The sequence below is a fragment of the Macaca nemestrina genome, unplaced genomic scaffold, assembly GCF_043159975.1.
Source record: "Macaca nemestrina isolate mMacNem1 unplaced genomic scaffold, mMacNem.hap1 Scaffold_51, whole genome shotgun sequence".
In the NCBI taxonomy this organism is placed as follows: Eukaryota; Metazoa; Chordata; class Mammalia; order Primates; family Cercopithecidae; genus Macaca; species Macaca nemestrina.
In genome coordinates this window covers 236,810-308,898 of record NW_027257691.1, presented here as the reverse complement: position 1 = coordinate 308,898, position 72,089 = coordinate 236,810, and the positions used below count along the sequence as shown (strand labels likewise).

Here is a 72,089-nt window from a genome sequence, read left to right as displayed (position 1 = left end):
TCCTTTTAGTTTTAGTTATTATAATTCATAGCTGGTAGTAGCTTACTGTGAGATTTTCATTTGTTTGTTTGTTTGTTTTTGAGATGGAGTCTCGCTCTGTCACCAGGCTGGAGTGCAGCAGCATGATCTTGGCTCACTGCAACCTCCGCCTCTTGGGTTCAAGCAATTCTCATGCCTCGGCCTCCCAAATAGCTGGGATTATAGGCACGGGCCACCACACCCAGCTGATTTTTGTATTTTTAGTAGAGATGGGGTTTCACCATGTTGGCCAGGATGGTCTTGATATCCTGACATTGTGATCTGCCCATCTCAGGATCCCAAAGTGCTGGGATTGCAGGTGTGAGCCACTGCACCTGGCTGCTTATTGTGGTTTTAACTTTCCTTTCCATAGTGACTAATGATCCCAAGCACTCACTGCAGTTACATGCACTTCCTGGGCATCTGCATGTTTTGGAGTATTTGTTAAAATCACATTAATATCTTATATTTGAAATGTAAAAGTTCATTATTTTGGACACAAGTTCTTTTTTTTTTTGGAGACAGAGTCTCACTCTGTCACCCAGGCTAGAGTACAGTGGAGGGATCTAAGCTCATTGCAACCTCCACCTCTGGGGTTCAAGAAATTTTCATGCCTCAGCCTCCCAAGCAGCTGGGACTACAGAGTCCCAGAGTGTAGCTTATTTATTCACTTGACTAACAATGTTTCACAAGGAGCAAACATTTTTAACTTGATACATGCCAGTTTATAAATTCCATTTTATGATTTGTAGGTTTTGTGTAAATTATAAGAAATCTGCCTATCCCAAAGTGGCAAAGATTTTTGCCTATGTTATCATGACATTGTGTAATTTTTGTTTTTCTGTTTAGTTCTATGTCCATTTTGAGTTAATTTTTAAGATGTGGGGTGAGTAGGTGTCAGGACTCATTTCTTCCTCTGTGGATATCCAGTTATTCTAGTACCATTTAAAACAGGTTTTTGGCCAGCACAGGGACTCCCGTCTGTAATCCTAGTAGAGTTTGTGACCATCCTGGGTGACATAGTGAGACCCTGTCTCTACATAAAACAAACAAACAAACCTCAAAATAAAACCAACTTCTTTTCCCTACTGGATTTGTTCAGCACATTTATCAAAAGCCATATTGATGTGTAAACTTGTGTCTGTTTCTCGTCTCTGTTCTGGTTCAATGATCTAGTTATCTAACCTCATATCATCACCTGGAATCTTTTAGAAAAACAGATTCTCTGCCTCCTCTTCAGACTTACTAATTGAGAGACTCTAGGGGCAGGGTGCAGCAGTTTGTGTTTGACAAGAACTCTAGGTGATTCTTATGGCACGTTAAAGCTCATCAGTGACTGCCTGTGCCAATACCACATTATCTAGCTAACGGCTAACTCCTAGGTTCTAAACCCAAGTTATGTATGTCCTCTACAACTCTGTTCTTTTTATGTTTTGAGAGAGGGTCTCACTGTGTTTCATAGGCTGGAGTACAGTGGCATGATCACATCTCACTGCAGCCTTGACCTGCTAAGCTTAAGTGATCCTTCCACCTCACCCATCTGAGTAGCTGGGACTACCGGCATGTACCACCCTGCCCTACTAGTTTTAAAATTTTTTTTGTAGAGGTGGGGGGTCTCATTATTTTATTCAGGCTGGTCTTGAACTGCTGAGCTCAGGTGATCCTCCTGCCTTGGCCTCCCAATTAGACTCTTCTTGTCTAGAAGGCTTTGGATATTCTTAAGTTTATGTTTCAAAGCCTGCTCTGACTATGCTTGGACAAATTTGGGAATAATTGAAATATAACAATGTTCAATCTTCAGATTCATAAATACGTTTTATCTTTTTTTTTTTTCCTTTTGAGACAGGGTCTGGTTCTATCACCCAGGCTGGAGTACAGCAGTGAGAGCTTTTCTCACTGCAGCTTCTGCCTCCCAGGCTCAAACCATCCTCCCACTTCAGCCTCCTGAATAGCTGGGAGTACAGGCGCTTGCCAGTACACCTGGCTAATTTTTTGTATCTTTAGTAGATAGGGGGTTTGGCCATGTTGCCCAGGCTAGTCTTGAACTCCTGGGTTCAACCCTCCATGCTCAGTCTTCCAGAGTGTTTGGATTATGGGTGTGAAACACTGTGCCCTGACTGTTTTATCTGTCTTCATATTTATGTAGGTCTTCTTTCAGTTATGTGCCTCAGTTGGCCATATACTGGTCTTGCACATCTGTTGTAAGATTTATTCCTAAATATTTTATGTTTTGAGGCTATTATCTATGGAATTGCTTTTGTTTAAACTGTATTTTAAAATGTTTGTTGCTGATATAGGAAAATAGAATTTGTGTGTGTGTGTGTGTGTGTGTGTGTGTGTGTGTGTGTGTGTGTGTGTGTGTGTTTTGAGACAGAGTGTTACTCTTGTTGCCCAAGCTGGAGTGCAATGGCTTGATCTCGGCTCACCGCAACCTCCGCCTCCCAAGTTCAAGCGATTCTTTTGCCTCAGCCTCCCGAGTAGCTGGAAATACAGGCATACACACCACCAAGCCCAGCTAATGTTATATTTTTAGTAGAGATGGAGTTTCTCCATGTTGGTAAGGCTGGTCTCAGACTCCCGACCTCAGGTGATCTGCCCATGTTGGCCTCCCAAAGTGCTGGGATTACAGGCATGAGCCACCGTGCCTGACCAATTGTTCCTTATGTCTTAGCCTTCATCTTGTGACCTTGGTGGATTCACTCATTAGTTCTTGTGGCTGTATTGTATATGGCTTAGAATTACTGTGTAAAGAAGCCAGCCATGGTGGCTCACTCCTATAATCCCAGCACTTTCAGAGGCTGAGAAGGGAGAATCACTTGAGACCAGGAGTTCAAAACAAGCCCAGGCAACATAGTGAGACCCTTTCTCTACAAAAATAAAATTAGCCAGGCATGGTGGCACACACCTATAGTCGCAGCTACTTGGGAGGCTGAGGTGGGAGGGTTGCTTGAGCCCAGGAGTTTGAGGCTATCTTTTTAAAAGCAAGAACCTGTCTGTAAAAAAAAAAAAAAACACTTTGTAAAAAACAAGTAGAACCTTAGAAACTTTGCAAATAGAGATACTCTCAATGCTTCTTTTCTAATCTTTTTGTCAGTAGAACATTGAATAGACATAGGAAAAGCTAGTTTATTCCTGATTAATAATTCAATATAATACTTGAGGTTTTTAAAAAAATCTTATTTTTATTCCTCCACAAATGACTTTCCCTTCTCTTCCCTTCTTTACAAAGATTTGTAATTTCTTTTTTTTTTTGAAACTGAGTCTTGCTCTTGTCACCCACACTGGAGTGCAATGGCGCTATCTCAGCTCACTGCAAACACCGCCTCCTGGGTTCAAGAAATTCTCCTGCCTCAGCCTCCCGAGTAGCTAGGATTACAAGTGTGTGCCACCACTCCTGGCTAATTTTTTATTTTTAGTAGAGATAGCGTTTCACTATGTTGGCCAGGCTAATCACAAACTCCTGACCTCAGCCTCCCAAAGTGCTGGGATTACAGGCGTGAGCCATCATACCCGGCCATGATTTGGTATTTCTGACTTATGTCATTTTCCTTCCCTCTGAAGACCTTCTTTTAACATTTCTTGAAATGTAGGTCTATTGGTGGTAAATTCAGTAAGTTTTTGTCTCTGAAAGTCTTTGTTTTTCCCTTCCTTTTGAAGGATAATTTCGCTGGATACAAAATTCTAGCTGTGTGGGGTTTTTGTTTTGTTTTTTGCTTTAACAATTTAAACATTTTACTCTTTGTTTGCATGATTGCTGAAGAGAAATATTGTACATTGTCATTATTCTCCTTGTTCCTTTTTAGGTGAGGTGGTTTCCTGCTCTGGCTTCTTTCAAGAATCTCTCTTTGTCTTTTGTTTTCTGCAGTTTGAATATAATATGCCTAGGGGTAGGTTTTTTTCATACTTATCTTCATTAGTGTTCTCTGAGCTTCTGGGACTTGTGGTTTGGGTCTGCCATTTATTTAGAAAATTTTTAAGTGATTAATTTTCAAATAGTTCTGTTGGTCATTTCTGTCTTCCTCTTCTGGTATTCTCTTTACATACATATTACACCTTGTAATAGTCTCAGAGTTCTTGGATATTTGGTTTCACTTTTTTCCCCTCTCTTTTCATTTCAAGTTGTGAAGTTTCTGTTGACTCAGCTTCAGGGTTACCGAGTCTTTCCTTGATTTTCCTAGTCTACCAGTGAGACCACTAAAGGCATTCTTTATGTCTAATACAGCATCTTTGATTTCTAGCATTTCTTTTTGATTCTTTCTTAGAATTTCCATATCTATGCTCATATCACCCATCTGGTGTTGCCAATTTTGTGGCAAGTTGTCCACTTTTTACATTAAACCCTTAGCACAGTCATCACAGTTATTTTAAATTCACAGCTTGATAATTCCAAAACCTCTGCCTTATCTGGGTCTGGTTTCAATGCTTGCTTTGTTTTTTTGGAAGATGTTTTGTTTTATTTTCAGTATGCCTTGTAATTTTTGTTAGAAAAAGCTGGACATGATGTATCCCATAATAGGAACTGAGGTGAATACACCTTCAGTGTAAAGTTTGAGGTTCGTCTGCCTAGGAGTTAGGTTGTGTTCATTGTGTGCTGTCGGTGTTGCAGCTTCAATTCTTCTAGACTTTATTCATGTCTTCTCTTTTGTGTTGGGGTTTCCTTAACAGTTCTTTCTTAAATGGAGACTATCTTTCAGCTCTGTCAGTGGGAATCCAATTTTTATACTGTAGCTCTGTTGAGATAGAGGTAAAGTATTGCAGAGGGGAAGTTCTCTGTAATCTTATGATTAACACCCTTCCCCTGACCCTACCATGCACCAGAGGGCTTAGGTTGTGACCTTCACAGGAATTTCCTAATTTCTTGACCTTTTTTTTTTCTCTCCTATACTCTTTTTTTTTTTTTTTCTGAGACGGAATCTCACTCTGTTGCCCAGACTGGAGTGCAGTGGCATGATCTCGACTTACTGCAATCTCCTTCTCCCAGGTTCAAGCGATTCTCCTGCCTCAGCCTCCCAAGTAGCTGGGACTACAGGTGTGTGCCACCACGCCTGGCTAATTTTTGTATTTTTAGTAGAGATGGGGATTCACCATCTTGGCCAGGCTGGCCATGATGCTCAGCTAATTTTTGTATTTTCAGTAGACACGGAATTTCACTATGTTGGCCAGGCTGATCTCAAACTCCAGGCCTCAAGTGACTGCCTGCCTTGACTTCCCAAAGTGTTGGGTACAGGCATGAGCCATGGCACCCAGCCAGTTTTATGCATTTTTAATGAAACAACTCCCCCAATTCAATTAAGATACCAATTGTATTTGTATCCTACCCTACTAGTCACTCAAGTGAATATCATCATCCAATAATGAAATACCTGTAAAACAACCAAAAGCTGGAGGGCGGGGGGTTAAAGGGAGGAGATACATGATTTTTACTATTTGCTTTTTTTTTTTTTTTTTTTTTGAGATGGTCACGCTCTGTCACCCAGGCTGCAGTGCAATGGTGCATTCATGACACTGCAGCTTTGACCTCCCTGGGCTCAGATGATCCTCCCTCCCCAGATTCCAAAGTGGATGGGATTACACACGCACATCACCATGCCTGGCTAATTTTTGTATTTCTTTGTAGAGACCGGGCTCTGCCATGTTGCCCAGGCTAGTTTCAAACTCCTGGGCTGAAGCGATCCACCCGTCCCAGGCTTGCGAGGCACTGGGGTTACAGGTGTGAGCCACCAGGCCTGGCCTGTTTTATTGTTTAGTACTTGAACATTCAAGGCTTTCAGTTGACAGCAGCAGTCCCAGCCTCTGCATAATTAAGCCAAAAAGGTAGGTAGCTCACAGAATGATTGGGAGGGATAGAAATCCAGGCTCACAGTTAGGCTTCTAGGAACTATGCCCAAAATTATGCCATGGGACAGGTATAGTGAGTAAGTCACCTTCCTGTCCTGCTGGCACAAGAACTATGAGAATTGCCACTGTTGACACACGCATGTGCTATCTGCACCTGATATATGTACATGAGCAACTACTCTTGCCTGTGAAAGCTGGAACCTCCATCTCCACCCTTGCTCACAAAACGAATTCCATTTGAAACCTTAAGGTGATCAATTTTGAAGTATCTTGATATGAGTTTCATTGGTGAAACTTAGACACAAGACTTAGTCACATGCCCTACTTCAAAAGAGCCCAAGGAACTGAAGAAATTTCCTAGATCTGGCAAAAGTGTTCAAAATGGACAGGGAGTATGGCTCATGCCTGTGATGCCAACATTTTGAGAGGATGAGGTGGGAGGATCGCTTGAGCCCAGGAGTCTGAGGCTGCAGTGAGCTGTGACAACACCACTGCACTCAAGCCTGGACAACAGAGTGAGCCCCTGTCTCAAAAAAATTTTGAAAATCTTCAAAAGGTACTGAGTGGCCAGAAAAATGAACAAATGCCTCCTATCTTCTGTCTTTTGACATCTCATCCATAACATACACCTTTCTTCCACAATCAAATTTAACATCTTTGCCTACAACAAAATGTTGCTGCCCCATATACTGCCACTAACAGAAATACAGAGATCATCCAACTGTTATAACTTTCTGTCACCGTTTTCTTTTCTTTTTTTCTGTTTTTTTTTTTTTTTTTTTTTTTGAGATGGAGTCTTACTGTGTCATTCAGGCTGGAGTGCAGTGGCATGATCAGACTCATTGCAACCTCCGCCTCCCGGGTTCAGGCAATTCTCCTGCCTCAGCCTCCTGAGTAGCTGGGATTACAGGTGCATGCCACCACTCCTGGCTAATTATTTGTATTTTTAGTAGAGATGGGGTTTCACCGTGTTGAACAGGATGGCCTTGATCTCCTGACTTCGTGATCCGCCCACCTCAGCCTCCCAAAGTGCTGGGATTACAGGCATGAGCAAGCACACCCAGGGAACTGTGGCCATTTTCAAAGCCATGATTTATGGGAATAGCAGTTCTTTCTCTTTGTGTAAGTAAACAGAGGCCACCAAAATAAGAAGAAAGAGAGGCTTATGCATACAGAACCTGCTACATAGTAAGGGTTCTGTTTAAGCTCCATTTGTTTAAGTTGTCTATAGATTCTGGATATTAGGCCTTTGTTGGATACATCGTTTGTATCTTCTCCCATTCTATAGGTTGTCTGTTTGCTCTGTTGATAGTTTGTCTTGTTGTGTTTTAGCTTTTATTTTACTATTTATTTATTTATTTAGAGATGGAGTCTCGCTCTGTCACCCAGACTGGAGTGCAGTGGTGTGATCTGGGCTCACTGCAACCTCTGCCTCTTGGGTTCAAGCGATTCTCCTGCCTCAGCCTACTGAGTAGCTGGGATTACAGGTGTGAGCCACCACGCCCAGCTAAGTTTTGTATTTTTATTAGAGATGGAGTTTCACCATGTTGGTCAGGCCAGTCTTGAATTCCTGACCTTGTGATCCGCCCGCCTCAGCCACCCAGCTTTTAGTTTAATTAGGTACCACTTGTCTATTTTTGTTATTGCTGCAATTGGTTTTTTGGAAACTTAGCCAAAAATTCCTTGCCAAGGCTTATGTTGAGAAGAGTATTTCCTAGGTTGTCTTCCAGGATTTTTATAGTTTGAGGTCTTATATTTAAATCTTTAATCCATGTTGAGTTAATTTTTGTATATGGTGAAAGACTCAATCTTCTGCATATGGCTAGCCAGTTATCCCGGAATCATTTATTGAATAGGGAGTCCTTTCCCCATTGCTAATTTTTGTTGGCTTTGTTGATGACCAGGTGGTTGTAGGTGTGTGACTTTATTTCTGTGTTCTCTAACCTGTTCCATTAGTCTGTGTGTCTGTTTTTGTAACACTACTATGCTATTTTGGTTACTGTAGCCTAGTAGTATAGTTTGAAGTTGCATATATGATGCCCATCAGCAGTGGACTGGATAAAGAAAATGTGGTACATATATACCATGGAATATTACATAGCCGTAGAAAAAAAACCATGTCCTTTCCAGCACCGTAGATGCAGCTGGAGGCCATTATCCTAAACGAATTAATGCAGCATCAGGAAACCAAATACCCCAGGTTCTCACTTATAAGTGGGAGCTAAACATTGAGTACACACGGACACCGAGATGGGAACAGTAGACACTGGGGCCTGCTTGAGTGGGGAGGGTGGCATGAGGCTATGGGTCAGAAAACTATTGGGTACTGCGGTCACCACCTGGGTGATGATCTCATTTGTACACCAAACCCCAGTGACATGCAATTTACCCATGTAACAATCCTGCAGATATATCCCTTAAACCTAAAAATAGAAAAATAAATAAATAAATAAATAAATAAATAAATAAATAAATGAGGTATATGTCTAATTGTTGAACATTTTGAAAGGTAACCAAAAGAGACATTGAAAATAGAGTGGCCGGGTGTAGTGACTCACTGCTGTAATCCCAGCACTTTGGGAGGCTGAGGCGGGTGAATCATGAAATCAGGAGTTTGAGACCAGCCTGGCCAAGATGGCGAAATCCTGTTTCTACAAAAAATTAACAAAAATTAGCTGGGCGTGGTGGCACACATCTGTAATCTCAGCTACTTATGAGGCTGAGGCAGGAGAATCACTTGAACCTGGGAGGCGGAGGTTGTAGTGAATTGAGATGGCACCACTGCACTCTAGCCTGGGTGACAGAGCAATACTCTGTCTCAAACAAAAGAAAAAAAGAAAATAGCGAGAGCACCATGTAAGGAAATTGGTCCAGGCACTGGGGTAAGGGGTGAGTGTCAGCCAAGTCATCAGCTATCGGAACAGGAAGCCATCTTCTGTTCTACAAGAAGAGCATGAATCAATTGACCTAAAGAAATGGCCAATCAGACTGATAGAAGCTAGCTCGGATGCTTTTTAATTCACATGACTTCAGTAATCTTTGGTAAGATTAACCTGGTAAATTTAATCTTAAAATTCTCTTCAATAGTTTAAAATCTTCAAGCCAATGTGAAAGAAAAATTGCAGTTTTTTACACTGGGAATTCCTAAGAAATAGTCATATTTGGTGGGGAAATATCCCAGACATCATAAAGGCCAGTCCCTCAGGGCTTGCATGTGAAGCATATTAACTGTTTCATCTGGGGTGCTCCATTTGATATTTTGTAGGGAGAGTTGGGTAGTCCCCTTCTCAGAGTGAATAGACCTTACAGTGGTATTTATCCGGTCCACTAGATTGGTTGCAGGCATAACCTCCTGTGCACTTGGATCACATGTACTCATCAGTGATTGTTTAATAGTGACCTGCGGGTCCTGCATCAACCCAAACAAGTGCTTTTATTCTGCAGCATTTACAATTAAGGATTTTGTTCTTAAAGTAGTTATGTTTACAGTTCATTATAGTAAAGCTCAAGAATCTGATACTAACCTACAATATGGAACAATTTCTTTACATTATACCCTATGGTTTAATAGTTACTTGGTTTTGTCTTTACCCCACATTGAGGATCTTCTTGGTCACCACAGGTCTCAGGTGTACCCTGGTGTTTAATTTTTTTTCTTTTATCCATTTAGTTTTATATGTGTATATACATGTATCTATATTACATATAAATAATATATATTATTTTAAAGTGACTTTTAGTTTTCTAACTAGGAAAAAGTGACATTTTCTTTAGCAGAATCCACATTTGTGTTTTATAAGCTTCACCAAAAACACATTTTACACTCCTGCTGTTTTAACTTTCAATAACCGAAATTCCCAGGGTAAAAAACTGAGATTTTCATTTAACATTAGCTTTAAGATTTTAAACCATTGAAGAAAATTTTAAGATTAAATTTGCCAGATTAATCTTACCAAAGGTTACTGAAGTCATGTGAATTAAAAAGCATCTGAGCTAGCTTCTATCAGTCTGATTGGCCCTTTCTTTAGGTTGATGGATTCATGCTCTTTCATGCAGTTTAATAGTGAAATATCACTTCGCAGTGACACATATAAACAAGTACATAAGACCCAAAAGATATTTCATTTTCCTGTTTTCAAAAATTATCTCATTTATTTTAGACTATTAATTAAAAAGCTACAGCAAATGCTAAAGAGGAGAGTTACCATCCAAGGCCTTCTTAAAAGAGAGAAGATGAAGCAGCTGGGTACAGCTTCTGAGATAACAATTTGAATAATTTCAAAAAGAAATAGATTATAGAATTTAAAAATTAAAAACTACTTGTATTGAGTAACAATATTTTTAAAGAAATTATGTTTTATCCAATTATTTAGTTTTGTATGAGTGTATTTTTATATCAATGTTCAATTTCTAGAAGAACTTTACTATATTTTATTTATTTATTTATTTATTTATTTATTTATTTATTTATTTTTATTTTTGAGATGGAGTCTCGCTCTATCACCCAGGCTGGAGTGCAGTGGCACCATCTCCACTCACTGCAAGCTCCACCTCCTGGGTTCACACCATTCTTCTGCCTCAGGCTCCCAATTAGCTGGGACTACAGGTGCCCGCCACCACGCCCAGCTAATTTTTTTGTATTTTTAGTAGAGACGGGGTTTCACTGTGTTAGCTAGGATGGTCTCAATCTTCTGACCTCATGATCTGCCCACATCGGCCTCCCAAAGTGCTGGGATTACAGGCATGAGCCATGCACCTGGCCTATTTTTTCTTAATTATAGTCAATTAATCACATATTTTAAAAAATTCTTTTTTTTTTTCTGTTTTTTACTAACCTTGATATGATTTAAGCCATTCAGAAAATGCTAGGATTTTCTGGCTTCAAAAAGAAATATTTATCTTTCTTGAACAACCCAGTTATTTTATTTTAGGAAAAAAATTTATCATACAAGACTCTCATATAAATTTACCTTTGTTTAAGCTTTCTTACAAAAAAAATCCTTATTTTTTTAACTTTTTTTTTTAACATTGCTCTCATTTCCTGGTTCCTTTTTAACCTTGATTTATACAAAACATTTAAAGAAGTTTTGAATTAGACCAAAATTTGTTACTAAGAACACATTAGTAACAAGAATGTTACTTTACATTAGTAAAACAAGAATGATTTACTAATACATGTACATTTAAATTAGAAAATACCTAGAAATTTCAGACATTTAATAAAATATTTAACATAAGCTTAGATCCTAAATTATGACAAATTTGTTTCTAAATATTTATTCCATTTCATTTACCTAGTGTATTAGTGCATTTTCACACTGCTGATAAAGACATACCCGAGACTGGGCAATTTACAAAAGAAAGAGGGTTATTAAACTTACAGTTCCACATGGCTTGGGAGGCTTCACAATCATGATAGAAGGCAAGAGCAGCAAGTCACGTGTTACATTGATGGCAACAGGCAAAAAGGGCTTGTGTAGGAAAATTGCCCCTTATAATAATCATCAGATCTCATGAGACTTACTCTCACGAGAACAGCAGGGGAAAGCCTTGCCTACATGATTCAGTTACATCCCAATTGTTCCCTCCCACAACACATGGAGATTCAAGATGAGATTTGGGTGGGGACACAACCAAACCATATCACATTGTTATTTTGATAGTTTACCTAGATTATTCATAAAAACTGTGGTAGTCACCATTTAAAGTTATTTTTCTCTCAACCATTTTTATAGCCTGTGAATTTCAGGTAATTACTTAAGTAAGAACCTTAAGATTAAATATAGGCCAGTTGTGGTGGCTCAATCCTGTAATCCCAGCACTTTGGGAGGCTGAGGCAGGTCAGTCACTTGAGGCCTGAAGTTTGAGACCAGCCTGGCCAACATGGTGAAACCCTGTCTCTACTAAACATACAAAAATTAGCCAGCTGTGGTGGCACACACCTGTAATCTCAGCTACTTGGGAGGCTGAAGAATGAGAATCACTTGAACCTGGGAGGCGGGGGTTGCAGTTAGTTGAGTTCATGCCACTGCACTCCAGCCTGGGCAACAGAGTGAGACTTGGTCTCAAAACAAACAAAAAAAAAAAAAAGGAAAAAAGAAAAAGATTAAATATATGTTTACAAAATATTCAAGATTTGACTGTTTTCAGCAATAATGATATTAATGTCTTATGTATTTTAAAATTACACAAGCAAAGATCATTCTGATTTTGGCTAGGTTTACAGTTTTATAAGCCTTATGCCAAATTTTGACATCTTATATAGTATTTCACAGGGATAAATATGAAATGGCTTAATCAATAAATACAAACAAAAATGTATGCTGCCAATTCTTGACATTTCTAATATTGATTTACCGATAATTTTAAAGCTAGTTTATTTATTAAAGGTTTTGCTTAAGTCTTGTGAACTTGAAAAGCATTTGGGCTTCTTATTACACTTATGAGTACTCTTTAAGTTCAAGCCAAGTTTGGTACTTTGTGGCCAGAAATACAAAAAAAAAGTGCACATACACATAAACACACACATACACACTCATATAAAGATTAGTAGCCTATAGTTTTTACTTCAGAACTCTAGCAATGAGATGTTAATACAAACTCACTGGTTAGCAAAAGCAATAACAGAAAAAGTTGGATGAAAACAGTAGATTTTTATCTCAGTAGTTTCCTTTGATAGTAAACTCTAGTTTACTTTAGGTTATTAGTATTCTAAAGTAAAGTCTTAAAGCAGACTATTAATAGCCTAAAAGCAGATGTAAAGCAGGCAGAAAAAAAGCAGAGGAGTAGAGAACTTAATAGTTGCAGGTTGACCTTTGAGCTCTGAATTGTCCTTGATGTAGTTTGCTTGTCAGTTTAAAACATGCATAAGATCACACCTGATGTGTAACAATCTGGAGTTTTAGAAAACCTGATGTGCCCTTCCATTTACACAACCACTTGTAAGTAGAGGCCCCATAAATCCTAACAGGGTGCCTAAGAGAGGTTGTTCTCCTTGTCTTTCTTTATTCTTAGATAATTTGTAGTCCACATTTTTTCTTAAAAGGAGGAACTGGGCTGTGGCCTAGGATTTAGTAGAGTGGATCAAAATGTACTGATTGTGGATGGGACTCCACAGTGTGTCACCACTGAGTGATTTCTGCCCTCTTACATGCCTCAGCTTCTCTCTCTGAAGGTCTGTCACCTGCAAAAGAGCTCACAGTGTGGAGTGACCAGCTCCTATATGTGTTTCCTGGATGAAACTTTTAAAATCAAATTGTCGAGAGTTCCCTTAGAGCCATGGCAGCATTGCAGGGCATCAACACCCTAGACACACCCAGTCAGCCCTCCATCACCCAAAGATACCGTTCAGCGGAGAGAATCAATACGCCTTTTCTCTTCGGACCTGAGGAAACTCAGTCTCCCATTTATCTATACAATTAACAGTCCAGTTTCTCACCCAAATGGACAGACAAGCCAATTAGATTAATTTGAAGAGAAAAGGCAATGAAGAAGACTCTTTAGAATGCACCTCTGAACTAGAATTAGGATCCTAAACAAACAACTTCCAAGGGAAAATATATATATATATATGTTCCTCCTTTTAAGAAAAACTGTGGAAAACAAATTAAGAAGAAAGAAAGACAAGGAGAACAACCTCTCTTGGGCACCCTGTTAGGATTTATGGGGCCTCACTTAGAAGTGGTTGTGTAAATGGAAGGGCACGCCAGGTTTTCTGATACTCCAGATTGTTACACATCAGGTATGATCTTATGCACATTTTAAACTGACAAGCAAATTACATCAAGGACAATTCAGAGCTCAAAGGTCAACCTGCAACTAATAAGTTCTCTATTTCTCTGCTTTTTTTCTGCCTGCTTTAAGACTATTAATAGTACACACACAGACACACACACATACACACACACAGCTAAGACCACTTCCTGTATACAGTCCTAAGTCACCCCTCACTTTTTAACTCTCATCTGCCATTACACTTGCTAAGGTCAAATCCTCTCACAATACAAGGTAATCTCTAATACCCCCCAAAATAAAATGGTAAGATAATGGGATACCTGAAAACAGAGATTTAGATGTAAGAAGAATCTGCCCATGGCTCTTGAAACTCCACAAAGAAAACAGAGCATTTCAAAACGGGATGAGTGGCATCTTGAGGGGTTCAAGTCATTAGAAGCCTGCTATAGATATTTTTCTTGGTACCAAAGATTGCAAAGGAGAAGGAGGAATAGGGGAAAGAAAAGTAAGACAAGACGCAAACACAGAAACCAAGTGCAGGGGTTTTTCTTTCTTTCTTTTTGCAGCTGTGAGGAATTTTAGACAATTCAGAGGCCAGTAGAGTTGTTCGAATCAGCTGGGAGAAAGACTGGAATAATAACAACGAAAGCCAACAATATGATCACGGAATGCTCTAATGGAAAGAGAAAATTAAGACCAGCTGGTTGTCAGTTGCACCCTTTAGTCATTAAGGAGAATTTACAAAACAAATGAAACCCAACTCAGGTACTTACCTAGGATTGAGGCCCTGGCTGAAGACTGCTCCCTGCCATTTTAGAAGCAAGAAGAAACTCAAACTCACCTTTTCTATCGGAGGTGAGCTGAAACTCCAGAAAGGAGTTACCTGCCTTTTATCAGTATGGAAGCAGGACAACTTGCCTTCACTGTCGGAAGCAAGCAAAACTCCATAAAAGAAGTTGTACAGGAAAATAAACTTGAGATGTCAACCAAATCTGGGGATATTAGGGATTCTCTTGAGGGAGGGGACCCCCAGGTCTCCGCAAATTGTCTCATTGGTTTGAGCCATAAGGATAGATAGATCGAGTTGGTATCAAGCACTGACAGGAGATTTGTCAAACATCAGGGGCACCTCCACTCAGAATCCCTGTGGTTACTAATTGTGAACCCAAAATATCAGAGACAGGGCTCAGTCAATTTAAAAAGTTTATTTTGCCAAGGTTAAAGCCACGCCTGTCACACAGCCTCAGGGGAGTCCTGATGATATGTGCCCGAGGTGGTCGGGGCACAGCTTGTTTTTATGCATTTTTGGGAGACATCCTGCATCAGTCAATACATGTAAGATTTACATTGGTTTGATCTGAGTGGGCAAGACAACTGAAGTGAGGGCTTCCAGGTCATAGGGAGATTGAAACATCTTCTTTTTAATTAATTTATTTATTTTTGATATGGGGTCTCACTGTGTCACCCAGGCTGGAGTGCAGTGGTGTGGTCTTGGCTCACTGCAACCTCTGCCCACTGAGCTCAAGTGATCCTACCTCTTCAGTGTCCCAAGTAGCTGGGACCACAGATGCCTGCCACCATGTCTGCCCGGCTAAGTTTTTTTGTATTTTTTTTTTCGGTGGAGGCTGGGTTTCACCACATTGCCCAGACTGGTCTGGAACTCCTGAGCTCAAGGGATCCACCCTCCTTGGCATCCTAAAGTGCTGGCATTACAGGCGTGAGCAACCACACTTGCCAGATTTAAACATATTATGATTGGTAGTTGGTTAGAAGAGTTATCAGCGGTAGAAAGGAGTGGCTGAGTCAAGATGAAGGGTTGTGGAGACCAAGGTTTTATTGTGCAGAAGAAGCCTCCAGGTAGCAGGCTTCAGAGGAAATAGACTGTAAATGTTTCTTATCAGACTTAATGTTTGTGTTAATGTTAATGCTGGAGGTATATAATGAGGCATGTCTAATCCCCTCCCACAATACCAGAACTAGATTTTCTGATTAACTCTGAAATGTTCTTGGCTGAGAGGAGGAGTTCATTCAGATCGTTGGGGGGGGGGGTCTTATAATTTCATATTTGGTTTACATTTGCCAAGTTTTTCACCAAAACTAAAAGTTGCTAAGAGTTAGCATTGTTCCATGTAATTGAGACTACTTAAGAAACAGGTTTACATCCAAGGTGTTTTGGCAAAAGATAATATGGCAAATTTGGTGGGGGCAGGTTTGTTTAGAGGGTTACAGGATTGTTTTAAGCCAAAGGTTTGGGCAAGTTGTGCAAGGTTTGTAAAACATTTAATATTATAAAAGAAATTCTGTGTGTGTGCATATTGGCTAATGTTAAAAAAGTATTCAGATTTTTCATAAATTGAACATTAAAATAAAAGCACAGCATGGTTTTCTTGGAGTGTTGATCTGCTCTTTAGCAGAAAATTGTAAAGAGTTATAGGAAAGTTTAATGAGACTCTTACCTCATGGTCAAACATTAAAATTGGGTAGATTTGTCTGTAAAGCTATATTAAGAATTGAGTTTGACATGAATAGTATCCTGACGCAAAGGTGAAATTTGGCTCTCTCTCTAGAACAAGATTTTCATGTGATATTAAGTAATGAGGAAAAGTTTCTGTTTGCCTTTTGAATAAGCTATAAGAAAAATAAGGAAAAGAAAAGAAACAGATTGTTTAGAAAGCTAAGTTTTCCCTCTATTAATGAGTATAGGTTTTTGCCTCTAAAATGTTTTGAGTTATCATTTTGGCTAAATGGATGACTTATGGTAACCTAGAATTCTATTTTATAATATAAAATGATTTAAACCTTTGATATTTGACAAACTTTCCATAATCATATTATAAATTGTCTCTTTTTCTTACCTGATTCAACTTTTAGATATTAGTTCTCCTAAAGTCCAAAAATGACATATTTAATTTATATAATATATAAATCATACAGGAAGCATTGTCAAATATGAAATGGTGTTAGAATTTTTGTGCTATATTTGTAAAAATATGTTATTACTATAAATTCCAAAGTTATGGGAAACTTAATGTAATATTTCTTAGTGTACATTATATATAATTATAATTGTTCTGTAAAATTCTTGTATGGAACAGAAGTAATAAAAATTTCTATTTAATTTTGGCTTATTAATAGTGGCTATCCTAAAACTTTTTGCTGTCCACAATTGTTGTGACTTAGTAATTATGCTTTTAGTTGATTCCTAACTCTCCCCATGGAACTCTGGCTGCCAGAGATTTTAGGGAACAAAAGGGACATTGGAGCGGCTGGCTGCACTCCTGGTTGTGGGTAGTGGTCTAGTTGTGGGGACTGGGGTGGTTTTCACGTTGCAGGAGGCTCTTGGGTCTTCTGGCAGGAGTCTTTGAATGTGGCTTGGACTCCAGCACAGGCCCTCTGGTTCTCTTAGGCGAGCAATGATTTTCCTTATCTTCCGTTGGTGGTCCACGGTGACCCTCACCAGCACTCCTGGACATGCTCTTCAGGCTTGCAGTCACCCCAGACGGCCTCTGAGACACTCTCTCATCTTCATTTGCTCTTGTGGGCTACCATTTCCACTTCAAAGACCCGGTACCAGATTGCCCTTGTTTTTGTCGCGGTCCCTGCCATTCCCAAAAAAGTTGTGCTGAGAAGCACGAGCGTCTGGGAGGCCCAGGATAAAGGGGAGGCAATGAGCTCAAGGGCCCGGCTATCTGTCAGTGACACCCGCCTAAGGGGTATCAGGGATGATTCCATCACCCAGAGACCCCTCATCAACTCACCAGACTGTATTCCCATCCCCGTGGGACCCAATTCCTGCGCACAGCCTCTTTCGGCCAGGGAATCCGAAGAGCGGTTTCCAGCGCCCACCTCACATTCTTGAAACTCCTCCCCCTTTAGCAGGACCCGGCCACGGAGATGGCCGGAAGAGGCCCTATGGTCAAGACTTTTAGGGTCCCGCAGTGGTTGTCGCAGGCAGCCTTTTCCCCGAGACCAGGCTGGCTCGGCCTGTCCCATTTTCCGCTGCTTAGGCAGGCTGACAGCCCTGACAGTTCAGCTCGCGAGGCTGCCTCGCGAATGCGCATGCGCCAGTCTCTGGGCCCCATGTGCGTGTAGTGAGGGAAGGCTCGCGTCACAGTGACTGCCACTGCTGCCTGGCGACAAGTATCCGTGGCTTGGCGGAGGAGACGTTTGTGCACGTGCGTCCGCGTTGGACTCTCTCTTGTCGTCTTTGAAGGATCCACGTGATAGTCCCACAATCCTAGCAGACGGCAGTGGCGAGTCAGCCTGAAGAAATCTCAAGCAGAGCTTCAGAAATAACAGCGCGAAATCCCTGAGGATCCTAAAGGACCTGCAGGAGGCATCGGACCTGCCTAGACCATGTGGGGGTGAGTCTTCTTGAGGGTTTCCCCCTGTCATTTCTAGGTACAGCCCACCTGTTTTCTGGGGCTGCTGTCCCTGGTAGGGCTTCGTGGCAAAGCAGTACCGCGCAGTCTCAGAAGCTGCTGGGCTGTGTGTTGCTATGGGAATGTTGCAAGTGATGTATGTTTCCGTGCGTATGTGGCCGTGTGTGTGTGTGTGTGTGTGTGTGTGTGTGTCTGCGTGTCTGTGTGTGTCTGTGTGTGTGTCTGTGTGTAAGTGATGTCTCCTGAAAGCAATGTGGGTCTCATACTGCATCGCTTTCGTTTTCGACTCGCCCCACCTTCTGGATCGCCTGTCTCTGTGGCTCTGCTTGGGCTGCGTCGCGTCGTGTCCTTTGTTTTTCTGTGGTTCCTGAATCCGCCCTAATTGGGGGACTGCTTAAAAACCCTGAGACCAACTTCCCCGGTTATTATTATTATTTTTTTAACAGTTATAGGATTGTTTTCTATTTAATCAATTTCTTATCTTTGTAACTTTCTTCTTACTTTGAGGTTTTCAAATTAACTTCTTGAGATAACTGCAGATAAGTGAGTTTCAGGCTTTCTTCTTTTCTTTATCACGCATTTGTAGTGTAAGTCTACTTCAAAAACGTCTGACTTCATATTACACACATTGGTATAATATATTTTTATTGTCATTAAATTTAAAATATTTTTATTTCCAGTGTGCCTCTTTTCTTCGACATATATTTTATTTAAAAGTTTTCTTAATTCCCAAACTTGAAATATTTTTATTCTGGTTATCTATTTGTTTTAATTTTTAACTTAATTCTACATGATCAGAACACATTATCTTTATAAATTCAATCCTTGGAAGTGTTTGAAACTTGATAGATGACCCTATATGAGCTTAATTTTGTAAATGTTTTATGTTAATGATCCTGTCTTGCGATGTGCTTGTTTTCATATAAGGGCAAGCTGCAGGCCTGGACTTCTCTAGCTGTTTGCCACCCACTGTCCAACACAGGAGGGCAGGCAAGTGTCCAGTCCCATTTCCTGGCCAGCCCTCACTGCCAAAATACCAGAGGGAGCAAAGGCCCTAAATCGTAGGTCACAGATCAATTTTTTTTACATCATCTTAACTAATCCATTCAATCTTGGTTCCCAGGCCTCTATCAGAAACAGAAGCTGCCACTCCCTGGCACGCACACCGCCTGGTGCTGCTCAGAGGCTGTGAGCAGTGCCCCTGACCAATGAAACCAGGTCTCTGGAACAGAGGCCAGGGGCCTGCACCCTTGTCACCCGCTCCTGACTCTGTGGGTGGGGGAACACCAGGCGTGTCTTTTCTACTCAGAATGCCACTTTAATTTCCAAGGATGAGGGACCTGCAGCCAGGGGACCCGGGGTCCTGAGGCTGCAGCCTCACCCAGGAACTGAACCTTTCCCTGTTCCTCTGATTTCTCCCTGCTACTGGCCAAGGAAACAGATTACTTAAGTCATGCCATGGGGACCTAAGACAAGTGAGAATTCCCCTCACCAGGGCAGGGCCAGGGTTTGTGGGCCTTCATTGTGTACAATTTGAGGGCCCCCTTTAAGACAAAGAGTAGAAAACAGCTTAACTTTGAAAATATTACAAAAACATAGGGCGATGGGGCACCAGGTGCTTGGCGGACTCCACAAGACTATTTTAGGATGGTGGTCGTGGTTTTCACTTGTTTAACTTTATTTCACTTTGGTTGTTTGGGGGCCTTTTTGTTGTATGTGCAGGAAAATTCTTAATGAATTCAATTTTTAAAAAATCATAACACTGCAGGGAGGGGGATTTCTCTGTGGTTAGAGGCTTAGGATGGGGTGAGTGAGGGGCTCTGTCACTATTCCTTGGTCATGCTGGCCCCTCAGCAGCAGGACAGCCCGTGGTGAGCCTGACGCAGTGGGATGACTGGGTGAGGCCTGGAGCTGTGGCTTGCTGCCCACCATGCTGAGGTACAAGTGCTCAGGTTTGGATTCAGTCCACCCTCTCTGATTTGCAAAATAGACCTTTCCTGGGAAAATGAGCTCCAGCCCGCCAGCCACACAATGTGAATTCTGTGTCCCCTATCCTTCTAGTTGTCCCTTTCATGGTGACTATATGGTGGCCTGTCTGGGGCCATCCAGCCTCATCTATGAGGACTCTGGGGAGGGAGGAAAAGGGGGCCCACCCCATCCCAACCTGCAGTGAGGCTGGAGAGTGTGTGTCTGAAGATCTGAAAGTGTGACAGGGCAGGGCTGGGGATCAGGGGGCTGGGGCTGGTGACACAGTGGGGATGAGTACCTAGGTGCTTCTTTCTGGGATACAGAAGGAGCCCTAGTGTGTGTGATGTGATGGACAGGGCTGAAATCTGCCCCCTCCATGCCCCATCAATGTGGTTTCTCCTCCTGGGTAATGTAGGAGCACTCAGCACACTAGGTACTCCCCTCCCTCTGGACAAAGACTCCCTAATGTGAGACCAGCTGCCCTTCATGGGGCTCCTTGGGGGTGAGTGGGTGGCTCCTACTAGGAAGCTTTGACCATGTGCGCCATGCCAGCGGGAGCACAGCACACAAGCAGCAGTCCTGCAAGAGCAGGATATGTGAGGAGCTGACTCAACAAGGCTCCTGGGGCCTCCCCACAGCCCAGGCCAGCCCTGACCCACTGCCTACAGGAGCTGAGAGCCCGTGACTAGAAGGCCATGGACGACCAATCCTATCTGTATGTTTACAGAAATGCATGAGCACATTTTACTAACAAAATACTTGCCAAATCTTAAGCAAAAAATTAAAAAGCCTTTTATGTGGCCATTACATTTTCGGTCGGGCCAGATTATGATTTCAGGCATCTTCTGGTGATGGCTTTTACTCATATTCCTTCTGACGGAAGCCACAGCAAGGAGCACTGGGCAGAGCTCCAAAGCCAGTCTGTGCCAGGAGGGGTCCCACAGGAAATCCCAAATGCCACATGGACTGACACATGTGTGCAAACACGAACACACATACTGATGCATGCCCACACTAACACACACACAGAACCATGTGCACATACTAACATACACACAGTACCACATGCACACACTAACATACACACGGTGCCACATGCACACACTAACACACAGAACCGTGTGCACACACTAATATACACTGATGCATGCCCACACTAACACACACATAGAACTGTGTGCACACACTAACATACACTGACATGCATGCCAATACTAAAACACACACAGACCTGCACACATAGTAATACACACTGATGCGCTCAGCCTGTGTTCAGCTGTCAGTCCCCCAGCTCTCTGAGCCCCTCAGCTGTTCTTGTTGCTGGGGACAGGGTGTGCAGTCCTGGGTACTCTGACCTGGCCCTGCTCCCTAGGATGCCATCCAGGGCAGGCAGCCAGCCTGGGGCAGGACAGAGGGAAGCCTGTCCAGGAACAACCTGCATCCTGGGGTCTCTTCCAAGGGGTAGTGGAGGACAGGGCATCTGAGGGGGACTCCCTAGAAAGACCACCTGGGAGCCTCCTCTTCTGGTTGTGATGGAAATTCCCCTGGAGGCTGTCATACTAGTGAGCAAGGAGGTGGGCCTCAGGCACTGAAGCGGAGCCCCACAGCCCCACAGCACTCCTCAGCAGAGGGCCCCAGCAGCCAGATATCCTCTGAAGTCAGTAGGGAGGAGGGACCGTATCTCCTGAAAGACAGGAATGAAGAGGGAACTGGACAAGCTTGGTGGTGAATTTTTGGTGCCCCTGTGCTGGTAACAAATCCCACGCAGCTCACCTCTCTGTACAGGGGTCATTGGCAACCAAAGGGTACATGTGCTTGACAAAGAACAGTGTCCTGATGTGTGGATTTATTCATAAAAAGGTGCATTGATTTTGTTAAGTAACAAGCAGTTATTTCTTTATTTAATGAGTCACTTTTATCTTTTAAAGTAAGATTGCAGGAACTCCAGACAGTGTGGGAAAGCCCAAGGTGCCTGTGTAATGGGTGGTCTCTGCCCAGAAGCCCAGCCGAGCCCAGCATCAGCCATGAGATGCTGCATAGCACCATGGAGGGTAGAAGGGCTAAAGAGGGTGTGGCAACCACCACAAGCCCTCAGGAAATACTGTTATTCTCGGAGCTTCCTGTAGACACTGTGCAGGGTATCACACACTTGCATGCACACATGATGTGTATTTTATTCTCAAGCCCTCCCCACATGATTAGATTTTTCCCTGAGGTTGGAATTGTGCCACCAAATTGAAATAAGTGGTTCCCATCACTGATGTCCTCAGGGTTGTGGAGGTGGACATCCTGGACAAAGTGAGGCCCTCGAAGACCACATCAAGGCCAGCGAGCTCCTGCTGGTGACAGACATTCACTGGTGATAGAGCTGCATACTGTTGGGGCTCCTCCTGCCAGGGCCTGGGTCACTCCCTCCTGCTGGCCCCTGGAGGCCAGTGGTCCCAAGAAGGTGCCCAACAGGTCAACACACTCTGCTCCATGACCAACCCAGCACTTGTGATTGATCCAATTCTGAACTCCAGGTTCAATGGTCCCTCAGAGCCAGGGAGGGAGGCCGGGCTGGGCCAAGCCAGGAGGGCCAGTGCCCTTGCATGTTTTAATTGGCCACAGCCAGCATGAGTGCCTACATCTATGGGCTGTGATATGATTTGGCTCTATGTCCCCACCCAAATCTCATATTGAATTGTAATCCCCAGAACTCCATGTGTCAAGGGCAGGACCTGGTGGGATGTGATCAGATAATGGGTGTACTTTCCCCCATGCTGTTTTCATGATAGTGAGTGAGTTTTCTTGAGATCTGATGGTTTTATAAGTGTTTCACAGTTCCTCCTACACACACTCACTCTCTCCCACATGCTGCCATGTAAGACACGCCTGCTTCCCCTTCTGCCATGAGTGTAAGTCTCCCAAGGCCTCCCCAGCCATGTAGAACTGTGACTCAATTAAAACTATTTTCCTTATCAATTTCCCAGTCTCCAGTAGTTCTTTACAGCACTGTGAAAATGGACTAATACAGATTATTTCAAAGATAATAAGGCAAGGGCTTTCAAGGATGGTATACTGCCAAGTTAGAGACAGGAGCCAAGCACATCAGAAGCCATGACAGCCTGTGTCCAGGATGGCTCTGGACTGGGTTATGGTGGGACTAAGGGGAGAAATATATTAGATTTGTCTCCAATTAAAATTTGTGGTCAGCTTGGGGATAGAAGCTCATAATGAAGGAATGTGGTGCAGGGGATGGGAATGTCAACACTTGGAGGGGCCACTGGTAACAGAGGTTCCGTTGGCCGGGAACATGGTCTCAAGTGCACCTAATCCAAGATGTGGAGGTGAGAGACACTTTGGGGTCAACAAGGCCAGGCTTCTGTTATGAGTGGGAAACTGAGGCCAGCTGGGAAGTTACCTATCCAAAGTCATTCAGCAGCCCTAGGACTAGCGCTTAGCCTCTGACCCTGTGTTTCACCTACATTAACATACGTGGGTATGTGATTCCAACAAAAGCACCCAGACAGAAGCATGCCCACGAGTAAGTCTCTGCCAAACACAGCTGCTCAGGAAGGGAGATGCATCACAGGGGGATGGCTAGGTGGCTGGGAAGTGGGGACCAGCCTGGGCTGCTGCTGCAGGAACAGGAACCTCCAGGTGGGCATTCTGTATGGGCCCAGCTGCTGGCAGTGACATGTGAGGACAGAGCCAAGCTGCCCCCCTCCAGAGCCTCTCTCTTTTGGGTTCTTGGTAATACCCAAATGCCTATTAAGAGACTACTTTAAAGGAGACCCATTTAAAATCATCATCATCATCTTCATCATTATTATGAATCAATTCCATTTAATCTCAACTCCATTTCTGTCTATGAATCTCCTTTTATAGATGAGAAAACTGAGGCAAAAGCAGTTGAAATGATTTTCCAAAGGTCCTACACAGAGTGACTGGCAGAACTGGAATCCAACCCAGGAGCCCACACTCTCCCCAAATGCACTGCTCAGCCTCCTCTGAGAGGTGGAAAATGGGATAAAATTGGAAGATGGATGCAGGAGTCCTGCAGCTGACCAAAAAGGGAGAGCAAAAAAAACTGAGAAAGAGTACAGACATACTCAGCCCAAGTAATGAGGATTAACCCACACCAGGACATAGCACCATAATGTGTCATAACACTGAGGAAAAGAGATGCATTCAGAAGCTTCCAGTGAGGAAAACAAAGCAGACCATATACACAGGACCAGGAATAAAAATGGCTTTACACGTAACAGCAACCAGAATATTGATGACAATGAACCAACACCTTCAAAATCCTGAGGATTAAGAATTTCCAATCTAGGCACCAGTGTTCAAACACACCATCAGTAGTGTTTGTTGCACACAGACAATTTCAAAGATAAAAATGTTTCAAAATTTAACTCCCATGAACCATTTCTCAGAAAGCTACAAGAGGATGTGCTCTAGGAAATAAAGGACATGGACAAAAGGAAAAACCAGGACAAGAAATGCAAACCCAAGCAAGGCCCAAGAATCCCCTGGTTGATGGCAAAAGCAAGTCCCAAGACAGCCACTGACTGCCCTGTGGCCTACAGGTAGGTTGACAGTCCTGATTCCTGCCTGTTTCTCAGTGGAATGATTAATAGCTGTCCGTCTCACTCCCCAACGTGTTCTGGTTAGCATAAGAACTAGAGAGCAACCAGAACACAGTGAAGAAAACACAAAAATGCATCCAAGAGAAATAAGCCAATGAAAGAAACAGAACCCAGTAGCCCGTTTTCAGAGAAATTTTGTCTCTTTACAATAGGTAGAACTTAATGAGTGGCAGCTGCCTAGAAATTGTTGCAAATAAAATAACAAAACATTTGTTAATGCAGGCAAAAAAAGGTTACTTAAGAGAAAATGAAACCACAGTTCTGCACATGGCTGGGGTGTGAACATTATTTACGCATTCATAACAGTAGAAACCCTGTTGTGAAGTAACTAGACTGCCAAGTGTGTGTGTTAAGAGGGTTACAACTCTATTTTCCAACAGCACAAATGCAATAGAAAAGCTTTAAATGTAAGGCACTACATATGTTTACATAAGCTATAATTATGTACTTTTAAAATCTGAAGTTAAATACAGATAAAAATCTGCAACAACTGAAAATGGCTGATTGTGAGGCAGAAATCAGTGAGTTGGTGAGAAGTGAGAGGTTGCCTGTTGTCCTGTGTCTATAGCAAGCTTGCAGTTCAAATGCTGCTTCCAGAAATGCTGCAAGGAAGGGTCCTTGGAGAGGACATGAACCCAAGAATCTGTCAGAGAGGTGAGGGATGATTACAGACAAGTGCTGGGACGTGCCATCTAGCGGCTAGGACTGGGAAGAGGCAGAAAAGTTTGCAACCTTGAGAACTTGAAGATATTGGGGGAGAGAGACCAATGGTGGAGGTGGGGAGCAGGGGAGGGCCTCTCGGGGCTGATCAGCATGGGGAGCTACCTTGTGTTAGATGGCGTCATCTGAGTCAAGCTGAACAAGGTCACAGGAACAATCAGGTTGGGGGTGGTGATGAGTGCACTGGAACTGGAGGGTTTCAGTTGCCAGAGCCTTCCAAGCAGCTACATGCAGCTGGTTAAGTCCCGAGCCCAGGGCAGAAACCAGTGGACCCAGCCTGTAGGGTGCAGTGTTGGTTCAATGCCTGGAGTCAACCCTGTGATCTGGTCTTAGGGGTATTTGAGAGGCAAGCAGGGCCTGACGGAGTGAGAGCTGGGGGCCTGGGAGGTGCCACACTTATACCATAACGGAGTTCTCAGGGACCTTAGGTTTCCAGAGCCAGGCAACCCAGGTTCAAATCCTAACTGGTCAATTTCCTGGCTGTGTGACCTTGGGCAAGTTGCTTAACCTCCCTGTGCCTACCTCCAGCATGCGGCTGCTATTTGATGAGGTAACATACATGGAGCAGAAAGAACTGTGCCCAGTTCAGATGCAGGACAAGTCAAAGGCATGGTTGCCCCCTCATCATCCTGCCTTACATGAGAACCTGAGACTTTGAGGCAGGATTCTATGGGTGAGCAATTGTGTCCTGGTGGACTCCTGAGCCCTGTGACATGGGCACACCATGATGTGGGGACTTGGCTGAGAATGACTGGTCAAGGGTTGCCAGTGGTTGTGGGCCTGGGCCTGGGAGGCAGCCATGTGCACAGGCCAGGTGGACCCCCAGTTAGTGGACTGACGGTCCTCATCCCCAGACACTGAGCATGGCTCCCCATGAGGGGTGGACATGGGCTGGGGGCACAACTTCCCCACTGGAAAGAAACTCTTAGCAGAGCCAAGACCAGGTAGGCAAAAGTCCTGAGACACCAGGCAGCTCTTCCTGCACCCATCAGCAGTGAACAACAGTAGAGGGCCCCACCCTAAGCTTCTTTCACCCACAGGAAAGTCCAGCAACAACTGCTGGGCTACACCCAGCTCTAATGTGGGCTTTGCTGTGAGGTTCTCCCTCTCTTCTTTTGATACTTTTAGGCCACATTTTATATTTTAATGTTTGTTTTTAATGGATATCTTCATGGCCCACTGTAGCTCATAAGACAGTGAAAAATAATATAATCAATGTGGTATTACTTGCTCTAAAAATTATTTTCTGTGCACTTCTAAATTTCATAAAAATTATTTTTATAATCCCTGACCAGTTCATATAAAGAATACTTCATGAAGCAAAAATATTACAAGAAACAAAACAATTATGATTCTAGCATGAGTGGCAGGCAAATAAAGACAGAATTTGCATGGGGAGATTCTGAATCATGAGCCATAATATTTTACAAAAATAAGTTCAATAAAAATCAGAGAATACAGATTTGTTTTCAGAATCTGTGAAGTTGCTAGTTGTACTAGTCCACTTTTACATTGCTATAAAATACTACCTGAAATTGAGTAATTTATAAAGAAAAGAGGTTTAATTGACTGATAGTTCTGCAGGCTGTACAGAACACATAGCTGGGGAGGCCTGAGGAAACTTACAATCATGGCAGACGGCAAACGGGAAGGAGGCACAACTTACATGGCCACAGGAGGAAAAAGAGAAAGACAAGGTGAGAGTGCCACACTCTTTTTAAAAAGATCTCATGAGAACTCACTCACTATCATGAGAACAGCAAGGTGAATGTAGGTCCCCATGATTCAATCACCTCCCTCCAGGTCTCTCCTCCAACACTTGGGATTACAATTCGACATGAGGTTTCGGTGGGGACACATGGCCAAATCACACTATTAGTTTTCTAGTAAATTACCAACCCTACAAAAATTGTTTTCTTTCAATATTCTTTTCTTTTCAGAATAGGTACACACACACGCACACGAACCCAATTACTTGCCTCATAATTCCCTTACATCTAAAGATTATCTTTAGAGTAAGGGCTTTGTACATTTAACTCTATGTAAATCAAAACTAAAAATCTGTATATGTTATATGTTTGTAGGGAAAGAGGACACAAGTTCAAATAAAAATACAGGACAAAATTTTGTTAATAGTCATTCAGGACTCAAAAATATATAGATTTTATTTGAACTCCTACAAGTTTTCATTGTGATCATAATAATCATGTAATCCTTAAAAATTTAGTTGTACATTTTAAAAATAAGAAGTATAATTAGATTATTTGTAACACAAAGGGTACATGCTTGAGATAATAGCTATCTCCTTTACTCTAATGAGATCACTACACATGTAATGACTGTATCAAAATATTCCATATATGCTCATAAACATATACATCTACATACTCACAAAAATTAAACATATAAATAACTTTAAATAAAAATAAAATACAATCTATGGGAGCAAAGTTCTTTAAGTTATGTGTAAAGTCACTGGCAACAGGGATTACTGGATATGTCATTTCACTATGTTACCAAATAATATATTGTTACCATATTTTATATCCTTGAGTAAGAGGACAATTTAATGTTGGTGGCAAGATAACACTTCATTACATGCATTATAGTCTTAATACATTAAACACAATTTGAATTTAAAACAAATTAGGCTCACACATAATCTCAAAAAAAAGTGTTACAACACTAACTTCATTTTATTACATAAAACTGCAATTGGTAAAACTGTTTACTACAAACATTTAAAATGTTTCCTTTTCATTAAAATGCAGATGAATATTACTCTAAACATCCACCTCATGCATCTCTTACCAGGCTTAACTCAACCAAAAAGAACTTCTCCATTTATATTTTCATCAGAGATCTTGCATTTCACTGTCCTCACTCATCCACGGAATAATTTATGAATGATGCCCATCTAATACAAAAAAAAAAAAACCCTCATAGCTCTGATGCAGCAACAGTTGTTGACTCAGTGCTATTACATGAACAACAGGTATCAAGGAAAAGCATGAAAGTATTTAAAATTTGAATTGGATCAACATTTGCTTTTCAAAAATTCTAAAATTCAATGGAGAATTCTACAGTTCGATGGAAAAAGGTACACTTTGAATGTAAATACACCTCTTCAACATTAATCTCCTTTCAAAATTACATAAAAACAATTTATGTAATAATTTTAGCTTTGTTTTCTTTTCTATATTCAACACTGATTCTGTCAAATGCCTAAATGCAGACATTTTGTCTGTCTGATTTCATCTAAGCTGTGGTTTTTAAACAAATGTGTTTCCACTAACAAACACTTTCTACCTCTGTTTCAGATTTTAGAAACACTTATTTTTAAACCAAATTTTAATTTTTGTGTCCAAAATAAGTTTTAAGGGCATCTGTTCTTTCATACGAAATAGGTTATGCTGCCTATTTCTTACTCAGCTCACAGAATGGTTCTGCTTATGAAATTCTGCATGCTGCCTTTTAGTGAGTGAAGAGTTTGGGGTTGAACTTGTAAAGTCATCTTTCCCTCAAAGAAATGAAATAAAGCAAAGCAAAGTCAGTGAAAGACAGTCTATATAGTTTCAGGAGTAAATCTATATGTGGCCTTGTCCAGCACTTAGATGGATATAAATGCATCAACTTGTTTTTAAAAAATGCACAATTTGCTTCCCCAAAACGTTGTTATTTGCCTTTTCAAGTTATTGACAAACATACATTTGATATGCTCTTATATGTTATAGTTATGTAACATATGAACTCAAGACTTTTTATTCTTTGTAATTAAATTCTGTTTTAAAACATCACAAAACAGGAAACAGCATTCAAATTAGATTTACTATATAAAGATACGGTTCAAATAGGACTACTGAGTTCATTGAACACTAAAACTATGAAACAATTACTTTTTATATTAAAAAGACCATGGATATAACTTATGAAAATTCAAATGCAGGATAGTAATTTTTCTTTACTTTTTTAACCTAGCTGAATTTATGAAAGACTATTGCAGGTGTTTAACAAGAAAGAAAAGCTGTTTTATCTAATACTGTAAGTAGTTGTCATATTCTGGAAAATGTAATAGTTTTAGAGTTAATATATCTCCACTCCTTGGTTAGGCAATAAAACAGCCTTTCACCATTGTGGAATGATGCCCTGGCTTAAAGTTTTAAAGTCTAAAGTTTAGCTCCACATCATGCTGCTTTTGAGAATTCTATGTGGAATTTGGTATTACAGAAACTGATTAGTTTGTCAGTTTGCAGATAGATTTAGCACAGTACTCTGGATAGACTGAGATGTTCTTTCACAATAGATGATCTGAAATACTGTAAGATGCTGATCTTTAGAATTGTTTAATCAGTTTTATTTTTGTACAGTATTAGTGACCTAAGTTATTTTGCTGTCCCGTTTTTATAAATCAAATGAAGTTATAAAAGAGGATTCTGACAGTAGGTATTTTGTACATATGTATATATGTTGTCCCAACAAAAATAATAAATGACAAAGAAAAAAATGTTCTTCCACATTCAATATATTTATAGTGTTTCTCTTGAATACAAGTTTTCTGATGTTTAATAAAGTTTTCAAAGCGTCTTCAAGGTTTTCCTCTGGCATAAAATATGTGTACAAAAATATATGTGATCAAAGTGAGGTGATTACACCGTCTTTACAGTTTTAATATTTATCTTCAGAATCAACACTCTTGTTCACTTTAAAGGCTTATGTTTTCTAAAAAGTCTTAATTACATGTATAATGCTTTAATTAAGTATGAAGTATTTAAAGTTGAGTAGAATTTATACAGAAATGTTTTGCCACATTCTTTGTGTTTTTACAATATTTCTGAACTACAATTGCTTTCATATAGTATAAGCTGTGAGCACTGACTAAATATAATACCCCTTTCTTTGTATTGGTAGGGACACTCTCCAGTATCAATGCTCCTATGTACAGTGTACAGTAATATGTGACAAACATTTAAAGGCTTTGTAACATTCTTCACATTTTTAGGGTTTCTCTCCATTATGATTTATATTTAGAAGCGTTTGAGTTCTGATAAAACTCTGTCACATTTTTCAGGTTTCTAGACTTTCTCTCAAGTATGAAGTATCTTATGATTAGAAAGGCTTGAACAAGATGTAAAGGCTTTGCCACATTCTTCACATTTGTAAGATATCCTTCCAGTATGAATTCTCTTATGCTTTAGAAGGCTGGAGGCCCAGTTAAAGATTTTGTCACATTCTTTACATTTGTAGGGTCTCTCTCCAGTATGAATTCTCTTATGATCAGTAACAGATGAGTGACACTTAAAGGCTTTCCCACATTCTTCACATTTGTAGGGTTTCTCTACAGTATGAATTTTCTTATGTTCATTGAGGTTTGAAGAGTATTTAAAGGCTTTGCCACATTCGTCACAAGTACAGGGTTTCTCTTCAGTGTGACTCCTCTTATGTCTAGTAAGGCATGACAACCACTTAAAGGCTTTGCCACACTCTTCACATTTGTGGGGTTTCTCTCCAGTATGAACTTTCTTATGTCCATTAAGGACTGAGGCCTGTTTAAAGGCTTTGCCACACCCTTTACAAATGTAAAGTTTCTCTCCAGTATGAATTCTCTTATGTCTAGTAAGGATTGAGAACCGTTTAAAGGCTTTGCCACAATCCTCACATTTGTAGGGTTTCTCTCCAGTATGAATTATCTTATGTTTTGTCAGGTCTGAGGTGGACTTAAATGCTTTGCTACATTCATCACATTTGTAGGGTTTCCCTCCACAATGAATTCTCTTATGTTTACTAAGGGTTGAGCGACACTTAAAGGCTTTCCCACATTCTCCACATTTGTAGGCTTTCTCTCCAGTATGAGTTTTCTTATGTGCATTAAGGTTTGAGGAGTATTTAAAGGCTTTGCCACATTCATCACAATTATAGGGTTTCTCTCCAGTATGAGTCCTCATATGTCTAGTAAGGCATGAGACCCACATAAAGGCTTTGCCACATTCTTCACATTTGTAGGGTTTCTCTCCAGTATGAATTTTCTTATGTCCACTAAGGTATGAGGCCTCTTTAAAGGCTTTGCCACATTCTTTACAAATGTAAGGTTTCTCTCCAGTATGAATTCTCTTATGTTTTGTCAGGACTGAGATGCACTTAAAGGCTTTGTCACACTCATCACATTTGTAGGGTGACTCTCCAGTATGAATTCTCTTGTGTATAATAAGGTTTGCAGACTGTAAAAAGCCTTTGCCACATTCATCACATTTGTGGGGTTTCTCTCCAGTATGAATTCTCTCATGTTTAACAAGGTTTGAGGGCCAGTTAAAGGCTTTGCCATATTCTTCACATTTGTAGGGACTCTCTCTAGTGTGGATTCTCTGATGTTGAGTTAGGAGTGAGAACATGTGAAAAAATCTGCCACATGCTTTACATCTGAAAGGTTTCTCTCCAGTATGTCTTATCTTATGTCTATTTAAATCTGACAATTTACTAAAGACTTTCACACATTTATTACATTGAAATATTTTACTATGTGTAGTTGACAAAGATTGGTCAAGTCTGTTATAATATCCTTTCTGCACCTTACTTACACTTCTACAGCCTTTCCTACATTGTAAATTCCCATGTCCACATATTCTGTATCTTCTCAGTAGTGCTTCTTGCAATGAATATTTTGGGCCTTTCTCTGGCCAAAGCTCTTCGGTGTATTGAGAATACATAGCTGCAAAACATAAAAATAATAAATTACCCCAAAACTAGACTTTGATAAATATACTATATAACTCTAACATATAAAATTGTATCAAGTACGTTAGCAAGATGGCAAAACAAAATACCATAGGCCCTAATAGCTTCATAGACATATATATGTAACAACAACATACTGACTAAAATGCCTATTTGGGAACTCTATAAATGAGTTAAGTGTTTCCAGGCCCCCAGCTGAGGACAATGCAAAAAGCCACATAAAAGGGGAAGGAGTTTGTTACATTTACCCAAGGCACCCTTTCCTCCTTTGCAATACAGCATGGTGCCTTTAGGAGTAAACTGCCAACTCCTGGCCACTTCCTCAAAAGAGAAAGATGATTTTCACAAACGTATGCTTACTTCTGGCTTAGATGTTTCAAAAGATGGGTTTTGGTCTCCTGTGAAACAGGCTACTGAAAAGAATGGTGGGATAAACCTGAAAGACAGCTTGGGTATGCTGTGATCAGTGGTAAATGATTGTTACAGCAACAGAGAGACTGCACTACTACAGACGGTTCAAATGTGTAGGAAATGATTACAGCCTTTTAAGAAGAAACATGGAATTTAACTGAAAAATAATCACACCATTCCAGACATATCCTAACTACAGATTTGAGAAGCTCTCAGAATGTCTAGCACAGACAATAGGTTTCAGACTGTCAGGATGAAACCACATTATAAAGATTGTGACATGTAGCTTTTTTTTATTGTTAAAAAAAAAATCAACCAAGGAATACAATGTGTACAAAATATCAGGATAACGTGGTCCAATAAAAAAATTAAAAATTACAGAAAGCAACCATAAAACATGGAGATGTATAAAATAATTTTAAAAATTCAAAATAAACTGAATAATGCTCAAAAATCAGGGAAATGAGATTATCAACAAAAGTTAAAATAGCAAAGAAACAAATTGTGGAGGTGAAAATTACAAGAAGAAATAATGACTGGGAAATTCTCAAATTTAAGAAAAAGGGATGTAAAAAATCAAGCTCAACAAACTCCAACTAGAGTACACACAAAGAAATTCATAACAAGACACATATACAAGAGATTTTAAAAGTCAGACAAGCTGAGACTATTGAGAGCAAGTGAAAAGTGATGTGTCATTTGTAAGTGTGCTCCTATGACCATTGAATTTATCCATGAAAACCTTGCAGACCAGAAGGGAATTGTGACATATGGTCAAACTGCTGACAAAAAAGCTTTCAAGCAATGCTAACATAACTTTCAAAACTTTTCTACCAAATGAAAAATATAATAACCTTCCTATAAAACCAAATGCTGCAAAGTATATCAGCACTATACTTGCCTCATAAGAACTAATGAAAGGAATCACTTTCATTTAAAAAAATGATGCTAGAAAACAACACATAATTACATAAAAACATATAATTATCTAGAAAATACGTGCACGTACACAAAAATAAAATTCTGTAGCATTAGCATAATGATGTTGTAAACCGTTTTAATTATTCTCTAAAATTTTAAAGATAAAAGCATAAAAATAATCATAAATATCTGTCAGTGTATATTTAACATAAGATAAAATTGATATCTGTAACATAAAGTTGAGGACAAATATAATAAGGAAAAATTTTTGCACACAACTCAAGTTATGTTTTTACCAGATTAAAATATTCTGTTGTATCTTTGAGTTTTATATAATCACCAAGGGGTCCACAGAGAAAATGCCTATATAAATACACAAAAGAAAATAATAAAGCAGTGAAAGCATATCAACATGAATATCAAAAAGACAAAAAGGAAAACAGAGAGAAGAAAAAGCTAAAGAAACCAAAACAATAAAATGGCAATAGTAAGTACTTCCTTTTCATAAATCTGTTGAAATAGTAATTAAATAAAGTTCCAAATCAAAAGGCATACACCAAATGAAAAGGTTTATGAAAATTATTTAGAGGCCTGGCATGATGGCTCACACCTATAAACCCAGCACTTTGGGAAGCTGAGGCAGGCGGATCACGAGGTCAAGAGATTGATCCCATCCTGGCCAACATGGTGAAACCCCATCTCTATGAAAAATACAAAAATTAGCTGCGTGTGGTGGTGCGTGTCCTAGTCCCAGCTATTAGGGAGGCTGAGGCAGAAAAATTGCTTGAATCCGGAAGGCAGAACTTGCAGTGAGCCAACATCGTGCCACTGTACTCCAGCTTGGTGACAGAGTGAGACTCCATCTCAAAATAATAATAATAATAATAATAATAATAATAATAATAATAATTCAGAAGCCAAAACCAATTTTGTTTGTCTACAAGAGTCACTTTATATCTAATGGTGAAAAGTGACTAAAACTGGCAGGATGGAAGTAGTTATCCTCTGTAAATATTGACCAAATGAGATCAGGAGAGGTCAAGATTATATTACATGAAATATACCTTAAGTCAAAAATTATCATATTTTATAAAATATACTTTAGGTTAAAAGTCACAAGAGACAAAGGACATTAAACAAGAAAGGGGTTCATTCACTGGGAACCTATGACAAATGTATGTATACATGTATTCGTGTACAGGGGGTTGGGTGTGTGTCTGTCTCACAAGGTTACATATAAAGCAAATATTAACAGAATTGAAGCAATAGATAGGTAAAAGAATATTTCAATATCTCACTTTCAGTAATGAATAATAAAATATGAATAAAAATTGATAGGAGGGCAGAGGACTCCAGAGCAGATGAAGAAAAGTATGCCTTACGGAGTATAGAAATCATACCTCAATGACATCAGGTTACATGCCCTTCTCAACAGCTCATAAAAATTATCTTGAACAGAGCACTTGTTAGGCCACAAAAGAAGTCAAAAGTTTTTTTTTTAATTGAAATTTTACAGATGTATAACCAAAATGGACTGAAAGTGTAAGTCAATAACTGGAAGAAAAGTGAAAAATTCACAAATACACGGAAACACTCGCTTAAGCATTCTCTTCTTCAAAAGTTGGTATAATTAATATTGTGAAAATGCCCACACTGCCCAATGTGATCTACAGGTTCAATGCAATTCCTTCTAAAATTCTAATTTCATTTTTGCAGAAATAGAGACAGCAACCAAAAAGTCATATAGAATTTCAAGGCACAGTGAAGTGACCAACCATCTTTAAAAGCAGGAACTGTGTTGGCGGTATCACAGTTCTTGATTTCAAAAGACATTATAAAGCTATAGTAATTAAAACAGTTTAGTATGGGCATAAAGGTGAATGAATAACTAGACCAATAAAATATAATACAGCACAAATATAAACTGTCACATATACAGTCACATGAAATGTTATTTATTAATGAATGCCAATAGATGAGAGCAACCCAAAGTTCCCTCAGCAAATGAATGGATACATATAATATAGAATATAAAAATAATGGGATATTACTCAGTTTTCAAAAAGTAGAAAATATTCTAACAGCTATAACAAAGATACATCTTGACAGCATTATGCAAAAGGAAATAAGACCACCACAAATAGACAGAGACTGTATTAATCCATTTATATGAGGTATCTAAAGGACTTAAACACAGAGAAAGCAGTAGTATTTGTAGAGGACCAGGCAGTGGGGGAAACTGGTAGCACTTTAACGTGTATTGCGATTTAGTTTTGCAAGACGAAAACATTCTAGAGATATGTTGCATAACAATATGAATATACTTGGCATGATTAACTGAATGCTTAAAAATATTTCAGATTGTAAATTTCAAGTTATGTGTTTTTGATAATTAAAAATAAATAATAATACCTAAAGGAGATACAGAGCTATGATGCTTTTTAAAAATTATCTTCAAATCACAGGTGTTTCTCCCACACAAAAATAATGTAAGTTGACCAATAGATATTGAAATTAAGATAATTTCTATGATTACTCATCTGAGCAGCATAAAACAACCACTGAAAACCAAACAACAGAATATAAAAGTCATAGACACTACAGGGGGAATATTTACACAAGCAAATAAACACAGAGATAATTATATTGGGAACAGACATATGGCTGACTCATATTTGACTTTTGCCCCACACTGTCTTAAAAGTGTAGAGCTGAATATTGCCTTACAAAATGACAATATAAAATGGCCGGACACAATGGCTCATGCCTATAATCCCAGCAATTTGGGAGGCCTAGATGGGAGGATCCCCTGAGGTCAGAAGTTCAAGACCAGCCTGGCCAAAGTGGTGAAACGCCATCTCTACTAAAAATATAAAAATTGGCCAGGTGTCTTGACTCATGCCTGTAATCCTAGCACTTTGGGAGGCCAAGGCAGGCTGATCATCTGAAGTCATGTGTTCGAGACCAACCTGACCAACCCTGTCTCTACAAAAAATACAAAATTAGCCAGGTGTGGTGGCAGGTGCCTGTAATCCCAGCTACACAGGAGGCTGAGGCAGGAGAATCACTTAAATCCTGGAGGGGGAGGTTGTGGTGAGCTGAGATCACACCATTGCATGCTAGACGGGGCAACAAGAGTGAAACTCCTTCTCAAAAAGAAAAAAAAAAATTAGCCGGGCACAGTGGTGCACACCTGAAATACCAGCTCCTTGGGAAAATGAGGCAGGAGAATCACTTGAACCCAGGAGGCAGATTTTGCAGTGAGCTGAGATCACATCAAAGCACTGCAGCCTGGGTGACAGAGTGAGACTCCATCTCAAAAAAAATTATAAAATAAAAACTAAAAGAATTACCTGATGTCAAGAAGCATACTGTAAAACACAAAATGCAGAAATACAAAATTTCAAAACAAAATTAAAACATGAAATTTGAAACTTATCAGATACCAGCAAGTAGAAAAATACATTCATGAAAAAACTCCTAGAAGGGTAACATAGGAAAAAAAAAAAATACAAAGGTTATTTGAAGAAGAAAGGGGCCAAGAGTTTCTCGTATTTGAATGTGATGAAAATAAAAACACTATCAACCAAGAATACTTGATCTAGAAAGTTACTTCAAAAATAAGGGAAAAATAAAGACTTTCCAAAATAAACAAAATGTAAGGGTGTTCATCACTGCTAGTACACTCCCACAAGAAATGCAAAACTGCACCACAACTAGCAGCTCATGCCTATAATCCCAGAAATTTGGAAGGACAATATAGGAGGATTGCTTGAGGCCAGGAGTTCGTGACCAGTCTGGGCAACATAATGAGACCTTGCCTTTAAAAAATGCTAGAAAGAATCCACTATGTTGAAAATCAAAGTAATGCCACACAATATCATAAATCCATATTCAAAATATAAAGCTCTTCATTAAATGTAAATATATAAACAGATATAGAATTGTTTACTATCGTAATGATGGTGCATAAAACTAAAATTCTGCTATAGAGTTTGAAAAAATATATAAATTTGTATAAATCTGTTACTAGATATACAATAAAAAATAACTTGTGAATTTAATAACAAACTAAAGGATGTAAAGAGCTACAGTTTTCATATTTGATTGAAGTTGTTATGAGATCAAAATACATTGTTATAACATTAAGATGTTTTATGTAATCTCCATTATTCAAGGTGCTCGCAAAGAAAATATTCATAGAAAGTATGCAAAATAAAATGAGAAAATAATCAAAACATGTCACTAAAAAACAACAGAACAAAAATGAAGGCAGTCAAACAGGAGATGAGGGAAAACCTATCTACAAGAAAAAGAGAAAACAGTAAGAACCAAAATAGTAGTAGTACATTCATTTCTTTAAGAAATTGTTTCAATAAAAACAGTGTAAACTACTTAAAGAAATACAATGGCTAAACAAACAATATTATAAAATACACAATCTACAAGAGACTCACTTTAAACAGTCAAACAGCCTGGAAGCAGAATTTTAAAAATCCATGCAAATAGTAACCATGAATGGGTCATGTGGTCATAATTATATTAGAGAAAACACACTTTAAGTCAAAAACCAGAACAAGAGGCAAAGACTGATATTATATAATGGTAAAATAAGTCTACTTACTAGGAATTTGTAACTGTTATAACTATCTATATGTATATGTAACTATAAAATCAGGCTCCCAAATATATGAAGCAAATATTGACAGATATGAAGAAAGAAATGTACAACAACATAGTAACTGCAGGCACCAAGATCCCATTTTCAGTAATGAATAGAAAAACCAGAATAGAAAGTATAAAACTAAACACACTCTACAACATACTCTTGCTCAAGGGTCAAATAATTTAATTTTGTTAACATGTCAGTATAACCCACAGTGGTGAACAAATTCAAAATAATCTCTATCAAAATCCCAATGTTACATTGTTTTGTAGAAATTTATTTTAAAATTTATTTTAAAATTTGATCAGAAAATATAACTAAAGGAGAGAAATGCTGATCAGGTAGAAGATAAACAAAAGCATTCTCTTTTCAGTACATTTCTTCCATATTCCATTTCTTTGTCTGATAGGAAAGCTTATTTCTTTACCTCTCAAAATACCCTGTCTTTGTGTGTGAAAAGCCTATGTTTCAAGTAATGTCACCAAGGAGATAGTTTTATCAGGGAATAAAATAAACACCTTTTAGTGGTACTTCCCAAAACTTGACTTCTAATCTTGTATTGTCCACTCTGTATTCTTTATGACATAAATGTGTCTTCATTTTCTCTACTTTTCTGACTCTGCCTATAAGTGATTCTGAACATCAAAGGTATTTTTCTAAGTTCCTTCTTAAATTCTCTGAAATTTTAAAATCCATTCATTATTTTCTTACGTTTGAGTATTTCAATGATTGTTTTGCTAACATAAATTACTATGTTTCTTAAGTTTTATTTGCCCTTGTTAAACATAATTTAAATCTATAAAAACAAAAAGGAAAAGTAATAGTCCTCACCAGTTCGTACTGCCTCACTCTTGGCCTAATTTTGTCATTTATATTAGCCACGTCTGAAAAGATTTGTGTTTGCAACACTTTATAGATTTAAGTCCCAGGTCTGCCACTTGTTTTCTGTGATGATAGTGTCCATCACATATGGTTGCCTTATACATTAAAGTGATAAAACATGGCAAGAACAGAGTAGGCATTTACTACAATAGACTACTCTACTGTGTGAGGTTACTCCAATCATAGACAATAATTTTAATTGAAGAGTCTCAACTTGTAAGGTAAATAAATAAGTGAGAAATAAAAAAAAAAGAAGATAAACAAAAGAAAACCTGGATAACATTACAGATTCTATTAGTCCATTTTACATTACTATGAATGAATACCTGAGATGGAGTAATTTATAAAGAGGTTTATTTGACTCATGGTTCTGCAGTCTACAAAAGAAGCATGGTGACAGCATCTGCTTTTGGTGAGGGTCTCAGTAACCTTAGAATCATGACAGAAGGCAAAGGAGGACCAAACATTTCACATGGTGAAAGAGGGAGCATGTGCAAGGCAGATGTGCCGAATGCCCTTAAACAACTAGCTCTCGTGGGAACTAAAAGAGTGAGAACTCACTCATCACCAAGGGGATGGTGCCAGTTCATTCATGAGGGATTCTCTCCCATGACCCGAACACCTCACACCAGACCCCACCTCTAACACTGGGGATCACATTTCAACCAAGATATGGAGAGGACAAACATCCAAACCTTACCATAGACCAATTAGACGTAACAGACATGTACGGAACTCTCCAGTCAAAAACAACAGAATACACCATATTCTTCATTCTGGTAAGACACATAACAAGTCTTATTAAACTTAGGAAGACCAAAATCATACAATGTATGTCTTCTGACCAAAATGGAATGAAACTACAAGAATGAAGCTACAAGAAGAAAAGCAATGTGCTACTGAAACAAAGACAGATAAATGATGCTGAAAACTGAATATCTACACTGAAAAACTTAAGTTGGATTCTTTCCTTGTACCATATACAAAAGAAGTTTTTAACAAAATAGCTAAACTTCAAAATATATAAATAATATAACTCTTAGAAGAAAAAACAGGGGTAAGATATGACATTGGTCTTGGTACTGATTTCTTGGATATGACATCAAATTCATGAGCAACACAGAACAGAAAAATTGAATTACATTATACTTCAAAATTTCTGCACATTGAAGGAAACATTTGGTGGAGTAACAATGTCACTTAAGAAATGGGTGAAAATATTTGCAAACCACATGTGATGGGAGTTAATATGTAGCATAAATAATTCTTAAAAATCAACAAAAGTTGAATAACTTGATTTAAAAATAGACAAAAGACTGAACTGACATTTCTCCAAAAATACATAAAAATGGCAAAAAGCATTTGAAAGGACGCTTAAAATTACTAATTTGTAGATAAATGCAACAAAATCACCTCACAACCATTAGACTGGCCATTACAACTTTAAAAAGAAATATCAAGTTTGTTGAGGATGTGAAGAAATTAAAACCCATGTGAAAAAACGTAGCTAAAAAATATTATGAATACTCCTCAAAATATTAAAAAGGAAAGCATCCTATAATCCAGCAATCCCACTTCTGAATCTACATCCAAAATATTCAACACCTGACCTGGAAAACATTTGAATATCCATGTTTGTTGTATCATTATTCACAAAAACCAAAAGGCAGAAACAATCTTTATGTCCCTGGACAAACACATTTTTAAAAGTGCTGTATACACACAAGGGAATATTATTAAAGGATATCTTGTCACATTTCAAAATAAACTTTGAAAATATTCTGTCAACTGAAATAAGCCAGTAACAGAGTCATTAAACTATCTGATTTCACTTATATGAGATATCTTTAGTAGTCAAACTCAGAAACAGAAAGTGGAAGGGTGTTTGTCCAGGGCTGGAGAGAGGGTAAAATGGGCAGTTGTTACTTAACGTGTATTGAGTTTTAGTTTTGCAAGATGTAAAAGTTCTAGAGGCCTTTTGCATAACAATATAGTTATCATGACTGAAATTTACACTTTTTAAAGACTGGGTCTCAATCTGTTGCCTGGGTTAGAGTGCAGTGATGTGACCACAGCTTACTGCCATCTCCAACTCTCAGGCTCAAGTGATCCTCCCACCTCAGCCTCCCAGGTATCTGAAATTAGAAGCACATGCCACCATACCCAGCTAAGTTTTCTAATTTGTTGTAGATATCGGGTCTCCATATGTTGCTCAGGCTGGTCTCACACTCGTGGGTTCAAGCAATGCTCCTTCCTCAGCCTCCCAAAGTGCTAGGATTACAGGCATGAGCCATCATACCTGGCCATAAAGTTTACACTTAAAAACAATTAAAATGGTAAATTTTATGTTTTGTATTTTCATGACAATTAAACTTTTTTCAAAGGATAACTAAAAAGTCATACAGAAATAAAACTTTCCAAAAATTACCTTCAAATCACAAAAGTGTTTCTCTTGTACAAAAAAAAATATTCATTAAACACATGGTGAAAATAAGTGAAAAATAATTTAAATGACTACCAGTCACCTGGACAGGATAAGTCAACCAAGAAAACAAATATGGTAGATAAGCCATAACAAAACTAGAGTCATATTTATAGGTAAAATCACATACATATAACTTAACTATGATAGACATATGGCTGATTCATCTTTTAATTAAACCCCATACTGACATAAAATGTACATTCGAAGTTGCACATTGTCTAAAATTGTAACACATAAATGAAACAAAAAAACAGTAAACTGATGTCAAAATTCTATACAAAAAATGAAATTTCAAAATTTAGTAAGATAAATATTTACCCATAAAATGTGAAATGCAACATTGATGTACCATTTAAAAAGTATTTGTCCAAATAACTAAAATTATCAACCATGTGCACTCATGGAAAGCAGGTATTTTAAATCATTGATATGGAGTGTATGGCAGTAAAATTTCATAGAAACTGCACTATACCATAAATAAAAGGTTCTAATAAAAATATTTTAATGAGTAAGCATTTAAAAGACATGAAAGGTAATTTTTAGTATGTTTTAATATATTGATGCTATTCTTACACAAAATAATACTGTTGTAATTTAACCTTTAGAAGCATATAATAGTGTTACATTTCTAAATAGAAAAAACTATATATGTTTTGTAAAATAAAGTGAGAGTCACTGATATATAAAATAAGTATTTGGAAATAAATCATATTATCATTAGGTGTAGACTGAAGAAAGTGGGTGGAAATCCTATGATTCCTTTTTGCCTGCAGTAAAAATTTTACAAGTGACTGGTAAATACGAGGCGCCTACTGATTATCTGATATGCTTCAGACATCACATGTAAATTCTGGCATATTGTTCTGAATGTCTGAATATAAAATTACAACTCTGAAATAGAAAATAGAAACAAAGCATACAAGAAACTTACATCAGTACACTGTTAGAATAGATGGTGCCTGGCTTCTGTATGATCCCATAGCCACAAAAAGTGTAGGTTATCCCTGATAAAAGTGTCTTTATGAGAGAGTGAGCATGGCTCACACCTGTAATCACAACTAAATGATACAGGAAGGTTGCTTCAGGCCAGAAGTTCCACATCAGCCTGGAAATATAGCAAGGTCCCATGTCAAAAAGCGTACCTTTAAGAAACATTTGGGATCCAGGGGGGAAGTTGTGAAACCCTGCTAAAGCTCGAGATTGAGAAGCATCCATTGTAGAAGGCAGGCCCTCATTCAGGTGGCAAACTAGACGACTCCTGGTTTTGGCTACACAGCAAGAAATGGTCTACCCAACTCGATCCCACTGAGAATACTGAACAGACTCTATAACCATTTGAAACTCAGGCACAGTCTGGGAATCGTCCTGTCTGTCCAGAGACCTTGGAAGAGACACCCAAGGCCTGCAGACCTTGGCCTTTACTGTGGTCCCTGAAACAGTTCAGTGACTCAGTTCTAGCTTCCTTTGTCACAGCTCATGGCCAGTCCTGTCCATTTAGCAAGCCACACAGTGACCTGGGAAAACCTGCCCAGGTGCTCACTGGGAGCCACACACTCATCCACACCCTGATAATAAGACCCACCATATATAGACTTAACTACAGACATCTGTCCTTGTTTCTGCCCTATGGACCCAAGTTCTGAAGGAAATCCAGTCTGCCCAGGAATAAGACAGGGATCACAATCACCCAAGACCCTGGTAACAAGACAACCGAAGGCAGACCCAGCAGCCTTGTGACCCAGCTACAACCCCTATTCACTACAAACCCTGAGGGCATCCCATCCCCTGGGGGAACCAACAAGAGAAGATCTTGACCTCTTGGAACCAGATTATAAAAACTTGAAAAGGTGTTTACTTCTTCAGATTCACAGGCACCAATGCAAGGCCACATTGTACCCACCATCAATGCTTTTATTTTAACATAGCACTGAAAGTATGTGACAAAATTTGTCAAGTAAAATTATTTGAAAAGTTATTCAAGTTGAAGACAAGAAAAAATGTTGCTGTTTGTAGATGACATGATGCTATATACAGAAAACTATAAACAGTAAGCCAAAATCTGTCTAAGCTAATAAATGCACTCCATATATTAGTAAAATATAAAATTAACATACAAATATCAGTTATGGTTTCATGCACGAACATCAAACTACCTGATTTAAAAAAGCAGAAGACAATCTCATTTTAAATAACATTAAAGTGATAAATTTCTAAGGAACAAATCTAACCAAGGAGGTAAAAGATCTTTATACTGGAAGATATAGGTATTGATGAAAGAAACTGAAGAAGATACAAGAAACGTAAATTTATCCCACATTTATAGATTGGAAGAATAAATATTGTTAAAGTACCATATTATCCAAAGTCATCTATAGATTCAGTGAAGTCCCTATCACAATTCCAGTGGCTTTTTGCACAGTAATACAAAATACAATCCTAAAATGTATATGAAAGTACAATAGATCTGAATAGCCAGAGTAATCTTGAGGAAAAAATACAAAGCAAAGAGACATCATACTTTATGATTTCAAACTATATTTAAAGACTACACTAAGAAAAATGGGATGATAAGCATGGAAAAAAATGGACACAAAAACCAACAGAACAGAATAGAGAGCCCGGAAATAAACCCATGCATATAAGGTCAACCCTAAACAAGTGCACCAAAAACACACAGTGAAAAATGTATAGTGTCTTCAGTACTCAGATCTGGGGAAACTGGATACCCACAAGCAAAACATTAAAATTAGATTCTTTTTCTTACACCATATGAAAAATTACCTTGATTGAAGACTTAAATACAAGACATGAATCCTGAAAACTCCTAAAAAATAGGAAGAAATCTTGATAGTCCTAGCAATATATTCTTTTTGCCTCAACACCAAAAGTACAGCAGCAAAAGGAGATATAAACAAGCTGAATTGCATCAAACTATAAAGCTTTTGCACAGAAAATAGAATAAAATAAATTTATGAAATGGGAGAAAATACTTGCAAACTATACATGTAAGAGAATAATATATGAAAAATAAGGAACTAAGCAAATCCAAAGCCAAAACAATAATAAAAATAACCCAATTGAAAAATAGGCAAAAGACTGAATTCATATTTTAAAATGAAGACACAAATGGCCAACAAATATATGAAAAGTTACAAAACATCACCAATCATCAGGCAACTGCAAATCAAAACCATGATGAGCTATCACCTCACATCTGTTAGGATGGAATAGAGTTGTATAGATATATCCATCTCTATATGAGCTATATACATATACACACATACACACACATCTTTACATATATATGTAAATAAATGTAACGATTATTGATAAGAATGTGAAAAAAAAATTCTATACACTCCTGGAGAGTTTTAAATTGGTAGAGTCAATATAAAAACCAATATGAATGTTATCTGAAAAACAGAAGTGTCAGGCAATCTAGCAATCCCACTTTTGGGTATATAATCAAAGGAAACAAAGCAAATATTTCCAAGAAACATTTGCACTCCCAAGTTCACTGCATTATTCACAATTTCAAATATATAAAAAACCCTACATGTTTGTGAATGCCAAATGGATAAAGTAATTATGGACCAAATAGACAACAGAATATTATTCAGCCATAAAACATAATGGAATCTTGCCATTTCAACAACATGGATGAACCTGAAGGACATTGTACTACATGAAATAAGAAATGCACATTAAGAGAAATACTGCTTGTTTTCACTTATACAAGAAATATGAAAAGGCTGAACTTATAAACTCAGAGTCCAGTGTTAGTTGCCAGGGACTGGAGGTGAGGAAAATGAAGGATACAAACTTTCAGTTATAAGATGAATAAGTTTTAAGGATATAATACATAGCTTCATGACTACTGTTAACAATGTTTTGTATGCTTAAAATTTGCTAAGGCAGTAAACAGGTGTTCTCACTACAAAAAAAGGTACTAAGAGTAGACATGTCTGTTAATGTGATCGTACTAATTATTTCACAGGGTATACACATAGCAAGTCATTACATTATACACAAAAAATATGTAGTTATACAAAAGTAATTTGTAAAAAATCTGCAATATATATGCACATACATATATACACAGGCACATGAATGACACAGTCCAGGTAAGCTTCATATTAAACAAGATAAAATTATAAAATAATAGTTATTAAAAATAAGGTCACAAATGGGACTTTAATATGTGCTCAGCAACGTTGTAAGCTCCCTAATGGCATAGTATATTTGAGCAATGTACAGAGTAGATAAATTAAACTATCTTACAGTTAAGGAATTAGGGCATGTAGACCTTAAATGACCAACTCAGTTCATACTAAAAAAAGTGAAGTAAAATCATATTAGATTTTTTTTTTTTAGTTTGGGCATATGCTTAGTATTCTGATGAAATTACCGAGTATGAATTTCTGTAGAAACACATTTGAAACCTCATAGGTGAAGAAAATTTTAAAGCAGAAAACTCATAACACCTGTCCCTGGTGTTCCTGGAATTTCTGAAACAAATCCCAATATCACCACTACTCTCACAAATTTCAGCCATGATTCAAAAGGGGAACTTAAAAATGGCTTGCCATGGTTTCTAAAAATATATATTTGTGTGTCCCTAAAGGCAACAGAAAAGCAGTCAGATCATGCAGTCCCTCATATGCCATGAAAAGGACTTTGCCTCTCAATGTAAACGTGAAGGAGGATCACTAAAGGGAAAGTAGAATCCATACAGCATTTAAGGGCATGAGACAGAAGATGCCCCTGTATGAGAGAAAGAGAAAGAAACCCAGGCTTCTCACAAACTATTTCCATTGAAAGGCAGGCCTCCCAAATCACATTTTAAGGTCTGACTTCCTCATTGACCTTGGACCTCTCATCTGTCATCTGCTGTGCCATCTGCTTCATTCACTCTCACTTACCTGGGTGTTTTGCTACTGTCTCATGTCTCTTCACATTCCAAGGCTCTTTCCTTTCTTCCAGACAGGTGATCAGCTCTGGCTTAGAGACAGCAATACCTGTTTTATTTTAAAAAGTAATTGTTGCTGTGATTTTCCAATTATCAACCTAGTACTATCTTTAGTAGGGAAAAGAAGACATAATAGAAGTCTAGAAAATCCCCAAATACTGTTTCATGACAGAACCTCCAGAATATTTAGGACACATTTTAAATTTCTGGGTCTTTAGCTCCACTACCCAGTATTACTGAATCAAAAATTAGTGGGGGCAATAGGATTTTCAGGTGTGGGCAACAATATTTTAAGCCACCAAACTTCTGGAATTACCACTTATCTATAATTAAAAACACAGATCAGCTCAGGAAAGGGGAAAGTTCAGGTAAAAATAGAACATCTTCAAGAATTTCTTTTCTACAACAACGAATCTCCAAGATGGTCTTGAAAGAAGGAATCTAAAATACATTCATGGAAAGCAGAAACTACAAAAAACATTCTACAAAGGACGGAAATGAAACCCTTGTGGTATATTAGGAAAAATTTATTGAAATTATCCTCACCCAGGGAGACCAGGTTTCTGTAGTTCTCTAACATCACATTCCTATACAAATCCTGCTGAGCAGTGTCCAGACATTGCCACTCCTCCACAGAGAATTCTATGGCCACATCCCTGAATGTCAACAGTCTCTGAAAAAAACAAACACAAAAAAATGTACACAAACACATGTTTATCAAGTGGCCATAGGCATAATTCTTAATTTGACTCAAGATGAAAAGAGTGAAGAGGACTGATTGCGACTTGTATGATTGCCTAGAGTCACCTAATAAAATACTTTTCAACACAGAAATATTATCTCCTGGAGGAAAGAGGATGGAATAAGATCTCTAACACCAGTGTATCAGCGTATGAATAAAATATAACATTAAGAGCATGAACACAGACATACATTTTTGAGGACTATATTTACATCGTACAGAGTAAGTTGTATGTATTTTTCAGATGAAAAAGTCATGGCTAAATAGAGGGTACTGCTCAAATTTTAATATGCACAACAATAAACTGAAGATCTGATTATGCAGATTTTGTTTCAGGAGATCTGGGATAAAGCCTGAGTTTCTGAATTTCTAACAAGCTCACCAGTGATGCTAACGTTTCTGGCCTACAAAGAATGTTGTGTTAAACACCCAGTCAGTGGCAGAGCCTGGGCTTATCCCAGTTTTTCTGACAGGTAAACAATGAGATCCTTCATTTTTCAAAGAAAGATACTTGTAAAGAGAATCAAAGAAGACACAGGAGCTTCCAAATTAAATGTGATGGTTTATGCACATCAGCTGGTAAGTGCCCCAAGGTACTAAATAATAAAGGGAAAGGCAATTAATTCTATAGCAGAAAAATCTGTCAGAGATCTCGTTCTCCAAGTGAATGAAATTAACACCAACTATAACAGGACAAGTTTTTATTGTGTGCTGAGGCAGAGGACACATCACCACTGCTGTGATACTGACCCCCCCAAAAGGTAAGCTATAATCTCAATCTAATCATCAAAAGACGTCGAGTATATGAAAAGTCCAAGCAACAGATAGCTCCCGTGTTCTGTAATCTCTAATAGTGTATTTAAATAGTCTTTACTTAGCATCCTAGAGAGCAAGTATCTCCAACTTATTTTTCTTAGAACTTTCTGAATTAATCTGGGCAATAAATGCCATTCTGTTCAAATGTGTATTTTCTTAATCCTCTTCTGCACAGAGCTGATGAGAAACACAGATGGAACCTAAACAGTACATGTTCTCCTTCTTCACTAATATACAAGGACTCCAGCACTTCCCCAATAGGAATCTTGATTATCCACACCTTCTCATGTTCAACAGCCATAAAGGGAACATTTTAAATATTACAGGTCATAAATTCATGGTGAGAATTCTGCATGGCTTGTAAGAAGGCGAGATAAAGAGAATGTGGAGAAGGCTCTGGTATATAGCAAAGAAAATTTCCAGAAGCCCCTGACTATTAGAAGAAAAGAGAAAAAAAATAGATGAAACAAATTCATTAAGGAGGAACAGCACAAATAGAGGAGTAAAGGTTTGCTAGTTCTAAACACATGGAATTCCAGGAAGCAGAGTGGACGCAGCTCAATCTAAGACACATTCACCAGAGAACAAGCCATTTCTTCTTCTTCCTCTGGGATTCCCTCACAGGTTTCTTCGGAAAACTCACACCTGAATCTTGAGACTATGACTTTAAAAGCATCAGCACAATCCACTCACCTGCTGTCACCACAACAGGCAGAAGGACCTAGATGTTCAGAAAAAGCCCACCCCTTCTGTCTTTTATAACACATGAGATTTGAGAACAATGAGGTCCTCCTCAAATATCAAAATGTCAGTTTCTCTTTTCTTGCCCTCAGGTGTCTTCATCTAGCACAGATGCCAGAAATTTCTGCTGCAGCAATGGGAATATGTGCTGCACTGACTTGACCCTACCAAACCCAAGGAGAGCAGGCCCTGTGACCTCTTTCTGGAGCAAAAGTTGAAATCAACTCTCATGATGTATCTTGAAACCCTTGTGCTTGACCCTGGCCTCACCTCACAATTACATGAGGCATTTAATTAAAACAACATGGATGCTTCCACCCAGACCAAAAGACAGCCTCTGAGGGAGGGCACAAGGCAAGAGGTTTCTTCAAACTGGCCATGTGATCCTAATTAGAAGCTTGGGCTAAGAACCACTTTGCCAAGCATTGTCTTTCCAGCTTCACTGTGCATATAAATCATTTGGTAATCTTAGCCCCACCATATGTGATGTGATTCTGCAAGTTTTGAAAGGGTCTATGAACGGTCCCCTGTCAATGCTGATGTTGTTCCCCCTGGACCTATTAGCAACACTCAGCTGAAGAAAGAGTAGGCACAGCACAGAGACCTTTATACCCAGCACTGTTGTCACAAGTACATATGATCCAAATGAAGACAACAAATCTCCATCGTGAAAGATCACATTCTTTGCTGGCATTTTAAGGTTCACAGATGGAGGCAAAAACAGCAATGTCTGAGCCAGTCTGCATTTGGAAAATAACACGTACAGATTCACTAATGCAATGTTTATTAAGCAGATGATATGTGCTCAGAAGTATGTTAAGGAGCACTGTTCTGGGAATCTCACATTATGTGACTTAATCCTCATAATAGCCTGGGAGTTAGGTACTAAGTGTTCAATAATTCCCAGGATTTAGATGAAGGAACCAGCATTTTAATTTCTTCTTCTGTTTCTTCATCATTGATTTTGAAAGAAAATATATAGAATGAAAGATAAATATAGACCATAGGAATATAGAAAGGAAGGGTAAAGTGTAGTTCAGAGAGATTTCTCATTGTTATGTTTGTGTTTACTTTCTTGTGACTTGTGGAGCAATTACTGGATCTGCAGAAATAGAACATAGGTTGCTGGGTAGGATGTCTCTACAAGCCCTGGCTTCAATGAAAAAGAAAGAAATTAAGGCTCCAAAATATACAGTAAATTGATTCCATTTATCTACTTTTGAGTTTCAGGAAACTTTGAGCACAAGTTCTGGAGAGGCAGCAGGAGCCACCACCCAAAAGGAGAGATTCCAGAACTAGATGAGGCCCAGAAGAGGGTGAATCTGGACAGGGCTGGGGCAAGGAGAGGGTCCTATGTAGAATTATGTTCTCAAAGCTCCTGGGGTATTTCCAGTTCTCTTTCCTAAGCCTAAGAGTTTGTGTAATTTTAATCTATTTTAGCTACCTCTTTGTCTATTTTATAACATATAATACCAAGAAATTTAACCAAAGCCCTTAGGGTTCTCTAGGACAATTTTATTAAAAGCTAAATATGTGTTCTTAGCAAGGTAAAAACACTAGAAATAGCAACAACAACCATCACAACTCTTCTGTGTATGAATAGCCCTTCAGGTGGTGACATCAGAAGTCACGACAGCATAAGGGATGTGGTGCCAATGAAGCCCAAGTCCCCTGCACACCTCCCTTCATTGTACTGACCACATGGTGCTGAATTCTACCATTTATCTGGTTGCTCCAGACTGAAAGTTCCTAGATGGTAGGGACCATAACTGCTTCACCTATTTTTCTCATGGCATATGAGGTGGAGGCAATTGGTTTATCAGTTTGAGTCTCCAGACCTCCTCCTTGTTTTTCACCCAAATACCAAGAAACTGGAGAAACTCTCCTCCGGATACCAACCAAGGAGCTTCCTTCCATGAGGAGAGAAACAAACACTGGGTGCCTCATTTATCTTACTCTGGGATGGAACCAGAATTAGACACTCTTGTCAGCCTGGTCCGAGTCTGCACAGAACATCCTCAAATGTCTCACAGACACACAGATCATTGTGAGATGGTTCCTAGTGACCCTGGGATTATGGCCACATGGTGATTCAGACAAGAGAGACTTAACCTGACTCTAAATAGAAAATCGAATTGTCCTGGTGGAGCTCCAGAACTTGGATCCAGATGTGGTATCACCCATCCTAATTAGCTAGTTCTTAGGAAAGAGGAAGGACAAGAATACTGTACTCTAGTATCACATTTTACAGGTAGATGTAGTTGTGGTCATAGCTCTAATTATTATATGGCATTGACCTCTTACTGCTAAGATATGATGGAAAAAAAGAGTCAAACTCTGGAAAACATTTGAATAGATTTACTCTGAGCAAAATTAGAGTGACCATGGCCCACGACACAGCCCTCAGGAGACCTGGAGAACATGTGCCCAAGGTTGTCTTGGTGAAGCTTGGTTTTGCATATTTTGGAGAGACATGAGACATTAATCAAATACATATAAGATATACATTGGGCCAGCCCATAAGCACAGGAGAACTCAAAACTGAAGCTTTCATGTTACAGGTAGATTTAACAGTTTTCTGATTGGTAATTGGTTGAAAGAGTTATTATCAATATAAAGGAATGTCTGGGTTGTGATAAGGGGTTGTGCAGACCACAGATTTATAATGCAGATGAAGCCTCCAGGTCACAGGCTTCAAAACTAATAGAGTATAAATGTTTCTTATCAGACTAAAGGTCTGTGTTGATGTTAACTTTGGTTGGCTTTTCCCAAATTCCAAAGGGAAGGGGTCATAACGAAGCATGTCTAACCCCCAATTCCTGTCATAGCCTGAGCTAATCTTTCACGTTCACTTTGGAATGCCCTGGCCAAGAGGAAGGGTCCATTCAGATGGTTGGGAAGGCCTCAGAATTTTAATTTTGGTTTAACGATGCTTGTTTATACTGACAGATTCTGCCATCAGATTCTATATACATGAGAAGCCCCTCGCTTATCTGCAGCAAGTCACTGGACAAGATCTGGAAAGCTCAAAGGGACACATTCTGAAAGGGGGACTTTAAGATGTCAATGTTGACCTCACTATGAAGAAAATGTCTCCTGTGGGTTTTCTGTACATTCTCAATCTTTAGTCTAGCCCTGTTTTGTAAATCCCAGATGGTGGCCAGTTCTTACGTGCAGGTTCTAGGTGGGATCCACCTGTCTCTGCATTCTTGGGTGTTACAGCAAGCAGAGTAAAACCAAAGGAGAGATCCACTCAAAGAGACTGCACCCTCTAAATAGTATGTTGACTGAAAAGGAAAAAAGCAGCCAGGGGCGGTGGCTCACACCTATAATCCTAGCACTTTGGGAGGCAGAGGCAGGCAGATCATGAGGTCAGGAGATCGAGACCATCCTGACTAACACGGTGAAACCCCATCTCTACTAAAAATACAAAAAATTAACCAGGCATGGTGGCACACGCCTGTAGTCCCAGCTACTCAGGAGGCTGAGGCAAGAGAATCACTTGAACCTGGGAGGCAGAGGTTGCAGTGAGCCAAGATCGTGCCACTGCACTCCAGCCTGGGCACCAGAGCAAAACTCCACCTCAAAAAGAAAAAAAAGGAGAGAGAGAGAGAGAGAGAGAGAGAGAGAGAAAGGAAGGAAGGAAGGAAGAAAGGAGGAAAGGAAGAAAGGAGGAAAGAAGAAAAGGAGGAAAGGAGGAAAGGAAGAAAGGAAGAAAGAAAAGAAGAAAAAACTGAGGCAACATTCATAGAAGTAGAGTTTTGGGTCAAGCTTGAGGATTGCAACCTGGGAGCATAGATTCAAGCTGCCCTCAATACACACTTCAATTAGCAGCAGTTACAAGTGGATTTGTAAAGGCAAAAGTAAAGGACAAGTAGTGGGCTGATACAGAGTTGTTTGTGAGGAATTCTTACTGATTTACAGAAATAACATTACTGATTGGCTACATATTGTTAAGCTATAGGGTGTGGGGTGTAGTGTCCAGTGTGGGATTATTAGGTTAATGTACAGCTAGGTGTGGCAATAGCAACCAGTTTCAAGAGATGAATGCATAGCTCAAGGCAGTACGACATGATTGTGGCCTCATCTTAGCATCTCTCTGGGCCTAAAATTTGAATTCCTCAAATAAAAGTTTTTCTCTTTTCTCAAATCTCAAGGTCTGGAATCAGAATTCAGAGCATAGTTTTAGGTCTTGGGTAGAAAAGCAGCAGGTGTTATTTGCACATGTGTGGACATTTGGACAAGAAGAGGAAGGAGAAAGTTGAGATTTTTCTCATATCTACTCAATGCACATGGGTTATCCTGACTGTTTCTGGGCCCTGTGGTCTCTGGATCCGTTTCAGGTCTGATGATACTGGGGTCACTGAAAGAGGTGGAATGGTTGATCACTGCCCTGTGGAGTTTGTAGAAATATGGTCTAAAAACTCTCTAGAAGTGACTTTAGAGGACTATAGATCCCAAATAGGCAGAGACACCATTCTGCCTGCGTACTGTGGGGGCAGCATGCACTTTGTAGCACAGTTGTGGATTGGCTGGAAGCCTGACAGGGAAAGGCCCCTCCAGTGAGAAGTATGGTGGGAACTTTATATGTTTATATCATGTCTGGCTATTCTGGACAGTGTTTGGAGAATATAACTAAAAGCAAAATTGGGGAAACCCCAGAAAAGCTCCACAATAATAGAACAGAAAAAAAGCTATTGTATCACACAGTTAAAACGGAATGTGACCGGCTCATTGACAGGCAATCTGCTTAGGAGAGTGCAAAAATAGAAACAAGGTCACCATCATTAGTCCACAAGTGGAGGACCTGACAGCACCATTTGTCATACATAGTTCACCCTAAATTTACCTGGTAATGGGGGGTGGGTATCTGTGTATGCTAGTTGGCCATATTCAAAAAATAATAAACTTCATCATTATGACAGGAAGTAGTTTTGCAACTTGGAGCCTGATGCCTGCAGAAGGTAGCCTCCCACTCTGCTACAGGTGCTATTGAACAGTTTGCTATCTTCTTGGCTATTTACACATCAAAGCAATGGGTCCCTACTCTGTGAGCGCTGGCCTGCAGTACTCCTGCTTGCCCGCTCCTAGCAGCCTGTGTCCTCTCTTGACCTCTATTATCTGCCGCTGAGGCACAGCCCACAGCCCACAGCAGGCAGCCCATATCCCATGTGAACCCCAACTGTCACAGCTGCACCCCAGTGCTACATCATAGAGTGGGGTCCCTGAGCTGCAGGAGAAGAGGCTGAAGGGCTCCTGGGCAGAATTATATTTTCTCAATAATGGAAACAGAAGAGTTTCAGCCTCGGTTTCTGTTTATACGGCTGACAAAGGAAAAAACTGCTGGATTCCCAGCATGAGTCTGGATAGAGCAGCTCCAAGGGTTGTCACTGTGACAGTCCACCTCTTAAAGGCACCAAGAGACACTAAGAGGTCTTCTGAAAAAGATACCCAAAGGATTGGAGAGAAAAACAGCTCTCAGTCTGAGGAAGATTGTATTGAGAAAAGAAAGAAGTTGAAAGCATCTTAAAGAAAAACTTAGGTTAGATATGAGATTAGTCACGTTGGCCAGAAAATATTCCCTGAAGCAGTTCCCCTTTAAACACCCCAAGTGCACAGCTGCTCTCAGCATGAGAAACTAGTGTTATGAACAAAGGGAAATTATTCTCAGCAGAATGTCTTAAAGTTTTTCTTCCATCTATGCTGATCTCTCATCTGCTGGCCATTGGATTGGGCATCTACATTGAAACACATCTGACAACCCCCACCAGCACTTTCTGATGAAGAACTGGAAGCCGACTTTGTTCATCTAGATGAGTAGATCTGAGCTTGCAACAATGCCAGCTGACGGAGCTGTTATGATCCGTGGGTGGCTGCATCACCTGGGTCTATTTGTTCTGTAATAGCTGCATTCTTACTTTAGTAAAATAGAAGAATAGACTCCAAAATCTTGCTGACATATAATTATACCTATGGGATCAATTAAGCAGTATGTCAGACTAATATCTACTGTAACAATGAGGTAGTGAATTTTCTTTAGACAATAGATATAAATAACTATAAATATTTAACAGACTAGTCTTAATCTATGCTGTATTTTCTAAAATTATCTGTAACCTTAAGTTAAAATGCTTTATGTTTCAAAACAATAAGCAATAATAATATTAAAATTACTATAATTTTAATATCAGGGGTTTGTCCAAAATAAATATTGTGACCTTATATTCACACTATTGTATGAAATACTATTTAATTTACATGGGTGCAGTTGTCTACTAAAGACTACACAAAACTGTGCAAACTGATCTTATGTAATAAACAGAAACAAAGGTACAGCTATGCATTCCACTGTTCGATTCATACACTAAACTCTTCTTGCTTTTGCAATGTAAGTACTACAGTCTCCAAATACTAAGTCATCACCTTAGATGATCAGTTTTCTGTCAAAGGAAAGATACTCAGTGGCTTTTACTCTTCATCACTCTGTATTGCTGAATTTAATCCTATTCTTTGTGCTCAAGTTTTGTGTGCTTTTAAAATGAGTTTATCCTAAACAAATCCATGTCTACTTTAAAAGGTAGAAAATAGAAAAATAAAAATAAAATGAGCTTTGCCAAATCAGAAATAGAATAAAGCCATGGTTCTCAGGTCCTAAAGAAAATTCTGAGTCAAGAAAGAATGACAAAAGGTTGATTTAGCTGTTAAAATAATTTTCATATATTTAAAAAAGCAAAAAATTACATATAAATGCATTAAGAAAAGGAAAAAGAACAAAATCTCTTCCCTTACTTTCAAAGATTAATCCTCTTATTTCTAACTCACATTTTCACCTTCAATGGCCAGGTCCAGGGACATGGCTCCTGGATATCTGAAATTTGGTAGGCACTGGATTCAGGCATATAAGGGGTGGTCCTGGGTACACAATATACACATGAAAGATGGTTTGTGAGAGGGGAAGCAGAAGAGAGAAAGATGCTATCAGAAATCCACAGGTTGGGGAGAGTGCAAGGTAGGTGGAAAGACTGGTTTGTGCTATACACACTGGCCCAGGTGGGACTATATTCTGATTTACTCCTGTGTCCATGTGGTGGATGAGATTATAATTGGGTTGTCCAGAACTCCAGTTTGGCAGAGCTAATCAGTTGCTGCTACAAATTTGGTGTCAGGGTGGAGATGCACCAGGAGTCCTCTAAGTACTTTTGTGGGTTTCTGGCAAGCAACTTAAGGAGCAAAAGTGCCATAGTGCAATTCCTGAGGATGGGGCCTAGCCCTGGGAGAAGTGTGGTCACATGAATGCCTAGTGGGTATGTTCCCTAGTGGGTGAGAATCATGTGACTGCAGCTGTGAAAGGAGAGGGCTGGTTCTCAGCACTCCTTTCCTCTAAGTTCTCAGTCCCCTCTCTCCCTAATAAGAGACCCACAAATACAGGATAATGTGCAGTGTGAAAGGCTGTGTGCAGGAGAGCAGAGCTGACCTTCCCCGGACACCTGGAGTCTCAAACCCAGGCCCCTGTGATGCTCCTCTAACACCAAATCTATGGAGTTTGCTGAACACTAAGCAATTCCCCAACACCAGCTTGTTGCCTAAATTTCAATTCTGACAATATCCAGAGTCAGCACAGGCCCCACAAGTTCAGGGCCCAGTCCCACACCATTGCCCTTACTGTAGACGCCAGTCACAATCCCCGGGGACCTGTCTACACATCTGAGCTACTGCCTCTAAACTGACAACTCCCATAATCTCCTTTCAAGTCCACTAATTTGACAGAACTTCTCACAGAACTCAGAAAAACACTGCCCTTAATGTTTACCAGTTTATGTTAACAGATTCGATTCAGAAGAGATAAATGGAAAAGATGTACAGGACAAAAAAAAGTGGTGGGGAAAGACGCGACTCCTAGGTAATCCTGGTCAATAGCTATGATTAATGACATTGCCATCCTTTGTGTCCTCCAGGAACAGCTTAATAAAAAGAAACACAACACTCTTCCCGTTATGACTTAGATGATGCTCCCTTTTTGCCTATCACATAGCCGCACACATGCACTCTGAAAATTTCCATCTTTCTCTCATGAAGAATAGGCTGAACAATTTTGCCTTCAGTGGTCAAAACAAAATGCTTCTTTTTTTTTTTTTTTGAAACGGAGTCTCACTCTGTCATCCAGCCTGAGTGCAGTGGCACAATGTCGGCTCACTGCAACCTCCATCTCCAGGTTTCAAGCAATTCTCCTGCCTCAGCCTCCTGAATAGCTGCGATTAGAGGCATGTGCCACTCCACCTGGCTAATTTTTGTACTTTTGGTAGAGACGGGGTTACACCATGTTGGCCATGCTGGTCTCAAACTCCTGACCTCAGGTGATCCGTCCCTCAGACTCCCAAAGTGTTGGGATTACAGGCGTGACCATTGCACCTGGCCCCAAACAAAATACTTCTTATATAAACATTACTTAAGTTCCTCTCCCTCTCCCAGGTCCCTGAACTTTGTCCTGTCCTTAGTCTGAGTCAACATACAACCTCACTGTATGTACCTCCTAAGAACACACTGACTTCAGGATGAAACATTCTCTGATCTGGAATCTGTTTTGTCATCCTCCATCCTGACCTTCTCCTCCAATCTTCATTCTAATCTTGTCTGTTCCTCCCTATGAAAGAAAGCCCTTGTCTGCCTAACTTTTGGGATCTTCAAAGATCTTATACTTGGCACTTCCCCCTGTTGCAATACTCCTTTGAAACTAACTTCTTCCCTAAATCCGACTTTGTTTTGTTTGGCAAACTCTAGAAACAGCCCTAGGAAAACAACAATTCCATCCTCAGAACGACCCTTTCAATCCCCTTCCACTCTAAACCCAACTGCATCTGCCTGTGGATACCTAGTTTTCCAGAGCTCTGTAGCTTCTCTCAGTTTAAAACCTTCTTCCATGGTTGGAGTGACCAGACTGGGACACCTGCAGGGGCGACTCCCCAGGAGGAATTAACTGGACCTCCAGTGAACTCCTTTTGCAGACTCAATATTGGCCTTAGCTTGGGATCACTGGGCTCAGGCTTCAACTTCCCAGTTAGGGTTATTCACTTAGTTTTAAATGACAAAACACCAGTCTTTGAAAAATTCAGCAATATTTCTCAAACACAGTGTTTATATGTAAGGGAAGGACATTTTAATGTGCTTACATTTCATACCTCAACAAGAAAAGCAGAAGCACTTATCCCTTTCAGACAATAAACACACAATTTTTCCACAACAACTCATTTAGTAAACAATTTGTTACACAAGAACACTTTTAGGGGGTGTCAAGTCCATCTCATGAAATTCAGCATTAAACTCAGAAATCAAGATAACAGACACAGGTCAGAGCTATCTACTGTCACAAATTCACCCTGCAAAAAGAGGAACTGATGTTTTAATGAATCTATACAATTCACCAATTAATCTACCACATTTTCTTATGGAAAGGTATTCAAGTCATACAGTCTTAGTGGAAGACATTTTCACTATTCTTTTCCTTGATATCGTTCCCACAGCTAAGCCCTGGGATTCTATTTGAAATCACCCCCTAAACAAGAACAGACTGAGAAACTTCCTACACTCTCTCTGGAAAAGAAAAAAGGTAAATCCAATATTTTTAACAATTGGAATTCCTGACTAGATATCTAATTTTTTCTCAAATCCACCTCTTTCATGCCCTTTGTAAATGTTGTCTTATCTTTCTAGTTCTACCGATAAAACAAATTTACAGTTTAAAAACTGAAGTTTAAATAAGTGAGCAAATTCTTTCAAGGTGGCAACACCAGGTAGTGGCAGTGTTGAGTGCAACACAGACATGTGTGACTCATATGAGGTCAAGCCATCCAGTAACAGAGATCCTCCCATCCTGCTCACTAAAGCGCTCAGTGACCACCCTCCTAGGACACGCGGCACTGTGCACCAGTGGGTGAATGACTCAGGTGCATTTTACTTTGCAGGTTCTTGCACCATCTCTTTCGGATGGGTTTTCCTTGTCCTTTGAGATACTTTTTTTTTTCCTTTCAGAAATCTGAGAGAATCCAGAGGGCAGGAATCATTTTTCTCTTTTCTCCTCAAAATCAGCATCTGATTGGCTGACCAACAAAATATGTCTCAAGAAACGGAAGCTGGGTAAAGTGAAGACAAACTAAATGTCCCAAGGGGTTAGCTTTTTAGAGGCACCATATATATGCCAGGAGACTCCTCTCAGTTCCAGGGCCTCCACTTGCTCCCTGGAGAGACTGCACTCCATACCTCTCAGGTTGTTCTCTGTGAGGAAATAACCCCGGGACTGATACGCACTACGCACTACAGCAGACACAGCCATGATGAGTATCTTAGGCCATCTCCAGATAGTACTGAAGCCCAGAATCAGGAAAAGACAGGAGGTGGCTAAGGACACATCAACTTGTAAAGTTTCTAAAGAGAAACCTCAAGCCAAAGACATTCTGAGAAGAAGTCTGTGCTTATGGAAAATAAAAGGAAGAGAGGCACAGAGATTTTTTCACAGCAGTATCAGGGAATTGTTCTCTGCTTTCCTATGAAAAGTTTACAGAGAACAAATATCTTATAAAGTGCCATCCAATGCTTTGTGAAAAAATAATTACAATATTGTGTCTGAGATGTACAATAAAGGACAAATAGTTGATAATCTTATGAATTATGGAGGGAAAATTAGCATTTGGGCATGTCAGAAGGAACTGGAAATTTAGGTGTTTTTGTTTTTTTTTTTCCTTTTTGTTTTTCTTTTTTTGAGACACAGTCTCACACTGTCGCCCTGGCTGGGTGCAGTGGCGTGATCTCAGGTCACTGCAACCTCCGCCTTCCAGGTTCAAGCGATTTTCCTGCCTCAGCCTCCCGAGTAGCTGGGATTACATGTGCCCGCCACCACACCCGGCTATTTTTTTTTTTGTATTTGTAGTAGAGACGGGGGTTTCACTATGTTGGCCACGCTGGTATCCAATGCCTGACCTCGTGATCCACCCGCCTCAGCTTCCCAAAAGTGCTGGAATTACAGGTATGAGCCACTGCACCCGACCGGAAATTTAGTATTTTACTGCAATCCAGAGTTAGACTGGGGGAACAGGGGGTTGGACTTGATACCCTGCTTGAGACACATTTGGAAAATGCAAGGGAAAACCATTCCCCTGGGGAGTGTTATAATAATTAAACAGCAGGCAATTAGACTGAGATAGCTCTAGTGCCCTGTGTTCCTATGCTAAAAAAATAATCTAACTCTTCTTGTAAATTACTTCCTCAGAGGGAAACAAAATTCAAGCTTAACCCACCACAAACTGCCAATTAACCTCTGATCACATAACTAGAAAATTTCCACCTCGATTGTATAGATAAGACAACTACATAACTGTCCCCAATCATTTACTGAACTGTGTTTCCATCCTCATGCACCTTATAAAAGCTACTCCTTCAAGCCCCTCCTGTGGACCAGAAACCATGGCTCCGTGCTGGACAATTCTTGAACTGCTCTTTGCTCCAATAAATTCTTTAACATTTTTGCAGTGATGCCCTTTAAGGTTTAACAGGAGAAAGAAGGGACAGGCGACCCCGGACGATAGCTCCTCGCACAAGCCCCACACCCCCAATCGGAGGTCTCCCTAGGACCCTCCTGCCCACCCTCACCATCCAGGCGACGGAGGGCTGTAGACAGGGCGAGGTCACCGTGCAAGGTTGGGACAGGATGCGGGTCCCAAGGTGGACCTAGCCGCCATCTTGAGGCCTGAGGGAGCCCGCGTCCCGCCACAGGCGGTTCCAGCCACTTCCAGACATCCCGCAGCTTCTCAGGACACCAGGTCCCGCACACTCACCATTTCTAGGCTTTCAGGAGGCCCTGGCATCTTAAGCATGGATCCCTCAATACCTGCAGGTCACAGGGCCACCTAGGCTGGGCCTGAAGGAGCAGAGAGACAGCAGTAAAGAACGGAACCTGGAGATTGCGGCACAGCGAGAGGCGAAGGCCCCAGCATGTGCCTGAAGCCGCTACGTCCTCTCCACCTGCGCGCCTGATTGGACAGCTCCCAACCCGGCGACAGTGATTGGATAAGGTCTTAGGCCATGCCCCCTTGGCCCCTGAGTGACATAAGATATGACCAGATACTGGGCTGAATAAGGCAAGAGCGACAAAGATGGAGTCATGTAGGGAGGGAGCCCAGGCAGGGCTATGTCTGTCCATTAAGGAATCCATTCCCGTCTGCAGAGCACTGGTAATCACGGATACCTGGGGTCCCTCTGCCCCAGAGAGATGTCTGCTTTCCCAAGAGCAAGTGCAGCCCCTGGACCCTTCCAAATGGAGGGAAGAGGCAAACAAGAACTTTTAAAAAGTGGAAGAGTAGATAATTTAAGGAAGGACTCCTCATTCATGAGGCCACAAGAAGGCAGGGAGCAGGGCTATAGGGCGTGGAGATGGGGCAGAAAAGAAGTGGTCAGTAGAGTATGCTGAGTTCTTTAGAACTGAGAGGTATGGACCAAGACAGAGAGGAGAGGCCAGGACAGAGAAAGTGAATTTAGCTCAGATGGCGAGGGGCAGAGCACAGAGGAGTCGTTGCTCAGAGAATCCCATGGAACCTGCAGTGGATGATCCCTGCAGCAGATGGTCCCTGCATGGTACCGGGCAGATGCATAACAACCCTAGTACGACCCCAGCCATCCCCTGCCCCTCAGCATCTGAGCTAAATCTACTTTCTGTACATGTCGTGGGGCAACCTCATGGCCTACAGAAACCAGAGAGCCTGGGAGACTCTTATTAAGCCATTTTCCAGCAGAGCAGCAAACACCACCAGAGCTTCAGCCCAACCTGATCAGACCTGTCCTGACATGCCAGCCCAGCTTCCTCCCACCTTGGCCTGGCAGATTCCCTCTTGGTGCCCTGGATGACAGACTAGGACACAGGGTTTCCTGACACCTTGATCAGGACGGGAGCCCAGAACTTTCAGATCTCTTCACAGAATATTGTTTTAAGAAGGATGCTGAACTTGACAATCTCATCTGGGGAGCCAGGCAGTGCCAAGGCTCTGGGCAGGTTGGACAAGGAGTGAAACTTGGGCTCTTGACTCCTTGCCCAAATTATGACGTGACAGTGCACCAATCAGCACACTGTTAAAACGCACCAATCATACCTGTATCTGGTACAATGCTGGCACCTTCTCAGTGTCTCCTGCACTGTTCCAAGCATACTGCCCCACAGGCAACTGTGCCAGCAGTCACTGTGAGCTCAGGGGAAGGGTCTAAGGTTGCTGCATCTTCACCTCTGCAGCACACAGTAGGCACTTGTCCAGTGTATGTTGAGCACACTGATGAAAGGCATTGACTTGTCAATCACCCCTACTAGACCAAGGGCTCCCAAGGGCAAGGCCCCTATCAATCCCTGTGATGGCCCCACAGGACTTGGCAAGCAATAGCTGTTCAGCCCCTAGATGCTGAGCTGATTTACCTATGGGACAGCAGTACAGTGGGGCTAGGAGACCTGGGTGAAACCCTGACTCTGCCAGTTACATGCTGTGTGACCTCGATCAAGAACCTGTACCACACTGGGCCTCATTATCTGCAGGAGACTGAAAAGAACCCCTGTCATGTAGAGAATCAGTGTGAAAATGATAACTGTGTGTTCTCATCAAGTTGGAGGAGAGGGAAGGTGCTGGATGAGGGGGCAGAAGCAAAAACAAGGACGGTTTTTAATGTTTGCATTTGAAGTACTAGGTCTAGGGTGAGGAGAAGGGAGGCCAGAAGTCCTAAACTATGCAGTCATCATTCTGCCCCTCCACCAAAGATGTGACTGACATCCAGGAGAGAGAAGCGCCACACCATCCTACAGGAGAGATCTTACTCTGGATAACTGCAGCTTCAAAAGAATTTCAGACCTTCAGTCATGCTTTTGTAAAATGACTCAGGCTCCACTGGATGACCCAGGGCCTTGTCCCTGTAGGCTCCTATGGGCAGCAGATGCCTAAGCACAAGAATGGCTGGCAGGCAGAACCCTGGTTCTGGCCTCAGATCCACCCTTAGCTGTCTGTGTGTTCCCTTCTGAACCTCAATCTTCTCATTTTTCATATGAAGGTGGATGTACCTTTGGGGCATAGCCAGGGGTAAAGGGAATTCTCTACAGAAAGCCAGTAGTCACTATACATAGTACCTGAAAAGTGTTCAACGCATGTTTGATGTCTCCTGATTTTTAGAAATAAGCACACTAAGGACAGTCCCCAGCGTATATGTGGGTGCCCAGTCCTGTCGGGAAGTGCCATGTCCAGAGAGGGTGGCTCACCTGGCCCAGCAGGTCACTCCTCATCATCACCAGGAAACCTGGAAGGGAGTCACGAAAGACATGCAGGACTGGGGAAGCAGCCCCAGCATGCAGCTCGGTCCTGCAGGTGGTGGGCATACACTCCATCCCCGGGTGGTGGGTCTGCTCCTTCAACACCGCCACACAGGCTCCAAGCAAGGAGGAACATGATGACATAAATAAAACCCAACAAACTCTATGCATACTTTATCTCACCTTTATTTACAAATAAGAATTATAACAAAAGACACACGATACAATATAGTAGACTATGAAGAAAAGCTGCCAAATGCAGACCAAAACAAACAAACAAACAAACAAAAAACTACATGTAGGTGAACTATTAGCATCTACATAGTTTATCCAGCACTTCCAAATTTGGCAGTCAGGCAAAACTTGAGCTGTGGGATTTACTAAACAACAGGCTCTCCTCTGCACCTGTAACTTGCTCTCAATTGGCCCATCCCAGGCCTGGTCGCCCTTGGAGGCCTTGCCCAGAAAACACCCCTTCACCTCCCCTAATCAGAATAAGTCACTTCCTTCCCATTCTAGGCCCTCCATGGTCCCCCTCCAAAGGCAATGCAGAGCAGAAAATTCACAGGCTTTGGAGCCAAAAAAAATGTGGACCCGAATCCCAGCTTCAATATTTGCTGGTTGTGTAGTCATGTGTAAGTTACTGAACTCCTCTGAACCTCGAATATCTCCTCTGTATTGTGGGGACCATAATACCCATGGAACAGGTATGCTGGGAAGGCTGAGAGAAGTGGTTGTGTAAAACTCTCACCTGGATGCTCTGAAATGCAGGCAGAGGGTATGATTGAGTGAGCAATGGCAACACTTATCAAGCAGGAAGAAGAGTCAAGCCCACTTTGACTTGACCTTCTAAGTGACACAAATGTCTTAGCCCTTTTGTGTTGCAATTAAAGAATATCTGAGGCTGGGAGATTTATGAAGAAAAGAGGTTTTATTCAGCTCATGATTCTGCAGACCACACAGGAAGCATGGTGCCAATATCTGCTTCTAGCAAGGGCCACAGGCTGCTTCTGCTGAGAAGCTGCCCTGGCCTGTGGGGCTCCTGTCTGTATCTGACACTATGCAGGCACTTGCTCAGTGTCTCCCCCAGTGTGCCAAGCATGCTGCCTCCGACTAACTCAACCATGTTGACCGTCACTGTGGACTCAGAGGAAAGTTCCGGGGCTGCCACAGCTTCACCTCACAGTAGGCACATGTTCAGTGGGTGTTGAGCAGACTGATGGAGGGCATAGAGTAATCAGCCTCCCCTTCTAGACCAAAGGCTCCCAAGGGTTGGGATCCTGTCAATCCCTGTCATGGTCCCACAGGACTTGACAAGCAGTAGCTTGTTCAGTAGCTTGAACAACCTTGGCAGAAGGCCAAGGAGAGGTGGTGTGTGCAGAGATCACTGGGCAGGAGGGAAAGCAAGAGAGAGGGGAGGGAAGTGCGAGGCTCTTTTTAACAACAGAGACATACTCTTGTTTCCAGTTCTCACAGGAAGCAGCAGAGTGAGAATTCATTCCTTAGTGCTAGGAGGGCACCAAGCCATTCATGAAGGATCCACCCCTATGGCCCTCAAACCTCCCATTAGGCCACACCACCAACAACGGGGATCACATTTCAACATGTGATTTGCAGGGGTAAACAAACCTAACTACAGCAGCCACTGTCTACAGCTGACTGGTTCAGTCCTGGCTCTTATCTGTTCCAACTGTTTTCAAGCAGACACACCTGCTCAAAAACTTCAGAGGCTCCCCACATCCTAACGGATCAAGTCCAGACTCCATGCTTCTCTGTGGCCCCACCTCCACTCACCTCTGCATCCTCCTTTCCCACATCTCTGCATGTGCATGCCTTGGACTCCCAGCAGAGCACAATAGGGTCTACACCCTTTACCCAAAACCTTAGGGCAAAGTCAGTTTTGAAACTGAAAACTGGTTTAGATACTAGAAAGCTAGGAATGGGCAATCAGGGGGTCTTCTCAGAGGAGTCTGGGGATGCTCACTGTAATCCATGCAGCATAACATATGAACATCCATAGTCACATGCATGGAATCAACAAAGATCAGATATAACCTCATGGCAGTTCAGGTCAGGTGCAACCATCATGAAAATTGCAAAACCCTCTGGGTTTTCAGAGCATTTTGCATTTCAGAAGATAGATGAGGAATTGCAGACATGTATTCCTTTCTCTCCACCTCTGGCTTCCCCAGCTCTGTACCTTTGTTCATGCTACCCTCTACTCCTACAGTAAAATTCCTGTGGCACCTTCATTTGCTGAACTCCCACCTATGCTTCAAACACCCATCTAAGATACCTCTACTCAAAGAAAACCTGGCGAATTGGGAGGGTACTCTCTGCAGTGCAATGAGAGTTTTGGGAGCCTATTTCTAATGTCCCAGAGGTGCAACTCCTCTCTCTGGCTCCCAGTTCCTCACAATTAAAATAGACGGATTAGTTTAAAATCCTTTTCTGCTTGCCAAAAGTAATTTCATTCTGAGTTTGATTCTCACAATATATCCATTAAATTAATGAATAAACGCACTAAGGAGGTTTCTGTTCCAAACTTAAACCAGGGAAGAAGTAGTCCGAAGCCCTTGGTTCAGGTGATGGTGCAGTCTCTGCTTACTCACATCTCCGGATGGCACACATGCTACTTCCAGGACAGTTGTTTCAGGGCAGTGGTGATTCGACATGCCCCGTCTTATCCTGACCACAACCCCACAACATCCCTCTAGAAGGCAAAGGGCTCAGGAAACAAGGAACAGGGGTGCTCTGAGCTGAGTAAGGGCCTGACACCCTGCAGCCCCAGTGCACAGCAGCAGTAGGGCAGGTGGGCAGCTGTGAGCAGCAGGATTCTCCCCTCTGCCCCAGGAGCTGCCATTTGGAGCAAAGAGAGTGCCACCAGCAGGGCACACTGTAGGCGGCGACATAACTCCCTCCTGCCAGTGATCTCTTCCTGGGCTTATATAGTGAGATGACTCAGGTGGTCAACAAAACCCCTTTCCCTTCGTGCCCCCATGCACTGCCATGGAGTCTTCACAACAACATTTCAGGAAGATTCTTCCCTCTGTTTTAAAGCTAAAGAAATGGAGACTTGAGGATAAGTGACTTGCCAGGCACCACACAGCTTAGTGAGGTAAAGCCAGGATTCACCCCAGGTCCCACTCCAAGCCCAGGCAAGGGAAACCTCAGCCAAGCCCTTAGTTCATTATTTTCTTCTACTCAGAAAGATGAAGCACTAGAGTGTGAATTCTGTGGTGTGAAGGAATGGCCTCCCGTCTCTGATGTCTGCATCCCTCCCATCCCACCCGTCTCAGGTGGTGCCATCTCTCCAGGACCCCACCACACACCATCCACTGCCCAGATTTCCTCAACAAGTCAGAAGACACAGTAAGAGCCAACCTCTCTGGCGCCTGAGTGCGCTCCAGCTATTGATTTTCTCATCCATTGTGCCGAGGTGGTGCCAATCGTCTGAAACAGGACCTGGCAATACCAGCGCGCTCTGCTCACCCAGCCTGTGCCTCCCAGTCTCCCACCCCCACTAATCTTCCCACTGCACAGTGCAACCGCAAGCCCCAGGGCGACCCCCAAAGGAAGGTCATCTCAGTTCTCCCCGAACCGTGGTGCAACGCTGGAAGATGGAGGTAGCCACATGCTAGGCCATGTCGGCCGGGCCATCCTCCTTGGAAGTGAAAGAGAGAAACAGCTCCCTGGTGTTGCTGCCCTGGTCCTCCTGTGCGTGGGCCACCCAGGGATGGAGGAGCAGCAGCACCGGCGTCGGGGCGAGAGGGCAGGTTGCAGTCCTGGCCAGAGACCCAGGGCCGTGCTGTCTGCTGAGTCAGTGCCTTGAGGTGTGGAGGAACCTATGTACACGGAAGATAAGGGCACAAAGGGGGGCCCGGGCTTCCAGCTGGAGGTTGTGCACTGCGGCAGCGTGTCCCTGCTTGGGCTGTCTCACTATTTGTTCACTCCTCCAGGCTCAGACCCTGAGCTCAGCAGCGGTGTTCATCTGCAGCCCTGCGCACCTGAGTGCTGCGGAGGAAGCCTTCTAGAGGGTGGGGGCTTGATACCTGGGACCCAGAGATTACCCGAGCCGGATCAGACCTTCTCTGGTTAAGCATCAAGGGAGCCCTCATTCCAGAGAATCAGAGTTTGGCCTCGCCCTCCGCAAACAGTGTCAGATTATGCTCAGAGGCAGGAAACAAGACTGCAGATCTTAACTGGGCTGGAATGCGGGCCTGGGATCGAGGTGCTTCCTCCCCTCCTCTCACCCTGAGCCCAGAGAGTGATGCCAGACCCTGAGTTCTGCAGGGCCCACCTCGTCAATGTTTCTGTGTCTACCACGCCGCCTGCCAGCCACCTTGTGTGCCTCCCACTGGAACCGCCTCTTCTGAGCCCTTCTTCTTGCCACCCCTGGTGACCCCGCCTGATCAATGTGACTGCAGACTCCTCACTGCCCAGAGAATTCTTTCCAGCCCTTAACTTGACATGCTTTCCAACGCAGTCCCAACCCCTCCTGGCCTCTGCGCTTTATGCATCCGGGGAAAGTCTTACCAACTCGCCCATGCTTGAAGCTACTGCTTGCTTTTGATTTGCAGCCTGCATGCATTTGAAGGGATTTACCCTAAAAAGATTCAGGTTTTAGGCCTCGAAAGACGTCATACAGATACATTCAGAATTCCATGGTAGCACAGGCTCAGTATTCCAAACGATTCCATTTGCAAAGATTTCTTTTACACACTGTATTTTACACACTTGTGGTATCAAGGTAACCTAGCCTGTGTGAATTCATGCACTGATCTCCATTTCTGGGAGGAGGTTCAGCACCAGCAGCACATACCACCGTGAGGGCAAGCGAAAAAATATCTCTTTCGGTGTAATCCTCCTGTAAAACTTCATTTGCAAGAAAGCGACTGTCGCCCTCTTCAACCTGTGGACTAGAGATCCTTCTTACATGTCCAAGATCGCCTGTGTTTACCATCATTTTGTTGGATCCCCGGTCATCTTCATCTTCTTCAGAGGCAGCATCTGGGATTGAGACTCCAGATATAAAAACACTACTAGATTTTGTATACCTGGGAACCAAAGACATTGAATGAATGTAGCTCAAGCCCAAGGTGCCTTGCAGAAGAAGACCCTTCAACTTTGCTTCTTTAAAGTTAACTCATGATTCTGCAGTTTTCACTTCAGCATCAGCTAAACTCCCAGCATGACAATATTCATCCTGTATAAGCATAGCACCGTCTTCTGCCCAGGCAGAGAAATACAGAACTGCGTGAGGAAGCCGTCCAGGTACTGCAGTAGAGCCTGTGCTCCTCTGAGCGCTTTGCGCACTGCAGAGTGGGCCTAAGGCTTTTCTGATCACCTGATGTATCCAACCTGCCTCTTCACACAGTAAACACAGAACCAAAGCCTCCAGAGCAATTTTCTGCAGCTCCTGAAACTGCTGTGCGCCGAAACCTCGCGTTGCTCTCAGTCACTGCAGTACTTTCAGCAGGCCACGTTTCGTCTCCCAGCTCCTGAGCATTGGCTTCCATGTCTTCACCACAAGAATCATCCCCATGTCCCCAACAGAATCCGGAGTGAAAGGATTCGAATTCACTCGGAGTCTGTTGCACACCCAATTCCCCTTTTCCTGGTTTTTCCGTATCACGAAGAAGAACCGTCTCGGAGTTTAACAGAGCTGGGATCAATTCCTCCAGCTCTGGAAAGAAAACCCGGGAGTGCAAGTGGCGGGTGGCACAGTCGAAGCTCGCAGGAGATCCACTTGGGCGCCTGAGATCCCTCAGCGACCAGCAGGGCCCTCCCCACCCCGGGTCCTGGCAGCTCCGCGACGCCTCCCCGCGGCGCCCCCAGCACTCGCCAGAATCAGTGGCCCAGGAAGCAGGTGCCACTGACCACCAGGAGCCCAAGCACCCTCCCCTCACGGGTCGCACTGGGACCCGCTGCCAGGCCGGTCAGCGCTGGACAGGGTCCCAGCATCTCCTCAGGCTCCAGCTCCTGTGGCTTCTGAGCCTGGCGGGCAAGGTTCCGCTCACCCCTGCCCCGCGAAAAGGCGACGGAGACCCACAGAAATCTCAACCTGTCTGGTGCTGGAGCCTGGGCTGCCGGAATGCGGCTCCGTGTTGCGGCCAGCGGCAGCCTGGCGCGCCCCCTGGTGGCCGCGGGCAGAAGCTGTCACACCCCACAGGCGGGGGCCCTTCAGCCCAGCAACGGGAGGGCTGGGGGTGCCACCCCCATTCATAGACCAGGAATCAAAACCCTCGGGTGGCACTGTCTGATCAAGATCCTTCCCAACTGAGCGGAGACGGAGCCAAATTCAACCCCAGCCACAGTGTATGCAGTGTAGGCAGTCAGGACTTCAACCATTCCTGAGACCCCCCCCCATTACTTACCTCACCGGTACATGCCCGGCCCACATTTCCTTTCCTCTCCAGGACCCACACCCCGCGCCCTGAGTCGCTTATTTCTCTTGAACAAATACGGGTGATAGCGGGTAACACATCAGTAACAAGAAACTAGCAGGTGCTCAGTGAAATGGTCTACCCTGGCCTCTTCCATAGTTAAAGTGACCATTAACAGGAAAATGAGTCCACTACCCAGGAAGTGGACAAACGCCGGCAGCCCCTCAGCCTCCCTCTGGCTTTGCCTCCCCCAAGCCAACTGGCGCCAGGAAAGGGTGTGGGCAAAGACCCTGTCACCTCCCAGCAGAGGGCGCACTGCTCGCGGTTTTCGGGATCCTAGGCGTGGAGCCGTCCCCACAGGACCCTCAGAGGTGGGGAGGAGAAAGAGCACACCCATTTGACAGGTGCAGAGACTGAGGTCCGTGGGGGCGGGGTGAGTGGCCTAAGGTGGCAGGACCTGTGAATAGCAGAGCTAGGGGTCCAGCAGGTCCCCAGCCAGTCACTGGGTGAGCCCCTGTCATGTGGGGATCACTGAGGTGCAGGCATTCTGATGAACACCGGGTTGAGGAACCCATGGCACTCCATCCTGACTTCTGGGGCGCCTCCTGGGACACAATAAGGTAAAGGCTGTGCAACATGTATAAGGTCCAGCATGTGCACGAAGCAAAGAGGGATAGATAGGGGTGGGAGTACAGGGACAGAGTCACAGCTGGGACCCTTGAGAAGGCAGTTGGAGTTTTTCTGCCGGGGCAGGAGAAGCCTTCTGGGCCCCAAGGCTGGCATGTGCAAAGGCATAGAGGCAAGCTCCTCCTGACACAGGGCTGGAGGGGAAGCTCTAAGTGTTGCACACAGACTGTTCACATTGCATCCTTCTCCCTGGACTTGCTCTGCCCACAGCACCTCCATCCTTCCAGTTAGCTATCCAAGCTACCACCCTCACCCTCTCACACCCACATCCTGTGGACCCCACATTTAAGAAACAAGAATTCAGCTGCTTCTCACCCCCCATGACTGCGCATCACCTGATCTGAATCCCCATCCTCTCTCTCCCCCTACCTGGTTCCATCCTTGACTCCTGACGTCTCATTGCAACTCAATACTAGGTCGGATCATGTCACACTTCTGCGCTGGTGCAAAAACTATGCGGTTGCTTCAGTTCAGTGTCCACCAGGATTTGATATTCCCAAGGCATGTCTCTCACTCCTTTGTTCTCATTTTACCTTCACACAGGAAAACACTTTTTCTTCTTGAAGTGTACTCTTACGTAGCTACTATTGGTAATCAAATCTCTGTTATTACTTTTGAAATTATTTTTATTGTATTTACCACCTAAAGATATTTAGCTATATATTCAATGCTAGCTTGAATAATAATTTTTCTAAGCATGCTTTTTGAATTTTTAAAATTTAAGATGACATTGGATGATTTTATTACATATACCATGATGTTTTGAACATTCCACATGTAGATTGTTGAATGGTTAAGCCTAAATCTAGCTAATAACAAACGCATTATCTAACATAGTTATCACTTTTGTTGTGAGAACACTTATCCACTCTCGTTGCAATTTTCTAGAATGCAATGTATCATCAGTAACTATAGCCACCTTGCTAGACAATAGATTTCTTGAAATTTATCTTATCTATCTAATGGTAATTATGTGTCCTCTGACCAACATCTCCACATCCTGTTCCCCTCTCTAACAACACCAACCTCTGGTAACCGCCATTCTGCTCTCTACTTCTATGAGACCAATTTGTTTAGATCCCTCATATGAATAAGATAATGTAGTATTTTTCTTTCTGTGCCTGGCTTATCTCACTTAATATAATACCCTCCAGGATCATCCGTGTTGACAGTAATGACAGTATTTTATTCTGTTGTGTGACTAAATATTATTCCACTGTATGTGTTTATGTATGTATGTATCTACATACATGTATGTATACAAGCATATGTAGACACAACATTCTTCAAATATATTATTTTGCATTGATTTTTATTAAAATTGTATTTCTTCCTTATCTAAATACTGATAAAAATATGTCTTTTCAGTCTTTCCTCTTAATAAAAGCCAAAGTTAAAGGGCAGTTTCCTCATTTTTTAATAAGATTTCTTTTTCTTGCTGATTTTTTTGGGTTCCATGCAGAGTCTGCATATTACTGCTTAATCATAAATGTAGTCTGGATTCTTTTCCCCATTCTGTATAATGTCTGTTTCCTTTGTGGTTTATTGTTTTTACTAGGTTTTTCTTCCGGAATTTTACAATTTCAGGTCTTAGATTTAGTCTCTAATCCACTGGGAGTTACTCTTTAGATATGGTGAGAGATACACAGTTTCATTCTTCTACATGTGGCCACCCAATTTTCCCAGCACCATTTGTTATACGTGTGTATGTTTTTGTCTGATTTGTCAAAGGTTGTTATTGTTCGGCTGTATTTCTAGATTCTCTATTCTGTTGGACTATGTGTTTGTTTTTATACCAGCAAAATGCTGTTTTGGTTACTGTATCCTTGCAGTATAAATTGAAGTCAAAGGAAAGATAAAGGAAAATTTTTGTCTTTCCTTTATTTTGAAGGAGAGTTTTAGCAAATATAAGTGTTCTTAAATAGCAGTTTTTCTTTCAATACTTTGAATATATTATCCCACTCTGCCCTGGCCTGAAAGCTTTCTTCTGAGAGTTGCGCTAATAGTTATGTGATGAGTTGATTTGCTGTTGCTGCT

At 41.2% G+C, this 72,089-nt stretch overlaps 1 protein-coding gene, 1 long non-coding RNA gene and 2 pseudogenes across 4 annotated transcripts; 2 read left to right on the top strand and 2 right to left on the bottom strand.

Annotated features, from left to right (window-relative positions):
• The first annotated feature begins 26,899 nt into the window (after positions 1-26,899).
• On the top strand, positions 26,900-58,966 carry LOC139361464 (uncharacterized). 2 transcript variants are annotated; one of them, XR_011619023.1, is made up of 3 exons: positions 26,900-26,988; positions 58,172-58,257; positions 58,680-58,966. It is a non-coding gene; the product is annotated as an uncharacterized lncRNA (long non-coding RNA). The 2 variants fall into 2 exon arrangements; XR_011619022.1 differs by lacking the exon at positions 26,900-26,988 and adding an exon at positions 29,268-29,332.
• LOC105473492 (zinc finger protein 722-like) lies at positions 31,875-47,217 on the bottom strand. 2 transcript variants are annotated; one of them, XR_003016226.2, is made up of 3 exons: positions 46,901-46,942; positions 46,308-46,403; positions 31,875-31,994 (listed from the first exon to the last, which is right to left on the bottom strand). XR_003016226.2 is itself a non-coding variant. In XM_071090057.1 (2 exons), the coding sequence occupies exons 1-2, from the start codon at positions 47,064-47,066 to the stop codon at positions 46,300-46,302; spliced, it is 270 nt and encodes an 89-aa protein (XP_070946158.1). In that variant the 5' UTR covers positions 47,067-47,217. The 2 variants fall into 2 exon arrangements, 1 of the variants encoding a protein (XP_070946158.1); XM_071090057.1 differs by lacking the exon at positions 31,875-31,994 and having other exon boundaries at positions 46,300-46,403; positions 46,901-47,217.
• LOC139361465 (BCL2/adenovirus E1B 19 kDa protein-interacting protein 3-like) lies at positions 51,038-55,115 on the top strand (annotated as a pseudogene).
• An 8,742-nt stretch (positions 58,967-67,708) lies between the features above and the next one.
• Positions 67,709-68,498, bottom strand: LOC139361462 (wee1-like protein kinase pseudogene; annotated as a pseudogene).
• Between the last annotated feature and the right edge of the window lie 3,591 nt (positions 68,499-72,089).

What these genes read in the sequence shown, in the direction of transcription:
- LOC105473492 (XM_071090057.1), bottom strand. Translation starts at nt 47,066, where the DNA reads ATGTGTTTGTGTACATTTTTTTGTGTTTGTTTTTTTCAGAGACTGTTG. An exon ending in CAGAAACCTGGTCTCCCTGG is followed by an intron (nt 46,404 to 46,900) that starts GTGAGGATAATT and finishes AAAATAAAACAG; the next exon opens with GTATTGCTGTCTCTAAGCCA.